The 59595-nt window shown below is 41.2% G+C and overlaps 4 protein-coding genes across 5 annotated transcripts; 3 read left to right on the forward strand and 1 right to left on the reverse strand.

Annotated features, from left to right (window-relative positions):
• Window positions 1-6466: 6466 nt before the first annotated feature.
• Window positions 6467-9052, forward strand: kcnk13b (potassium channel, subfamily K, member 13b; the record flags this gene model as incomplete). The annotated part of the gene is made up of 2 exons (XM_079474253.1): window positions 6467-6809; window positions 8160-9052. 2 exons carry the CDS (start codon window positions 6467-6469, stop codon window positions 9050-9052), a joined length of 1236 nt encoding a protein of 411 aa, XP_079330379.1.
• Window positions 9053-14621: 5569 nt separating this feature from the next.
• Window positions 14622-20551, forward strand: psmc1b (proteasome 26S subunit, ATPase 1b). Its single transcript, XM_079474877.1, has 11 exons — window positions 14622-14723; window positions 15789-15842; window positions 15918-16014; window positions 16350-16474; window positions 16617-16802; window positions 16875-17003; window positions 17173-17269; window positions 17731-17920; window positions 18019-18170; window positions 18462-18616; window positions 20271-20551. Exons 1-11 carry the CDS (start codon window positions 14721-14723, stop codon window positions 20403-20405), a joined length of 1323 nt encoding a protein of 440 aa, XP_079331003.1. The 5' UTR covers window positions 14622-14720; the 3' UTR covers window positions 20406-20551.
• A 2235-nt stretch (window positions 20552-22786) lies between these two features.
• Window positions 22787-32511, forward strand: calm1b (calmodulin 1b). 2 transcript variants are annotated; one of them, XR_013787666.1, is made up of 7 exons: window positions 22861-22985; window positions 29074-29104; window positions 29184-29327; window positions 30604-30710; window positions 30814-30949; window positions 31576-32058; window positions 32298-32511. XR_013787666.1 is itself a non-coding variant. In XM_079474878.1 (6 exons), the coding sequence occupies exons 1-6, from the start codon at window positions 22983-22985 to the stop codon at window positions 31602-31604; spliced, it is 450 nt and encodes a 149-aa protein (XP_079331004.1). In that variant the 5' UTR covers window positions 22787-22982; the 3' UTR covers window positions 31605-32511. The 2 variants fall into 2 exon arrangements, 1 of the variants encoding a protein (XP_079331004.1); XM_079474878.1 differs by having other exon boundaries at window positions 22787-22985; window positions 31576-32511.
• A 20234-nt stretch (window positions 32512-52745) lies between these two features.
• Window positions 52746-56167, reverse strand: brms1lb (BRMS1 like transcriptional repressor b). Its single transcript, XM_079475025.1, has 10 exons — window positions 55615-56167; window positions 55429-55519; window positions 54700-54827; window positions 54248-54327; window positions 54083-54179; window positions 53892-53981; window positions 53375-53439; window positions 53239-53278; window positions 53019-53145; window positions 52746-52941 (listed from the first exon to the last, which is right to left on the reverse strand). Exons 1-10 carry the CDS (start codon window positions 55751-55753, stop codon window positions 52824-52826), a joined length of 975 nt encoding a protein of 324 aa, XP_079331151.1. The 5' UTR covers window positions 55754-56167; the 3' UTR covers window positions 52746-52823.
• Between the last annotated feature and the right edge of the window lie 3428 nt (window positions 56168-59595).

The following is a 59595-nucleotide window of genomic DNA, read 5'->3' on the forward strand; positions in this document are numbered from 1 at the left end:
TAGACCAAGCCATTTCCTTCTGGGAGAATGTCCTTCGGACAGTTGAGTCAGAACTGGAGCCTTTTGGCAAGTCACATCAGCTCTAAGTTCACAGATGAAAAAATCAAGCTTTCAAAGAAGTGAACACCATACCTACTGTGAAACATGGAGGAGGCTTGGTTATTTTTTGGGGCTGATTTGCTGCATCTGGCACCAGGGGAGGGTCCAGAGAATTTTCTGGTGGGGAGATTTTTGGTAATCAACCCATAATGAGGAAGCTGCATTTTGAACCAAAGAAGTAACTTTTACCAAGAACTTGTTTAAGATAGCTCAACCAGTTGTGCTATTTTACATGACACACAACATGAGAAATCAGTGCTGATGAGTCCGGGTAGTGAGTTATGGGAAATGTAGTCTGTGAGTGAATGATAAGTTTGATGTGGAGTGCCCTCTGGTGGTTTTCAAGGGCACTCCAGCTGGTGACCGTTACATAGCCCCCCCTTTAAGGAGCGGATTCCAGACGCTCCTAACACTGTCCAGGAGGGAGGAGGAGCGGAGGCGGACCCGGGGGCGGGATGGAGGGCCAGGACCGTGGAGCGGAAGAGAACCCGGAGACTGAGGCTGAGCAGGCGACCAGGGCGGAGCAGGCTGAGCAGGCGGCCAGGGCGGAGCAGGCTGAGCAGGCGGCCAGGGCGGAGCAGGCTGTGCAGGCGGCCAGGGCGGAGCAGGCTGTGCAGGCGGCCAGGGCGGAGCAGGCTGTGCAGGCGGCCAGGCCGGAGCAGGCTGTGCAGGAGGCCAGGGCAGAGCAGGCTTTGCAGGAGGCCAGGGCGGAGCAGGCTGTGCAGGAGGCCGGGGCTGAGACGTCCCTTCAAGGAGACCAGGCCGACTTGTCGGTTCAGGGGTATAACGCGGGTCCGACGGTTCAGGAACCGGCACAGGCGTGGAGGAGGCCATCTTGTCCCAAGACACAGGCGTGGATTCGGCCGTCTTGTCCCAAGACACAGGCGTGGATTCGGCCGTCTTGTCCCAAGACACAGGCGTGGATTCGGCCGTCTTGTCCCAAGACACAGGCGTGGATTCGGCCGTCTTGTCCCAAGACACAGGCGTGGAGGAGGCCGTCTTGTCCCAAGACACAGGCGTGGAGGAGGCCGTCTTGTCCCAAGACACAGGCGTGGAGGAGGCCGTCTTGTCCGAAGACACAGGCGTGGAGGAGGCCGTCTTGTCCCAAGACACAGGCGTGGATTCGGCCGTCTTGTCCCAAGACACAGGCGTGGAGGAGGCCGTCTTGTCCGAAGACACAGGCGTGGAGGAGGCCGTCTTGTCCCAAGACACAGGCGTGGATTCGGCCGTCTTGTCCCAAGACACAGGCGTGGATTCGTCCGTCTTGTCCGAAGACACAGGCGTGGATTCGGCCGTCTTGTCCGAAGACACCGGCGTGGTTCCGGCCGTCTTGTCCGAAGACACAGGCGTGGATTCGGCCGTCTTGTCCGAAGACACAGGCGTGGAGGAGGCCGTCTTGTCCGAAGACACAGGCGTGGAGGAGGCCGTCTTGTCCGAAGACACAGGCGTGGAGGAGGCCGTCTTGTCCGAAGACACAGGCGTGGAGGAGGCCGTCTTGTCCGAAGACACAGGCGTGGAGGAGGGCGTCTTGTCCGAAGACACAGGCGTGGAGGAGACTGTCTTGTCCGAAGACACAGGCGTGGAGGAGGCCATCTTGTCCGAAGACACAGGCGTGGAGGAGGCCGTCTTGTCCGAAGACACAGGCGTGGAGGAGGCCGACTTGGGATGAGGCTCAGATATGGCAGACGTGACGTGAACAGTCTCTGGCTCCGGCTGGGCAGACAGGGCTGGAGTTGACTCTGGAAGATCGACTCGGGCTGGAGTTGACTCTGGAAGATCGACTCGGGCTGGAGTTGACTCTGGAAGATAGACTCGGGCTGGAGTTGACTCTGGAAGATCGACTCGGCTGGAGTTGACTCTAGAAGATCGACTCGGGCTGGAGTTGACTCTGGAAGATCGACTCGGGCTGGAGTTGACTCTGGAAGATCGACTCGGGCTGGAGTTGACTCTGGAAGATCGACTCGGGCTGGAGTTGACTCTGGAAGATCGACTCGGGCTGGAGTTGACTCTGGAAGATCGACTCGGGCTGGAGTTGACTCTGGAAGATCGACTCGGCTGGAGTTGACTCTGGAAGATCGACTCGGGCTGGAGTTGACTCTGGAAGATCGACTCGGGCTGGAGTTGACTCTGGAAGATCGACTCGGGCTGGAGTTGACTCTGGAAGATCGACTCGGGCTGGAGTTGACTCTGGAAGATCGACTCGGGCTGGAGTTGACTCTGGAAGATCGACTCGGGCTGGAGTTGACTCTGGAAGATCGACTCGGGCTGGAGTTGACTCTGGAAGATCGACTCGGGCTGGGGTTGACTCTGGAAGATCGACTCGGGCTGGAGTTGACTCTGGAAGATCGACTCGGGCTGGAGTTGACTCTGGAAGATCGACTCGGGCTGGGGTTGACTCTGGAAGATCGACTCGGGCTGGAGTTGACTCTGGAAGATCGACTCGGGCTGGAGTTGACTCTGGAAGATCGACTCGGGCTGGAGTTGACTCTGGAAGATCGACTCGGGCTGGGGTTGACTCTGGAAGATCGACTCGGGCTGGAGTTGACTCTGGAAGATCGACTCGGGCTGGAGTTGACTCTGGAAGATCGACTCGGGCTGGGGTTGACTCTGGAAGATCGACTCGGGCTGGAGTTGACTCTGGAAGATCGACTCGGGCTGGAGTTGACTCTGGAAGATCGACTCGGGCTGGAGTTGACTCTGGAAGATCGACTCGGGCTGGAGTTGACTCTGGAAGATCGACTCGGGCTGGGGTTGACTCTGGAAGATCGACTCGGGCTGGAGTTGACTCTGGAAGATCGACTCGGGCTGGAGTTGACTCTGGAAGATCGACTCGGGCTGGGGTTGACTCTGGAAGATCGACTCGGGCTGGAGTTGACTCTGGAAGATCGACTCGGGCTGGAGTTGACTCTGGAAGATCGACTCGGGCTGGGGTTGACTCTGGAAGATCGACTCGGGCTGGAGTTGACTCTGGAAGATCGACTCGGGCTGGAGTTGACTCTGGAAGATCGACTCGGGCTGGAGTTGACTCTGGAAGATCGACTCGGGCTGGAGTTGACTCTGGAAGATCGACTCGGGCTGGAGTTGACTCTGGAAGATCGACTCGGGCTGGGGTTGACTCTGGAAGATCGACTCGGGCTGGAGTTGACTCTGGAAGATCGACTCGGGCTGGAGTTGACTCTGGAAGATCGACTCGGGCTGGGGTTGACTCTGGAAGATCGACTCGGGCTGGAGTTGACTCTGGAAGATCGACTCGGGCTGGAGTTGACTCTGGAAGATCGACTCGGGCTGGAGTTGACTCTGGAAGATCGACTCGGGCTGGAGTTGACTCTGGAAGATCGACTCTTCCTGCCCTTTCATGCAGGGGCTCTGGGTTGGCGACCATCTCGTGCAGTGGCGCTGGGCTGGCGGCCATCTCCTGCAGTGGCTCTGGGCTGGCGGCCATCTCGTGCAGTGGCGCTGGGCTGGCGGACATCTCGTGCAGTGGCTCTGGGCTGGCGGCCATCTCGTGCAGTGGCTCTGGGCTGGCGGCCATCTCGTGCAGTGGCTCTGGGCTGGCGGCCATCTCGTGCAGTGGCGCTGGGCTGGCGGCCATCTCGTGCAGTGGCGCAGGGCTGGCGGCCATCTCGTGCAGTGGCGCAGGGCTGGGGGATGCTGTGAGATTGTGGAACCCCTCATCCACAAAGCCCACAGTAAAGGACGAGCCGCTTAGCCGAAGGGCGAGGTCAATATATTGACATAAAGACCATTGAGGAGTGTTATCAGGCATAAGGTACTCCAACATGTCCTCAAGCCCATAACGGAACATGTCCTTTAATACCGCCTCCTTCTCGTCCACCCCATGGCAGAGCTCACAAAACTCCATAACATAATCCTCTATCGGGCGGTTACCTTGGCTGAGGCGGAAGAGACGGATGACAGGGTCCATGGTGTGTGTTGCTGCTGGATCTTGGGTGGCGAAGTCTTCTGTCATGAACTGCTCCGAGACTTAGAGGTGAGATCCACTTGCAGCTTTATTGGTGGGTAATCCAGAGGCGTAATCCAAATAACAGGCAGGGGTCATACACAGGTAGGCAGTTCAAACAAGGAAACCAACAACACAAAGAAACAAACAAAACAGGCAGGGACCAGAGGCAAAAGCGTAAACGGGAAGCAAGGCAAGAAATCCAAAAACCAAAAACCAAAAACCATAAACCAGGGAAACGCTCAGAAATGCAGTATAAAACAAAACAAGACTTCGCAGTGAGTGAATAAGTGCACATGGTATACATAGAGTGAATGTGAATGATTTGCGGGTGTGTGTGAAATCAGTGCTGATGAGTCCGGGTAGTGAGTTATGGGAAATGTAGTCTGTGAGTGAATGATAAGTTTGATGTGGAGTGCCCTCTGGTGGTTTTCAAGGGCACTCCAGCTGGTGACCGTTACAGTAGAATAGATTATTTAGGCCCTGCCTTATCCCCTACACAGTCAGTTTGATGTCTCTCCTACCAAAGTCATCACCCACCTGGGAGTTTGAGGTTTCAAACATCAGAAGGAATTCTATAGTGCCCTTGCCCAAAGGACAGAGCAGCATCTAAATATTGCACACAGCCAAAGGAATAAAAGACATCTGAAGAACTTCTTGTAAAAAACAGGATGTGCCTAAAAGACGGTTACCTACGTGAAATCACAATGTTACAGTATTCAGAAAATCAAGGGAAAAAATTTTGTGTACTTTCTCTGAAGTGCTGTGCAACTTTATTGAATTGAGTTTAAAAGCAAAAAAGATATCTGTATTTTTTTTTATTTGAACAAAGGCAGTTACACTAACAAAATAAAATATATTTCATTTCATGCAGCATAGAACTTTCTGTGAGAGTATTTGTCCTTTAAGAATGATATAACACTGTTCTCTATTTATAATTGCTACAATGTGAGGTGGTATCCACCTGGGTGGTGCTATAATTTAATTTTTCAATACTGAATATAAAGACTTTCAAATGTTCTTGCTTTGGCTTAATTGGATGCATTTAAAAAAAGCAAATAGAAGGGTTTTTGGATTAATGCATTTTCTTTTAATTTGTTCTCACCATGTTCTCTATATCGCATCACAAAGTATTGCTATTTTCATGTTCTTGTTACCATGGACACCAGATTTCACAGCTTGGGACATTTACACAGTTTGCCAGATATTGTGCAATTTCGGCTGCTGAAGAGGAAGCTGAGCAACTAATGATGCTAGGCAGTTTGACAGTACATGCACCACAGTTATCTCTGATTGTTTGCAATATATTTTGTCATCTGTGTTGTTCCATATACAATATTACAGTATATTCTTGTATACCCATACATGTATAAACAGAGAGTGTTGTCATTTATTATGGATTGTTAATTTGAATTATATTAATATACAATTGCACTTTGCTAAACATAACCCTGCTGTTGTTAAAGCCATGACCTGTGGGCAGTGGACTGGAAGCATTATAACATAAACCTTATGTCTTTCGATATTGTTTCAATGTTGTTTTTTTATATTAGATTTTATATTAAAAGCAAATGAGAACGACAACAATTTTCTTCAGGGTGTAGTTTACCTGTTTGTAGAACTAAGGGTGCACAAATGAGGGCTTTAAAAATATCAAAGAAAAAGAGGGGGATGTTGTGCATTTTAATTAATGTGTCCAATGACTGCTCACATATTAAAACAAAATGAGCTATCCAAGGTACTGAAGGTTCTGAAAAGTTTATAAAGTCAAGCACGTTTACTAAAAATAACGAGATGCATCAGATTTCACAGCTCTGTGAAACTAATCGATCGGGCAGTTTAGGACCGGATCTATAAATACGCGGTGTCTTGTCTGGCCGTATGTCCTAAATGCATAATGCATATTCGTTTCCCCGTCCAAACTGTGACATTTGCAGAAGGCGCTTCTGGACATCCCAGAGTAAATGCTGAAAATGTCCCAACCAGATCCAAAAGGTCATGCGCTATTGATCGCAAAAAATGTATTCCCAAAACGTGTAATCGGATCAAATATTGTAAACATTCCTTATGTTCATGCCAACATGACAGTCTCTAGAACCCTTTTTGTGTGGACTGAAGACTTCTGACGCCAAGTTACGCACTGAGCAGATTTACGCGCGCTATTGGAAAGGTTGGGGTCGGACAGCCCACCGCGATACTGAAAGAAAAATCATCAATTAAGATATGTTTTCTAGAAGAAACTAGAAATTTCAAGTAGAAACATTCGCATCTTTTTTAGGATAGAACGCTTTGAATGTCCGGACGCAGAGTAGTTTTCACGACTGAACAGAAAAGATAAATTATCCATCATGAACTGGAGACAATGTGGTGTTTTACATGCATTTGTTCCTTTAACATTCCTGTGAAATGATGGCTTGCCGGGGTGGATGCTGCTGCAACAGCATCGGTCCCCTAAATGAAGACAATGCAAGATTTCTCATGCTGGCTTTGCTGATCATCATCTACCTGTTATGTGGAGCGGCGGTGTTTTCAGCCTTGGAGCATCCGAAAGAGAAGCTTGCCAAAGAGAGATGGGCTCAGAGGATCGAGCAGTTCACCCAGACGTACAACCTTAGTCAAGACGACCTGAAGAACTTCTTGAGAAACTATGAGGAGGCCAACGTGGCCGGTATTCGCGTGGACTCAACCAGACCTCGATGGGATTTTACCGGGGCTTTTTATTTTGTCGGGACTGTGGTGTCAACCATAGGTGAGATACGCGAACCAAATGTTTAAGACAAAATAGAAATTCTTGTTAACTGAGGAAACAGGTATGATGCAAAATCGAAAGGATACTGTTAATACTAAGATGGCATTAACAGAATATGAAACCATACAGGCTAAATTTGTTCTGCTATAGATTTACTGACGTTTACAAATGAGATGTTGTTTAATTGACACATTATTTGTTTAACCATTTGATTTAAGTGATTGCACAAACAATGGAATGTGTGATCATTTTTATATTTCAAATGCCTGAAAAATCTCGGAAAGCGAAACTATTTGAAAATAATTTCTTCTTAACCAATAATACTATTATAACTATTATTATAGGTACATTTTATAACTAAAATTATAATACAGCAGATAAACCAAATCTACGTTTTGCAACGGCATTGGCTCTTAATCATCGGATCTGAAAAAGAAGACAGGGATAACCTAATTCTCTTTTTTCATTCATGAAACACTGATTGAATTCTAGACAGTTATCAGGTAAACCTCACATGAACGTTTTGTCTTAAATTGTTTTGTGATTAAGGAACGTATTGCTTTGTCTATATATGTTTAATCTAAGAAAAGCAGGTCTATAAATTATTAGAAATACAAGCTGTCTATACTGACAAAGAATAAAAGAGTAGAAAACTCTTTTGTAGATGTATCTAGCATAATAATCTCAATTAAAACGAAGTGAATTCCTTCTACAAATAACTGCTGAGAAAATCTGCAAAGCCCTGAATCGTGCCTTTCTTGTGGTGAAGGATTATGTATGAGGGATGTAAATGGTTGAAAGGAAAAAGAAAAATAGTTTATATCGACAGCTACCTTTTTCTAGTGGTTTAAGAGGGAAAAATGAATGGTGAAATGGTGGAACTGATTAGAGCCAGGGATTCATGTGGGATTGAGCACATTGCTAAGGAACAATTAAGGCTCAGTTTTTAATTAGCCTCCACCAGGCTACCTGCAGCAATATGACACAGCGGCTGTGATCAACTGATGGTTCAATTGTTTTTATGAGTTAGGATATTATCAATATGTGTTTTGATGACTATTTCAGATAAGTGAAACTGTGAAATATACGATAAGATTCCTTGATATGATTTCAAACCCTGCGAGACTTTCTTTTTTAAATGAATTCGTAGTGCATTTCTGTGTATTTTTAATGGTTTGCCCTTTCACTGTGATTAGTAATATTTAACACAATGTAATTACATATTGTTTTTCTTTTTAACTCCTAAGAGGAAAGAAATCAGTCTATCAGCAAAAGCAGTCATCTTTTAACTTACCTGTAACTTATATTGTGTTTCTGGTAATCTTTTTTGTGTCTTTGTTGGTGGTTCAGGTTTTGGGATGACAACACCTGTCACTATTGCAGGGAAGATATTCCTGATCTTTTATGGCCTCATTGGTTGCGCAGCCACCATACTGTTTTTTAACCTCTTCCTGGAACGTGTCATCACTGTGATTGCATTTGTCCTGAAATTCTGCCATGAATGCAGAGAACAGCATAAAGCCGGGCCACCTCAAAACTGCCGGCATCCCTCCAGCAGCAGAGAACGGCATACAGACAGCTTGGCTGGCTGGAAACCTTCAGTATACTGTGTAATGCTCATTTTAGGAGTCGCAGCCATCTTAGTTTCTTGCTGCGCATCTGCAATGTATTCCTCAGCTGAGGGCTGGGGGTATATGGATTCCCTCTATTTCTGTTTTGTGGCTTTTAGCACGATTGGCTTCGGCGACATGGTGAGCAACCAACTTGAGATGTATAAGGCTCAGGCCGCCTACAGGGTTGGAAACTTCCTATTCATATTAACAGGGGTGTGTTGCATCTACTCTCTGTTCAATGTCATTTCCATAGTTATCAAGCAATTTCTCAACTGGCTTCTACAAAGGCTGGAGTCTCCTTGCCACTGCCCAGGCAGAGGGCACCACCATCCACAGAGAAATGCGGTAATGCCTGGGCACACAAGAACCCGGCGTGACAACTCCATTGAGACAGATATAGTCAATGATAGTGAGATCGATGGACGTCGAATGTCTGGAGAGATGATCTCCATGAAGGACTTTCTGGCTGCGAATAAAGTTAACCTGGCAATCATGCAGAAGCAGTTGTCAGAGATGGCAAACGGGCATCCTCGCCAGTCAGGGTCCAGCTCACGGAATGAGTTCTCAGGAGGAGTTGGTGCGCTGGGAATAATGAACAACCGGTTGGCAGAGACAAGTGCAGATAGATAAGTCTACCATGCAGCTACATTAAAGGTGTACTCTGTGCATTTATATTTTGCTCTGGCTGATTTAAACCCATTAAAAAGGGAGAAACCCAGCTGTTGGCATATAAATTAATCTTTTAGCTCAATATGCTGGGTTGTTTTAACTCGTGGTTAGGTCAAATGTGAACATTTTCGGGGATGTAACCCAACATATAGGTCCGTCCCTTTTAGACCAATGTGGGTTGAAAAGAACTCAGAGTGAGCACTAACATCCAGTTTTAGATAATGTTGTAAAAATGTGCTATTCCGAATCAGCCTTCCTATTCAACGATAACTATAGGACCTCAATAAAAACACTACATGTGCTCACTTTAAAAAAAAAAGACACAAACAATATATCACCAGTGTAATGATTATGTACAGTATCTATTCATTGACCTGCTATAATTAACATCTCAAAGACTACCAGCTCTTACATTGAGCCATTTGAAACTTGTAGTGTTTTAATGTACATCAAACAAACAAACATTAATTAATTTATTAGTGAGCATGTTCTAATTTCATGTCTTTATATCAACACTTATTACAATAAGCTAATGTTTTTATGGTGTTAATCACAAAAATATGAGATTAATGACTCTGGCAATAAACAAACAAGAACAAGAGGATAATGATAAAATGAAAAAATTGTTAAACAAAAAATGTACCTCTGGGATTTATCGGGACTTCCATTTCATTAACAGTCTAAGCAGCACGCTGTATCTACTTTGCATGAATAATAATTTTCAGCTTTGTGTTTTCTTCGGTCAACTCTAGAACATTTGGGTACATAGAAGCAAAGCTTTATCATAATTACTGTCCCATATAGACGTAGACATACATATGTTCGTTTCCTCACAGAAAGATGTTCTGTGGAAGTACGTACTTTATAAATTAAGTTAATGGACACAATTTGTGAATGAAACCCTTACAGTTTGTTACACTTTAATAAACTAATCTTAACTTCCAGTCTTGTTCTTAATTATGTTTTTTTGTTATTGAGTGAGTGTGTCTATTACTAGGATTATTAATAACTAAATACCCATATAGGTTTTATCATTCAGATATATTTTGCAAATAAATTGTGATCTTTGGATTACATTTTTAGAACTATTGTGCTCCAACACAAACAGGTAAGTTTAACAAAATGTCATGTTGCATGTGCAAGAAGGATATAAGGACATCCACCTGACTCCGATGGCACAAAATAAGCCTTTAGAAAATGTGGTGTTTTCTTTTTGGGATGCTGTAGCGAGGACTACTTTGAACACAGGTGAGCAGTCACGTCTGTGTTTCTGGCTCTCCAGGATTGGTACTAAGAGGACCCCCTGCAAAACATCTCAACGAGGCAATCAGAGGATACTGAGGAATTGGAAATTATCGTAAAAATAGCCTTTGGCCTACATGTTATAGCTCTTGACCTACAGTCAACTTCAAAACTATACAGACAAAGTTCACAGTGTCCAATGTGAATGAATTAAAATATGTGTGTAATTACGGGTGCTTTTGGTGTGATTTAGAATTAAAACACAACAAACAGAGATGACAATTAAAATCTCGATTTTGCAGGAAAACAATAATGTTAAGTAACCTGCTGTTTTTTATGGACTGCAGAGTGCATTTTTTCACATAAAAAGTAGAAAATATCAAGATACATTTATTAACATTGAATATGAACTGACGATGATTCATTAAAATTAATCTGCAATAACAAATAATGATAAAGCTTAACATTATGACATGGTTCCATATTGGAGCATAATAAGACCTTTTCATTTCAAATATATGTCAGAGTTTAACATGTAATTCCAGTTTAGTAAGAAAACTGTGATTATTTGACCCACAGACATAATAATTTCAAGTGATGTGTCCTCCAAAGGCTGCATTTCAGGTCTGATACGTCACAAAAGACCAATTTAAGGCTGGTAAGAATGTCTCAATTCGAAGGCTCCATCAAATGCAGCCTTAAAATGCGTTCTTTGCCAGGCTGATAGAATGGATCCATCACGGCCTCGGCTATCCTGTAACGGCTTCATATTTTTAAATAAACACACAAATCTTCGGTTAAAAAAATTTATGTAATTACAAAAACCGTCTCTGTCATTGTCTCATAACATATGATGTTGTTCTTTATTAATACTTCCGCATTACTATGTTTTTTTACTTTTGTACATTTTTATTGCTGGTTAATTTGATAAACTGTTGGGAAGTTTAACACACACATACCATTGTTTGGTCTTTTCTATGAGAAGGACTATATACCAGACAACTAGAGGTCTTCACAGAGGACCCGGGACCTGTACGGCTTCGGGTCTATATTTTAAATGGTCAGCCAGTCCGGGTCTATATTTTAATCGGTCAGCCGGGTCAGGTCCCAATCAATGTGGAGGCTCAGAGATGACGTATTTTTGTATGCAAAACCCGGAAGCGAGTTAGAATTTTAGGACTTCCGGTTCCATCGTTCCAAAGTCTATGGGTTTTTCTGTAAATTGCCCGAAATAAGGTCTGTGGTAAAGAAAACCTCTAAATATGTTTACGTTTCCTGACAAAAAACACACGAGTTATAACCTGCTTGTGATTATTGTGTCTTAAAAACGGTGGATGCTAACAAGTTGCTAAAAGTGACTACTTCCTTTGGCAGGAACGTCAAACTTCATCCCGTATACAAAGCTTACAAATAATGCAACATGGGCACAAATCTCTTTAAACGTAGATGCAGCTTCATTCACGGAGTAATTACTTTCCAGGGAACACATTTTTAATAAAGTTTGAAAGAGTTGGGGGAGGCTTGCTGTGGTGACGTTCAATTCAATTAAATTCAATTTTATATATATAGCGCTTTTCACAATGTGCATTGTTCCAAAGCAGCTTTACAGGGGAAAATAAGAAAAAACGAAAAACACAGAAGAGGTAAAACACAGTGGAGTAAATAATATCTAATAAATGCAGTCTCCTATTTGCATTAAGTAAATGCTTGGCTGAAAAGATGTGTCTTTAATCTAGATTTAAATTGTGGGAAGGCAATTCCAGAGTTTAGGTGCTATGTACCTCGACCCCCTTTGGTGGATTTAGTTATTCTAGGTGTTATCAAAAGTCCTGAGTTTTGAGATCTTAGAGAGCGTGATGGCTTGTAGTGTGATAGAAGCTCTGTTATGTAGGTAGGGGCTAGACCGTTTAAGGCTTTATAAGTGATTAAAAGAACTTTAAAGTCAATACGATACTTAATGGGTAGCCAGTGAAGGGTTGATAACATTGTGGTTATGTGATCATATTTTCTGGACCTGGTAAGAACTCTGGCAGCTGCATTCTGAACTAACTCTAGTTTGTTTATTGATGATGCAGGACAACCACTAAGTAGTGCATTACAGTAGTCAAGTCTTGAGGTCACAAATGCATGAATAAGCTTCTCTGCGTCAGCAACACATAGAATATATTTGACAACATTTCTAAGATGGAAAAGGCTGTTTTTTTACATTTGAGATGTGATTTCGAAATGACAGGTTGCTGTCTAATATAACGCCTATATTTTACTGTATTTGTTGGAGTAACAGTACATCCTTCAATTTGCAGGTTATAATCAGAAATATTTGGTTTACGTGTCTTTGGTTCGATAAGTAATATTTCTGTTTTATTAGAATTTAAAAGAAGGAAATTACAAGTCATCCAATTTTTTATATCATTGATGCACTCTGCTAATTTGGATAGCTGGGAGGAATCATCTGGTCTTGATGAGATATATAGCTGGGTATCATCTGCATAACAGTGGAAGCTAATACCATGTTTTCTAATAATAATAAGTGCAATATATAACCATATTTTGGTGCTTCAGTAGTTCTTCAGATGTTCTTCAGCGGTTCTTTGGGATGACTGAGGTGCTATATAGCATCTCTTCCATATAAAGAACCTGTTAAGCCCCTGTATGGTTTATCAGCGGTTCTGAAGAATCACTAAAGCACTATCCAAGAACCACTTTTAGTGCTATATAGCACCCTTTTTTAGAGTATACTAGAATGCTATTTAACCTGTGGTATACTTCTTCTCTTGCTGATCCTTTGTCTGAAATCCACGGTGTCTGGCATTTTATTGAAAAACTAAAATTCTTTCTTACATCATAAAATTCAGCAAGACAGAAGCTGGGTCTGTCAGTCTCACATTGCCAAAATAAATAATTTTTATTTTGTTCTTATTTTCCAGTTTAAATATGAAATTCCTATATCAAGATTAGTTTTGTATAAATATATTGGAAAACAAGGCAAAAATAAATCTTTACTTCATTAATGCATAAGTAAATTTACACAATGTGCAATAATCTGTGTTGAACATTTTTCATCATTAGATGGCATGAGGATGAGCTTCTGGCAGAACCAGAGCTTGGGACTTGACTTGACTATTAGAGACAGGGACAAGGTGGACAAACGATCCGGCACAGGAAAGCAAACACAATGGCATTAAATAGGAAAGGAACAAAAGAGGCATAAGGAGGTCAACAGGTGAAAGGCTTGAACTGATAACGGGATAATGAATATGGTAACAAGGGGGTGGGGCTAAGAGGCAAGACAGGAGAGCACGTGGCACAGAAAACAAACAATGGCCTTGTTCTTCCAAACACAAGCACAAGACATGGCAGGATCATGACAGTATAAAAAATAAGTTGTTTCGCAGCCAGATTTCAGTGTTTCTTTTGTAAAAACGCACTCTCATTATGCACTAGGGTGTATCAGTTAACCCGCACACAGCTAATGCAAGTGTTAATCCTAATGCTTCTAAAACCGATTACTATTTTACCTGACTAACACGCTGTGTTTCTCGGCAGAGCTTTATTCTTTTACCGTGCATTTATGGCTAGAAAATGCCATACACTGCTCTATAATTGCCTGAGACGTATTGTTGTAACGCATCTGTGTCGCGTGTATTTACAGTTTACACATCCCCTGCTCCTCCGTACCTCAATAGTTTTAGTAATTCATTTTGAAAGAAAAGGTTAAATGACTGACTGACTTATAATAAAAAACTTTCTGCCATCTGCATAGCTGTTTTAGTTTCACGGTAAACCTTTAATTGTATTTTTTCAACCTTTCATATCAGGCTCATAATTTTATAGCCTATTTAAAACATTAATTTCACATTTACGCAATTGTAGCCTAACACATGGTTAGCTATATGTATATGCCAGTGTGATCACTTTATTGTTCTAATAAAGTATTCTTAGGGGGAGTCAAGGACTAATACAAATCTGAATAAAAAGATAATAACAATATATAAACCAAAAGTAGGCTATTAAGTGCAACTACAGCAAATAGGACAAAAAGGACAACTTTAGTAATGTCTGAACAATTATTACGCACAAAAGAATGCTGAACAGAGGTTAGTTACAATTCCTTATGACAATATTTTTTTAAATGTAAATATCGCTAACTGAAGCCGAAACGTTTCTTTATTTAACATAAATCGTAAAGCATCGAAATCGAATATTGTAAACGTTCTTGTGTTTTTATCCAGAAAAACGATAGCTGCATCACTCATTTTTATTCGGGGAGTTTTGACAGGACTTTAACGGCGACGCCGGTGACGTATGATCTAGCTGCCAATGCGCGGTGATTTGACCCATGAGGTATCCGTAGTGACGCTTATTGTGTGAGACTAGCCGTGTGAAAATGGTGAGTGAGCCAGCAATTTATTTATCGACAATTTGTTCCTTTACATGATCGTCTATTTCTGTATTCTGTGAAATAAGAAATGTAGTGTGGAAACATTTTGTGAAAAGAAGTGAAAACGATAAAGGTATAAGACCGGGGGGAATGATTGTAAAACAAACATGCCCTTATTGAAACATACAATTACCGTACAATGAACTTGCAGTAAACTACAGACTACTGATACAATAACTTACTCCGAGATCACGCGATTTCAAGATGTAGTTTATGATGTTGTTGCTTGATTTGGTCATTCTAGTCAAAATCGTAAATACCGGACTACTACACTGTACTGTATGATGATGACGACACTGAAATTATTTGATTAATCGATGAGTTAATCGATCTAAAATATACGTAACGTTATTGTTTCACACGATTAACGTATATTGGACAGTCAGTGTATCATTTCAGATCAATTTCACAGGATGTAGTTTACTTTCGTTCAATTCATATAGGCTAATGGTGTGGCTGTGTGCGTTTGAAAATATGTTTGTGATGTCCCCTTTCTGTTATGTACAGTATTTATTGCAATAAAAACACTGTAATTGTTCTGCGTGATAGAGATAGCTTTACGTTTTTTATCCATTATTTTAAGTTATTTTTAACCAACTGGTTATAGTGACTTTTATGTACTGGAGTTAAGTTAGTTAAGTTCTTCTCAAATTCAGAGTTAGAGTAACTGAAAATGTGCTGAAAATGTTTCTGGTCTGTATGTTTGAAATGTTACAAATGCCAGGTGTGTTGACATTTTGTTAGTTATTTCAAAGACCTACAATACAGCCTACAGAGAGTCAGACATCCACTTTGCATTCTAGTTATTCATAATAGCATTTTCAAGATTTTCATAAAGACAGGAAAACTGATTAATAATCTTAATTAATAGTAATTAACATAATGGTAATTCCAATTAATGGCCATCTTTCTGTTACCCCAAATCTTGGCAGTCAACCACAAATTCTTGAATTAGTACTTCTTCATGTCCCATTAGACTCTTACATCAGTTGAATCATTTATTTTTCATCTCAGGGCCAGAGCCAAAGTGGAGGACATGGACCAGGAGGTGGAAAGAAAGATGATAAGGTGATTTTTTTTAAACTGTGCATTCTTTCTTATCCTGGTGGCCTTATTTAATGTTTAAATCTGCCATTTGAGCAGGACAAGAAGAAGAAATATGAGCCACCAATTCCAACTAGAGTGGGCAAAAAGAAGAGAAAGTCCAAGGGACCTGATGCTGCTAGCAAACTGCCTTTAGGTACATGAAATTCTAAAGTAAAATGTCAGTAACCAAACCGATCTCACCCCCCATTGACTCAAATAGGTTATTTTCTCTAATATGGCAGTAAATGGGGGATGAGATCTGTTTGGTTACTGACATACTTACAAATATCTTCCTTTGTGTTTAGCAGAACAATTCAATTTATACAGGTTTGGAATAACCAGAGGGTGAGTAAATGATGACAGAATTGACATTTTTGGGCGAACTGTCCCTTTAAGACCTGTAGTCTGTTGTGATGCATATCTTGTTTTGCTGCAGGGTTTTGGGTTCTGGTGAATATTGTTTTGTCATTGTTTTTTCTTTGTGTGTAGTCACTCCTCACACGCATTGCAGACTGAAGCTCCTAAAGCAGGAGAGAATTAAAGATTATCTGCTTATGGAAGAGGAGTTCATCAGAAACCAAGAACAGATGAAACCTCTGGAAGAAAAACAGGAGGTGTTAAATCCATTCATTTGTATATATGTCAGGGTTTCTATTGTCATGGAGAACCAGATAATATCATGGCAATTTGTTCAATGCAGATGTTATCGCTCTCTCTCCCTATTTCTTTTTTCCTGAAATCTTATTTTTATCATAGGAGGAGAGGTCAAAGGTCGATGACCTCAGGGGTACCCCTATGTCTGTTGGAAGTCTAGAGGAGATCATTGATGACAACCATGCCATAGTCTCCACATCTGTGGGCTCAGAGCACTATGTCAGCATCCTATCATTTGTCGACAAAGATCTGCTAGAGCCCGGCTGTTCTGTCTTACTTAACCATAAGGTAAATCACCCACAAGGCCTAAACAAGTTTTTTTTATTTGGGTGTACCATAACCTTTTGTTCTTGTTTGTAGGTCCATGCTGTTATTGGGGTGCTGATGGACGATACAGACCCTCTCGTTACAGTAATGAAGGTGGAGAAGGCTCCACAAGAGACATACGCAGACATCGGTGGACTGGACGCTCAGATTCAAGAAATTAAAGTAAGTAAAAGACAAACCTTTGCTGGATTAAATCAGATGGATAGATGCCTGAGTTCAAGGAGGCTCCCTAGTATTTAAACAAGCAGCAATGTTAAAGTTCATTGTTTTAGAGGGAACTTTGTTAGGGTATTGTGTAAACTATAAATGTGGATGTTATCTTAACCTGTAGGAGTCAGTGGAGCTGCCTTTGACCCATCCAGAGTATTATGAGGAAATGGGCATCAAGCCTCCCAAAGGAGTCATCCTTTATGGTGCACCTGGAACAGGTCAATTTCATCATTACCACATACATTTTTTTTTTGATTATTTTACTCACTTATGACTATTGAGATATAAATTATTATTTTCTGTGCTTTTTTAATAATATTTTAATGCGCTTTCCACCAATAGAGTGTTCAACATAGAATGTGTTTTAAATACATGAATTTATCTTTTATACATTTATTTTGAAACTTTCTGGGAATAAATGTTAAATGAACCATACAATTTGCTAAAACACAGATGGCTTAAATGGCTAACATCTAATGGAAATTTTGACCAAATTAAACTGTCACAAAGGAAAGGGGCTTGCTAGTTTGACAAAAAGTTTTTTGTTGTGAATGCCTAAATCAATGTGTGGAACATCTATTATGTACTATATTTGTGGAAGGTGTTATATAGTAGTAGCAAGTCGTAGGAGCTGTGGTGACACAAAAATAATTCATTGTTTGTTTGCTCTGGACGATAGGTAAAACCCTCCTTGCCAAGGCAGTGGCCAATCAGACATCAGCAACATTTTTGCGGGTTGTTGGGTCAGAGCTAATTCAGAAGTACCTTGGTGATGGCCCTAAACTAGTACGTGAGCTGTTCAGGGTGGCTGAGGAACACGCACCTTCAATTGTCTTCATTGATGAGATAGATGCTATTGGAACTAAAAGGTATAGCAAAATTGTTTAAGCAATAGATTTTTAAGTCTTTTTATTCCAAGTCCTGTCTGATGTTTATGGTGATGGTGTACCTGGGATACCTCATGCAGATATGACTCAAATTCTGGAGGTGAGCGTGAAATTCAGAGAACCCTGTTGGAACTCCTTAACCAGCTGGATGGCTTTGATTCACGTGGGGATGTAAAGGTCATTATGGCTACCAACAGAATAGAAACCCTTGACCCTGCACTTATTAGACCTGGTAAGATATTTAATTCCTAAAGCCGTTGCACATTGAGTCCGAAATCTCCGCACGCAGAAAAAGCACACTAGACGTCATCTTGCATGTCATTGTAATTAGACATAAATGTAAATGTAGATATCCTGGAGACACAACATTTTGTTTTTGCACAAAAAGTAAGCTTTTAATAAACATCTTCCATTAACAGATACTTCACATTCTATTTTCAAAGTTCCAAATATGGTTGAAGTTTATTTAAGATGTGTTGGCAGGATAATTGTTCAGCTCTCTGCTTTCTCTTATGACCTTTAGGTCGTATCGACCGTAAAATTGAGTTCCCATTACCGGACGAGAAAACCAAGAGAAGGATCTTCCAGATCCACACCAGCAGAATGACTGTGGCAGAAGACATGAACTTGGATGATCTCATCCTGGCAAAGGATGACCTTTCTGGAGCTGATATTAAGGTATGTTGATTACGTAACTTATTTAGAGTAAAATATTTAGAGGGCCATAGATAAATTTCCTGGAAAGTTACTTATTGAATAAAAAATACAACAAAGCAATACAGCTTCTAGCTGACAATCCAACATTTAAAAAAATAATAATACATACAAATGCAAAAGTAAAATTGGATTTTACTAACCAACTCCATGCTAATGTTTAATAGTCTCTAAATGATTTACTGTTTGTAATACATTTTCGTTCTGAAAATGTGTGATTACAAACCGTTTCATCAATGTACAACAGGGGCGTTTCCTCCGAGGAGGCAACGGAGGCAGTGCCTCCCCTCCCCCTCGAAAATAATCGAATGAGAATATTATAAACAGTTCAAAAAATAAAATAGGACAGCGGATATAACGTATTTAGCTTAATATGAGATAAATCAGCGTGTACAACAGTGTGAAACAGCGACCCCGCTCGAAAGAATTCCAAAAGGGGGAGGCAGCGTTTCTCTTGCCTCCTCCAAGCTCATTGACTTTAAATATACCCTCTAAAGCGTGCTGTGAGTTTGAGTGGGGGTAGTTGAAAAGAATGGAAAAAAGTCACGTGAGAGGAGGCAATGCCTCCAACGAGCTATGATTGGATTAACTCATCAGCGAGATCCCGCCTTCCTGCTCGTCTTCGTCATACATTTTAAACTGCGGGCGCTAAATTAGATTGAACGTTAATTAAATTGTTTTATTAGTTGTATTAATCGTAGTTTAGCATTCGTGTCGAGATGGCGAAGGCAGAGGAGTTATCGATTGTTGACAGAATATTACGTGATTCAGATTTGTTCAAAAACTTTTGCTTGTGATCAGGCTTGCTCAGGATAGCAGCAAGGCTAAAGTAAGTCACATCTATTTGATTTAATCTCTTAAATGCTTTGAGTATTTCTGGGACTGCTAATAATTAAATTGATGGCATTGATAATGATGTTATTCTTATATAGGAAATCCCAAATGTTCCAGAAGAAGATGAAGGTGGTGTTGATGTACCTTTTCCCAAAGCAGGGAAAATAAAAAATCAGAAGTACATACTGTAATGAACTTTTAGTAATTAAAAGGAATTTTTCACACATAAACACTGAAATGACACTGGTTTTCTGACAAACGCACTTGTGAATAGTGCAGAGATGAACAAAAATTACATGGGTAGAAATCTGCCTCCTCATTTTTTAAGTTCACCGCACACCACTGATGTACACCATACTGAAATTGCAATTATACCATGCGTAACAAGTTTCAAAAAAAGGGAAGGAAGGAGAGGGGAACCGGCGAACATAAGATAACTTTTAATTAAATAAACACACACAACAACAACATAAAATCCAGGCGTGGTCCTCTCTCACTGACGGTCCGGTCGCTCGTCAACACTCACGCACCCAGCTCTCGTCCCGCCTACCTCACTACACCATGTATTTAATGTCTTTCTTTATTTTTTATATCTAAGTAGTTCCTAAATGTACAGTTTGTAAAGCAGTATGTAAAATTGTGAATATTTAAAAAAAAAATTGGATTGAACAATTATGACATCCCAAGCTCTGCTGCCCTCTTGTGTTGTGTTTATTGGTTCTTTTCAGAATTTACTGGAATACAGTAAGTGTTAAATGTGTCCTTTTTGATTTTCTCTCTTCAGGCCATCTGTACAGAAGCAGGGCTCATGGCCCTCAGAGAACGGCGGATGAAAGTTACAAACGAGGACTTTAAGAAGTCCAAAGAAAATGTTTTGTATAAGAAGCAGGAGGGCACCCCAGAGGGGCTTTATCTCTAATCTTTCTCCACTTCTCATTTCTTTGTGCATATGCCCGCTTCTGAGTGTATGCTTGGCTAAATTTTGCGCATGTAAGTTCTTTATCTGGCAATATATTTTTGCTTCTTTGTGATTATAAAATAAATACTGGAGCTGTATCTGAGAAATTTGACTTTGTTTCATTGTCATAGGCCACAGAATTTGATTGAAAGATTTAATTGAAAGATTTAGTTAATTAAATTTGATTGACCTGAAGTGAACTAAAAAAAGTTTACCCAACAACAATTTAAGAATTGAATTATTATTTGATCTTGACTCTACGTATTAATAAAAAACATTTAAACCAAATAAAGAAAGTCAATCAGATTTTTTCTAAGAATATTGTTAGCTGCTATAGTCCCAAAACCTAAAGTAAACAGAAAACATTAGGCATTTGTGACTTTCTGAGTGAATTAAAATTTTACATACACAAACCTGTACATTTGTGAAAACCCAACAATTTTTTTCACATAACTCATCCTACATTATTGGCATCATCTCATAGTTAAATTAACATTCTGATATTATTTTCAAGGAAATTTACTAAAAAGTATTTTTCCTGCAATTCTATGAATTTTATTGATTTATCATCAAAAAGTGACGGCAACAAATACTGCCTGTGCAGAGGTGACATATAATAAGTAAAATAATAATACATTTTCCTTCAAGAGAGGATATGATAATTACTTAAGGATGAACGTCATGCTGTCTGTCTCTTCCTCGTCTGTGATAAAAATGCATCCCTGATGTACATGAGTCAGGAGCATCAATCGAAATTGTTCAGTCAGCAGAAAGCAGCCAGTCTGCAGCTCTTCACACAATCACTCTCCTTAAATCAGTTGGACCGTGCACTCACTGCCTTCACATCAAGAGACTTTCAGCAGAGACCAGCACACTTAAAGTTTAAGCTGTTCACAGACCCCTGACGGTGTTAGAAATGCTAAACTTCTCTAGATATTTATGGGAGACCATTTATCTCATGTTTTAAACAATTACATTTAACAGGTTATCAAAGAAACCCACAACAAAGAACAAAATGTGAAATGTGAAAGGCTATGTGATCTTCCATCCTGGGACACCGTGTGTCACTTGCAACCATTTTGGTATTATCTTTTGTTTGTTTTTTAGTACAATTTACTACAGTCAATATTAAGGAGATTGTCTGAAGGCACTATGCATGCATGTGAATTTACATGGGGGAAAAAGGTTCTGGGAAATGGGTTAATATGGGATTTTGTTATTTTAAGCTATTTAAAAACATCCATTCCAATAAAGTTCTAAAAAATAATCAAACCATATAGCCTACATGTAAATGGCCCCCATAGTACATTGCAATATTAAGTAATAAATGTAATCCTAAACAAAAGTGCATTGCAAAGTTTTGCACTTTCATCAATGAAAATAAATATTATCCAGCATTTGTTGAGTGGTAGTCTACAGGCATGGGCTATGCATTAGCCAATACAAAGGGCAAGAACATAAACCTCATTATTTATCGTACTGCAGTTAAGAATATCTTTAGCAAATGTAGCCAGATATTTGTTCCAAAGTGAAAAGGAAATATAATAAAACTAAAATAAAGCCTGGTGCATTGCAGGTCTAGGGCGGCCAATAATGCCCCCCTTAACATTGTGTATAATATTGCAGGTCTGCGTTAACCAATCAGGTGCTCTGTAGCAAAACAACACAGCAAATGCTGAAGCGGAGGGGAATCCACGTGGACTCTTCCGCCGTGAGAAACTAGGGCCACACAATCTTCGGACAGAGCTTGTTTTAATGTATTTAATAATTGGCTAGAATGGTTGCAATGAGTTTCAAACGAATGTCCCTAAGTATAGAAAATTTTATTCTATGACATTTCACACCAATAGATTTAAAAGTGACATATCCTTTAAATGAAAGTTATGTAGACTTCCTCTAAAACATTTATTAAAATGAATTGGACAAAACGAGCAACTTTAGTCAGCAAGATGACTTTTAAATGAATGATTAAGTACGTAAATAGCTTTTTAAAAGGTTTAAGAAAATAAAACGGTGGTTCAGAAAATATATATTACACATGTAACACAAATGTATAATGTAGGCCAATTTAAAAAAGAAAAAATGCTTACATATTATTGGTTTACTTCCATTGGACAATTACTTTTTAGTTATCTTTCACGCGCCTATTCAATTATGGCCAGGGGGAACTTTAAACAGTTTCAACCAATATTTTAGCAGAGTAGTACTTATGTGTATGTAAATTAGTATAATTTGGCAAGCAGTTGCATTAATCCATCATCTTGATGCTCATGTTTTTCAGCAGAACATCAACAGTATTTTCTGCATCGGTGTAGAAGTAGTGTGCGCTTCGGTCTAAGTGCGCTCTAACGGCCCGTGTCATTGGCTGACAGGGAAAAAGGGCCGTTCCGCTCGCACCGAGTCAGGAAGTGAGTGGCGGATGAATACATGTGCAGATCTCGCTGAGTACAGACCTAGGGCTGCACAAGTGAACGAGCATCCAAGAGAGACCTGCGTTAAATCTAGTCTGGACATTACCGACCTCTATTTCCTACAAATATGGTACGTAATATTTTATGTCATATACCGCTTTATTTGCATTTTTACGCAGTTAGACATTTTGCCTTGATTATTCTCGTTTTCCCTGATGCCACGTTTGCTTAGAAATGGCCTGGTAATAGAAAATCGTTCGATTAAATATGTATTGGTCCGATATAGAAAGAAACGTGTTTTTCAAATATTTTTCATTAACGTTATTAACATTTTCTGGTGTTTTATTTGAAGTGAAATTTAGCGATGCAACAGCCACAATGGAGCCTGAATCCAAAACTGCGCAATTCTTACATCCTTTATCTTACATACGGGTTACACACTTCAAATGCTAAAGAAAAATATTTTATTTCCCCTAATACATTAGAATTGTTGTTAATTTTATTTTATTATTTATATTATGTCCAATATTGCAAGATGGTCATTTTTATTTAGATCTAAAAAAAACCTGTTTGATTGGATTTATTGGGCTGGTTGTCCCAGGGTTCAAGGGTACAGGGTCAGTGGGTTGGGATGCAAAAAATGTGTATGCGGTTGTTTTTATATTTGATGTATTGGACATGAAGAAGATAAAGATGATTATAGATGATGTCTCCGATGAGGATGTACCTCCGCTGCCGTCTGTTGCGTCATCTCCCTTCCTGCACCCTCAAAGCATGAATTTCTAAGGCAGGGCTGGTATTCCCATTTCAAACCACTTTACAGACCATTAAAGGCCTTTACACCGACATGCAGTTGTAGTTTAACCACACCACAATGTTGGATGCATTGGTGTATTGGCTTATGTTAATGACCACAGAGTTTCCTGTATTTTCGCTGTAGTCATTGTCACTTATGCAAATGAAAGGTGTGTCATGGTGAAATATCTGTCACCGGGCTATTGTTGGCTGTTGAACCTGGGAGGTGGTGTTTGGCAATTCATAAATGTTGTAATTGTGGTGTATTATATAGTAAACCAGACCACAGTGTTTTATATTTTCAGCTGTACCTGTTCATATAAAACATAAATATTGAATTTGAAACAATTAACAAATAACGTGTTTTAACCAGACACCAAGTCAAATCAGCTTTATATATATAGCGCTTTTTACAATTTTCATTGTTACAAAGTAGCTGTACAAGAAAACATTGACTATAAGTAAAACATAAAAGGTTATGGAAGTCAAAACACAGGTCAAATATCAGACACACAACATAAATTCCTATATGCAGTGTTAATTAAATAAGACTATCAAATTCTAGCAGCTCCCCCCGGCCAGGCAAACAGTGCAAAACAGTATGCAAACGGTGGCGAGGAACCCAAAACTCCATTGGAGGAGAAAAAAATCTCAGAGGGAGACCAGGCCTAACCAGGGGATTCCAGTTCCCCTCTGGCAAAAACTGCTGCCTCTGCACAAGCTCGACAGTGCTTGCACAACAAGGCAAAATAAAAAACAAAGTTAGATTTAAAATTATCATTAATAATCTAATAGCGACTGAAGTTTTGTAGAGTCGCCACGTCCTTCGTCCAGCATTTGTCAGTTCTGGGAATGGATTGCGCCCTGCCTGCTCCAGCAACCTTGGACTGCGTCCTGCCCGCTCTGGTAACCTTGGAACAATGAGGCAAGACTGGCTGATGGCAACAAATGCATCAGTTGTTATTGGAAGTGTCCCTGGTTCCGGTTGATCTAACTAGTGCAGCCTAGATCTTTGAAATATATATATTATGATAGTGTAGTGTATGCAAGATTAAAAAGATGCGTCTTTAGTCTAGATTTAAACTGACAGAGTGTGTCTGCCTCCCGGACAGTACAGGGAAGACTGTTCCAAAGTTTAGGCGCTAGATAGGAAAAGGATCTGCCGCCTGCACTTGATTTTGAAATTCTAGTTATTACCAACTGACCTGACACCTGAGAGCGTAGTGCACGTGATGGACTATAATACGTTAGAAGTTCTCTCAAGTAGTGAGGAGCTAAACCATGCAAGGCTTTATAGGTAATAAGCAAGATTTTAAAGTTTATGCGATGCTTTATAGGTAACCAGTGCAAGGTTGAAAGAACCGGGCTAATATGCTGATACTTTTTTGTACGCGTAAGAACTCGAGCTGCCGCATTTTGGACCAGTTGGAGTTTTTGTAATAGGCCTGCAGGGCAACCAGCTAAAAGAGCATTACAGTAATCTAGTCTTTATGTCATAAAGGCATGTATAAGCTTCTCTGCATCTGATGGTGACAGCATATTACATAGTTTAGATATATTTTTAAGATGGAAAAACACAATTTTACAGGTGTTGGCGACCTGGTTCTCAAATGACAGAGTACTATTGAATATAAAGCCAAGATTCTAAGCTGAAGATGAGGGTTTTATGGAAGATCCATCAATAGTTAAGCAGTATTCTTGGTTGTTACGTAGGGCGGTTTTCGGTCCGATAAGTAATGAGCCAATGAGATGAAATAAAAAACAAATGGAGACCATCTGATTCTCAGATTTATATCCTGAGATAAATCCTGTCCCCATCAGAGTTTCACAAGAAATTGCATTAATGGAACAGAGTATGCTCAAATATTCAAGATGTGAAAGCAAAATTGCACAAATAATTTAGTTGTAGCTCAAACTCTGCTTTGGGTTTTACTTTGACTTTGCACGTGTATGACTTGAAATGTTGCAAATGTCGAAGGATATATATCAGCTTGTTTTGTTAATGTCGTTTGACCTTCAGGCCATCTATTGGATATATCGGGCTAGTATATGTTCATATATATATATAACATCTGGGATAGGATACAGAAGTGATGATGTAATAATGGTCCCTCAAACTCCTGCTTTATGTGTTGGGACTCATGGGGATTGTGCTGTGTACTGACCTACATAGTTTTCCTGGAAATGAGAGGTAGAACAACATTTATAAAAATTCATCTCACAATGGTGTGACAGTGCACAATGTACAACCAATATAATTCAGTTGTTCAGTTTATTTAATAATTGGAATGCTGATCTCCAAATGTCAAAATATTGACTCTGATATATTTATTTGCCTGTCACTAATAAACAGTTTAGCTGTCTCTTTTAAAGAGTATTATGACATTAACATAAACTAGTAATTCCTATTAGCCTGTTTACTGTATTGTCGATTTATGAGCTACTAGGCAAAACAGCAAGTTATTGCAAGTGTACGGTTTGGGAATTTGTAAAATCCCAGAACACTTGTTTCAATGTGTGCCCTCGATGTTTCTATCGATCTGAAACAGTACTATTTATTGCCCATTAAAGAAAGAGAAATGTTTTAAATAACGAGACCAATAACTGTCCATGGTCTTTGCAGGATGACAGGAGTCCCAGAACAGCTGCATCTGTTCCTGTGGTGCTCCCCATCCCCAGGCAGGGTTTTGGGAGGGCGGCTGGTGGGGGAACTAAAGCATGTGCTCACCCAATTGCCAACAAAACACAGACTTATGACTCCGTTTCACTTACCCATGCGGTTCATGTCCAGCCTCTTTTAGCACTGGGACAGGTTCAAATCAGGTTCAAACAATCTCCAAATCCAGCGTTATATCCACCATTTATATAACATCCATCACAGAAATGCTTTGGACAAACAAACACACCTCAATGTCGCAAGAGTAACAAGCAGCAGCTGTAGGCCTATAGCGCAGCCAATCTTAATTGTAAGTGGGTCTTCCTATCGCTTGTCGTGTGGGCAGGCTATTTCTTTCACCTTGCCGTGGTTTTCCAGGAGAATTGTCTAATAAGGGACTAAGAAAAGTTTTTAACGAAACAGATTTTAACGTTCAAATTTTTCTTTCTGAAACCTATAAAATTTTCGGGGAATGTATTTAGCACACAAATACGAAGTAATGCATCCAATAAATTTTTTGACAAGTTGGTTTTGTCAAGCATGAGAAGACGGCATGTTTATCATTTTAAAGTCAGAATGAAAACACTGTTGTTCCACTTTCCCTATAATGCGCACAGGACTTCTTTTGGCCCATTGGCCTCACTCCGCCCACTTCATAATGGGGTAGTGTTCATAATGTTTTTACTATCAGCCCTCATATACTTTAGCAAGCTCTTGAGATTAATGCAGAGAGCTTATGTCTCTCTCCACATTGTAAAACACAGACCTTGACCCTGATGGTTAGCGTAGTGTAGTCTAATACCCAGCGTAGTGTAATCTGATGCCATTGCCAACAGAGAGCAGCTACTAGGGCTGGGGCAAACGATTATTTATTAAACGATTAATCGGGCGATTATTTAAACGATTAGTCGACTAGTCTAACGACAATTTTGTCGATTCATTGATCGATTATTTTCTACTACTCGATTAATAAAAACCATAATGTATCTCAAATAAATATACTTTATTAAACCGTTTAAATAATCTTCTTTACACAAAATAAATAAAATAATTTAACTGTTATACAAAATTAAAGGCCAGCCTGTTTAGCAGCTGTGCACTTTGGTGGTGCTAGGCTAACCAAGTAACCACCAACACATTTTAGTTCTCTGTGCAGTTTTTTCGTGCTAGGTTAGTCAGCTACTATAGATGCAGCCGTAAGCTAGCTTCCATTCAAGCCTACATTAGATGATAACTAACGTTAAACACAGCTGTATAGGCGCCAGTAGCTACCTAGCATGAAAAAACTGCACGGAGAGCTAAGATAGCTAGCTAGCACCACCGAAGTGCGCAGAGCTCAAGCAAATCAACACACTACACAAACATGTAAGTAATAATGTTGGCTAAATTCATTTCTTGTTATTGTGTCCTTCGCGAGTGACAATGAAAGGGTGCCTCCGTTTCAGATGCTCCAACATTGCCGTTGTGCTGGTGTGGTATGCAAACTCCATTTGGCAAAGAGCCCAAATAACGACACCTTTACGTTGAAGACTAAATTTAAAGTATTCCCATACCTTCTAAGATTTAGGGCGAGCTGTTTTTTAGACTTTTTTTTTCATTCATTGGGGTTTTGTCCGATATTATGTGAGGAGGTTGCAGTTCCGTGTCTGTTCAATGTTTTGGTCTCCCACGTGTGTGTGGCGAAGCGTCGACGCGAAAATTTGACGTCAATGTCATCGACGCATCGCTACAGGCCTAGCAGCTACATATTACACCACAAAGGCATAGCGTACATCTAGGACTAAATCTTACGTCTAAGACTAAATCTTACGTCTAGTCAGAGGTAGGCGTAAGTGTAAATTCTTGACCTTCATCCGTGGAGAAAAAAAGATTCGAAAGGAGGAGCCTGATTCGACTACCAGTCGAATCTTTGCAGATGTGTTATGCAAAGGGAATCATGCCATTTTGGTTTTATGGGCAGTGGCGTAGCAGACACCCTTTCTTTACTGTAAAAATAATACATATAACCAAAATCACTGTATATAGCAAGTATGTTGACTGCACAGACTTTCGGAACTTGTCATTCTCTGCACTTGAAAGCAAGTGTTCGGTCAGGAGGACGGAGAAAGGGTGTGTAGGAAAAAATGTGAAAAGGACTGCATGTAAAGGAGGAATGCAGTAAAGCAAGTAACTTTATTTGTAGTTCACTGGTAATGAACAAGCTTTGTATTCGCATTTGTAAAACATATATCATTATTATTGTGTAGTTTTAAAAATAGTTTTGAGGTGCGATCTGGTCTAGTACAAGTGGCACAGCATTATGTGATGTTTAAGGAACATGTCCATTCATTTTTCTGGTGTTTTGAAAATATGATCTTTCAGACATTTTGCTTAAACAACTTAACTTGAATCTAGCATTTAATTTTTTTTATTTTGAAGGTATATTATATTCTAAACAAGTTCTGTACATTAATCTTTGGTGCGTCCATGTGGCACTGTACCCTTGTTACCACCTGATATCGTAACAAATGCATGCTCACACATGTGCGATTCGACTATAGGCAAGACGTGACAATTTTTATTCGACTATGTCCTTAGTCGGGGACACCCCTAATATTTAAGTGTTGCTTTTTCTTAAATTTTTCCTTCTTTTTCTTAATATTTTCCCTCTTTAACATTTTCACTCATTGGAGGCAGTAGGAATATCACTCTCAATGCGGTAGAATGCAGTGCTAATACTTCCTAATCTGTTCTATATCTACTAACATCTATTTTCTGTTGATTTTAGGCTGACCAGTTAACAGAGGAGCAGATTGCAGGTAAGAGTAACCTGAAATGTCTAATTTGCGTGTTTTAGAGCATGTGCTGAATGCATATGCCACTCTCTACTCCCCTCAGAGTTCAAGGAGGCATTTTCCTTATTCGACAAGGACGGTGACGGCACCATCACAACCAAAGAGCTGGGCACAGTAATGAGGTCGCTGGGTCAGAACCCCACAGAGGCTGAGCTGCAGGACATGATCAATGAGGTGGATGCTGATGGTGAGTGGATTTGTTATGTAAAAAGAATTTTACTTCCACTTGCTTGTATTCGAGGAAAATAAATATATTATAAAATATGTAACTCAAACAAAGCGCAAATGTGACCGAGCTTAAGGACATCTTCCTAGTAATAACCCAAAGATGTCTCGACAACTGACAGGAGAAAGTATTTTGATTGTAGAAAAGATATGTTTTTCATATAGCTGTCGTTGAAAAGAACAGCTCGTCTGTGAAAGCATCTAATCTCATCCACTCATCTCTGTGACATAACTCTGTCCAACAGAGCAACAGAACTCTTATCAGCCTCATATCATGAACTTCTATGACAGTCACCTGCCACAAATCAAGATGATGTGGTATTTAGAAACTAAACAACTTCTGAAGTCTACTGGTGTCAGAGCGTTCCGTTGGTCTTCATCGATCAACAAATCGATAGGCTTTGTGGAATGCAGCCTGCCTCTTCTTTTCTGATGCGGTCAGACGACAATAATGCGAGTAGCGAAAAATAAAAGTAATTGCATAATCCACTCTTTGCGCTTGTCAAACATCTAATTCCCACACACTCACTGCACTCCGTCGCTGGGAAACCTAAGACTGTCTTTATTTTGTGAATCGACACTGGAAGTGACCTGGAAATGGCTGATTTCTGCACCTTTGTGATGTTGTCGTTTTAGAAAAGATGTTTGTGCTTTGAAAAGAATGTGTCCTATTGTTGACATCTTTAAGTTGTTGTCTTCTGGTCTTTCTTACTATATTACACAACAGACCATTAAATCACCACATGTTCCAGCCCTGAAGACCACGGCTCAGAACTCATTGTCTCTTTTAGACTAGCCAATCCTAGACTTGTGGTTTTACACATTCAGTCAGTAATCTACCCTGGTCTTTATTACCGAACGCTTGACCTTTTTCAGACCTCGTTAAACATTCATCTCTTTTATGGTCATCTGTGGCCAGCTGCAGGGATCTAGCAGAATCTTCTCAAATCATTGGCTTTTATTATTCATCATGAGCCCTGGAGGACTGTCAACCCTCTGTTAATCCAGAGAGTGGGGTCACATGGTTCTTGATCTCCCCTGGCGTATTACTAGCTCCCAGTAAACTCATCTCTATGATGACTCATTTGTAAACTGTAAGTGACCATCATGTTTTTCGGGCAACGCTGCAGTATGCGTTACATTCACATGTAGAGTTTCCAAGCCTACTGAACTAGGGTTGATTCTTAAAAGAATGTATGCTTTATCAGTAACAACTATATATTTCATGTTTTTTCAAGGCAATGGAACCATAGACTTTCCAGAGTTTCTGACGATGATGGCCAGGAAAATGAAAGACACAGACAGCGAGGAAGAGATTCGTGAGGCCTTCCGGGTATTTGACAAGGTACGTTTTTTGCCTTTGTCTGGTTACTAGAGACAGAGTTGACCTGAATCTCAAAGTAGGTTTGGTTACGTTTTCTCATCCTGGTTTCCCATGCCATCTTTAGGATGGTAACGGCTACATCAGTGCTGCAGAGTTACGTCATGTTATGACAAACCTTGGTGAGAAGCTGACAGACGAAGAGGTGGATGAGATGATCAGAGAAGCCGACATAGATGGTGATGGTCAGGTGAACTATGAAGGTAAGTTCTGTTGATCTTAATGCCCACAGCTTTCCTTTTGCATTTCTATGTACACATTTCTATTTAGGAATAATTCTCTAAATAATAATAATAAAAAATAATTACTTGTTTATTAGAAAATGAGCAGTAATTAGTTAAGATCTCATTTTTGTCTTTTTAATTTAAAGAAAGAAACTTTGTAATGTTTAGGTTAATTCCCAAATATGTTTTAAAGCTGCATTCTCCAACTTTTACTATTGTGAAGTGAAGACTATTTTAAACACTGATTTTACCGATGTACTTGTTCAGTAACTCAATTCTTCACCCAAAAAGCTACAGATTGCATCTTTAAGTAAACCTGGACTATCAACATTTTAATGTATTTTTTTTTTTGTATTTGCATTATCTGCATTTAAATGGACCATAGAACCCATGATCTTAAGACCACATGAAAAAGTGACACTTTATTTTGCTGAAAGCAGAGCCTCTTTTCTTTTATAAAATTGGATGCTAATTACCATGTAAAATCTGCCTTCACCTCTTTATAAATAAACAAGCCATTTAACAAGTTAGTAGCTGACTGCACTTCCCGGCAATTGGCCATAAGCAACCACCTAATCTCGTTTCCTCTCCATCTCTCCTCTCAGAATTTGTACAGATGATGACCGCAAAGTGAAGCCTCCTCCTTCTGCTGTGCCCTCTTAGAAGAGAAAAAATTCAGTCAAATGTTTTACATACCTCTTGGGAAAAATCTTCATTTATTCATAATGTTTCTGTTTAAAAATAATTGAATGTTAAAAAAAGTATCCTTCTGTCCACACAGAAAATAATGGAAAAACGTCAAATATCTGCATGAAATGGTTAGTGATCCTGTCCCCAAAGATCAGTCTAGCATCATTTATTCAAGAAAAATAACCTGTAACTATCTCAAAATGAAGAAACACAGCATTTGGTGAACTCTTTAAGTTCCATGTGCTCTTGAAAATGTTTGGGCTGGCCATTCTCCTTTTGTTTTCTTGTTTTTTTTGTTCTTCATGCATGCAGCTTGAGCCCGGAGCTCATTTTCCAGCCAATAGGAGCGGAGTCCACTGAAGTGTTGTATTGTGGGGTTTTGTAATTAAAGAGGAAACGTGAGTAGAGAGAAAGCTTGTATATTCAAGTTTCAAGTGGAACGGGCTTTCATGTATTGTGGGGGATAAAAACTAAAAATCTAAAACAAGAATAAAATACAAAAACTACCAAAAGTCGAAAATGTTTGGCATGACTTATTGTTTCAGATTTATATTTTTGTTGATTGTTTATTTTGTTTAAATGACTTTTTCTTTCCTGGACGGCTGTCTCCTCCGTGGTGCGCTGTTCTATGATGGAGATGATGGAGGAATGTTCTAGATGATTGGAGGAGTGTGGCTGAGCCTTCACTTTCCACTCTGGTTTCTTTACTTCTGATTGGTGAATTCTCCCCTGCGTTGCATCTGCTGCGGGAGTCTGCATTCCATAATTCTGTTTGCATTCATTCCAAGTTGTACATGCTACTGTTTTAATATTTTCTTCAAATAAAGTGACCATGTACTTTACGACTACCACCCTGCTGTTTGTGTTGTGTTCCTAACTGTCTTTGTGAAATCCATCCTGTAGATCAATGGCAGAGTACTAGACTACTTGTGTGCCAGGTCAATTGCAGCTTCCTATCGAAACAAAGAAGACATCAAACATTTAATGGCCAATCATCCTCCAAGTTTTGTTCTGTTTCTCAAGGGTCATTTTAAACCTCAGTTCTCTTACGCATGCATTATTCAAAGCCGTTGCATAGACGCTTTACAAACCCTTTGACTGCATGATGCAACACTTCAAATCGGAACTGCCGCCCACCCAGGGCTGGACACACAGACCACGATGCTGGAGAGAGTCTCACTCAGCAGACCCACTCATTTTGATATGTGAGCTGCCCCCGGGGGTAAATTTAGTATATAAATATTCCACGTGAAAATGAACCAGCACTTTGAGGTGCCAGTAAGCGGAGAGGAGGATTTACCAGCCTCCCCTGTTCCTACTCTCAACACAGGGACAAAAACCTTATCATATAACACAAAACACAAGGCCATCTCCCTCGTGTTTGGAACATAATTAAATGTGACATTAGTAGTGTGGTATTTTACTTTCTGTTGCATTTTATTTCTAAATCTAATCCAAAGGGTGCTTGAAACTTGAAAGCAGTGACCCTTTTCTACTGTAGAAACATTTTCATTTGACCTCGAGTCATTCCAAACCTATATTATATGGGTTTCTTTAATGGAACATACAAAGAGATGTACCTAGTAGCCCGCATGAACTCTGTAAGGTGCCCGCTAAACACAGGGCTCACCAATAATATTCAAGACAGTTGACAAATCTGTGACTATGCCGATCAGCCAAGTGTGACATTGTCATGAAAGTTTATTATTAGCAAGTATTATAAGCTTTAATATATTCAAGTGCAAAAATATCTGAAAGAAATCTGAATTTGGTTCTGTGAGCGTAAAAATAAGGCATCACATGTTTAAAGGTTGAAAGTATGTTATCAACAAGTAGCCCTCTAGAGGATTTTAGATATTTTGGTAGCCCTCGCTTACAAAAAGATTGGAGACCCTGTACTAGACTGTATTTTATAGAACACTGGTTGCAAAATGGTGCACGTATACATGTGTACTCTGTATGCAGCTGTTTGACCATTTGGCATAAAGTCGTTGGTGTTTTCAATGTGATTAAAGTTATGCTGCAAGTGGAACAAAACGCTGTTAGATTAGTGGTGAACACAAATCCTATACTTCAACATTCTATACACCTTAATGAAACCAATAGAATAATGGTCTGGGTATAGACCTTTATTCAAGACATAAAAAACACTGGTCTAGATGCACTTCCTGTTTTCGTTTTGAACAATATATGTCACACTGTTAAACAATTTACATATTAAGTGATCCTTATATTTCTCAAAAATCTGATTTCATAAAATTTTCACTGCATATTACCCATATTTGTATCTATATGGTATTAGAACCTCTTTAAAGGTGACAGCTTGTTTACATTTTTGACAATTTTTTTCTGACAGTGTAAGACAAAAAAACAACAGAAAATTTTGAACTAAATCAGAATGTTAAATAGACATTTTTAAGGAGTTGAATAAAATGCTTCTAGGAATTGCTTGTCGTTTACATCTTGCAAAATACTCTAGATAGTAGATTAATTGTCTAACTGATTAAAGTGAAAAAATGCATGTTTTTTATTTGTGCATGGTTCCTGTGGTAATCACTTCCCTGTTCTGTCTGATCTCAGCTCAGAATAGGTTTTCACAAAGTTTCTATTGCGAAACCTCTTGATATCTTATAATAAATGTTCTGCCCATATACTGATCTGTTGTGCTTTATCATACATAATATACATCAAAGGCCTCGTACACATTATCTGTCTACCTTGAAAGCATTTATTTTGAATCACTACATTGCTTCTGGACAGGACGCGTGTAGAATGTGTCAGGCAGACACGTTGAAAAAGAAACCCACAAACACATCGACACTTACATCAGCACAGGCATTACCGTTTTAACATAACACTGCTGTGTTGTTGAGTCTGTGAGCATGTCTGTGTGTATATTTGCATTCAGCATGGAAAACTGCAACATGAAAATGCACACACATAACGCATAAAACAAAACCCTTCCAGACGGATTTTGTAATGTGTTTCATCATGAAAGAGTTTCATCAGCTCAGAAAGGGTTAACAGAGGAGGGGTTTCCTTTATCTCAGATGACAGTGAACTGAACCAACGCACAAAGCGGTAAATAACAATTTACAATACCAACGCACAAAACTGAATTTTGTCATTATTTATTCACCCTCCTGTCATTAAAAACCTGTATTTGACTCTTCTGAGGAATTATATTATTCTGAGAAATGACTAGGTGAAAGTGGTTTTGTGGTCATACGAGATATACAATGGAATCATTAAGTCTAAAAGAAAAACAAACGTGTGTGCTCTGGAGCTGTGTTTAGGGCAGGAGAACATCCCTTTTGATCATTGATGACAGAGCACAAATTCAAGCTTCATCTGGAAAACGGCAGGGATAGGGTGTGGGTAACTGCTAGCTCAACAGGGGGGGATAAAAAGATGAGCGCATTGCAGACAGGAGGGGTCTGCGAAGGTTTGCAGAGGGTTCCCGGGCTTTTCCACATCAAGGGGAAATCCTCAGAGCCTCGGTTTTGCTTTTATTCCTTTCGCTTTGTATGTTTGTTTCCCTTTTTCAAACAGAATAGTACATGCACAATCAAATAAAATATACTCTTATACTCTTGTCAGAGCTGTCAACAGAACATTACGGAATTCACTCTGTCCAGACTCTTGGCCTCTTCTGATTGGTTCATCTCACAGTTCGCAATGCAGCACTTCAGCGTAACAGTGTCTGTAAATCAACCACAGTCCATGCCAGATACGCATAGCAGTTTGAGATCTTTCCGCAATGTAATTTGGATTTCCTCTTTCCTCGATGTACATAAATAAGACTGAATATAAATATATTTCTATAATTACTGTTTGTTTTACAATGTTTTTTGTACAGTTGCTGTGCAACTATGCCACTTGATGCCACAAACGTCCCCTTCATTGGTCCAAGGCTTAGGTTTGCCCAGGATTGTTAGTTTACTGTTATTGCGAGGGAATTACCTGCTCTAAACACGGCTATCACTTCTCAAAGCTGAAGTGTGAGATGACAGCTACGTCCACTGCTGAGAGTATCCAAGGCGAAAAAATCCACCGCTGACACAATCCTGAACTATTCAATCGGATCATCAGGCAGAGCGTAGCTTCATGTTTGACCTTTGGTCAGCTCACAAGTCAGAATACTTCTCTCGCACACACACACACACATGCTGCATTGACCACTGTAGTTATGGACTGCAGCAGTGTCAGCACAGCAGGTTGTAATAAACCTTGTGGTGGCACGCTGAGAGAAAATGCTGAGCTGGGATCCTCCTGCCAGGGATTTCCTCACACTGATGTGTGCTCTACTCCACTGCGCTTTCTAATATTGGATTTATGCTTCCTAAAGCAGAGAATGCTGGGACTGCAGAACGATTCCCTGGTCAGTGTTGGGAGGGGAGAGGACGGCCAGTATGGCAGATGCTTTGCAGTGGTAATAAAATGTTGACATAACATTCAGTAGCAGTGATCGTGAGTTGAATGGAGAAGCATGAGATAAGGAGACAAGTAAGGAAGGAATCTTAGCGAAGGGGACAAGGAGGATACCCGGTAACAAAATCAAAGCTTTACATTTTTGCTCATGTCTCGCAGTCTATTCAAACTGCATGAAACTTACAGAGAGCTGTTTTGAAAGTGTGATTTTAGGGTGTGCCCATTTTCTTTAGTATTGATGATGCCTGCACAACTTTGCAGGCAAGAGGTGGTGCTGCTTTTTGAAAGAAGTCTTGGAGAATTACCAGCAGTGCCAAAGGCTGGAAAGATATCTTCATGTCAGATTGTGAATACATTTCCAGACCAAGCTATCATGTCGACCATATTACTGTTGACCATATTGTCATTTCCAACTGGTGATGCTCTATATGCAACTAAATCACTCTTTTGAGATTCTTTTCGAATGTATTGCAAATTAGAAATTACAAATGGGTTAGCAAAACTGATTTTTAGTTTGTAGTCTTAAAACCAGGAAGAAATTTGCAGTTAAAAATGTCAAATTACAGAAATAAACTGCACACTTACAAGTTGCATTTAATCATCCGTTACAAAAAAATATTTAAAAAAATTCTGGCAGAAAATTACATTTTTTACAGGTATCTTACAGGTGTACTTAAGCAGTGTGTTTTTATGTTTATTTGGTTGACAAATCAGTCAACCATTTTTAGTTCGAGCAACTGGTTTTCTATTTAAAAGGGTGTGCTTGAGACATGACTGTGCATGCTAAACAACAATTTGTCTGATTTTTGTTTTATAAAAGAACAAAATGAGAAAGTCTTGTCAAGCTACGTTAATCGCGTTCATTGATGAGCCTGCGGAATTCCCTTTACATTTAAAATGCAATCAGTTATTGCTTCAGCTGGCAGGTTATATTATAAGTGGTATTACAAGGAAATTAAAATAACTGCCATTGTGACCACAAAGCCAATCGACAATTTACAATAATAAAATGATCTGACATTTTAATAGTTTTTCGGTGTATAATATACACCCACAACTAAGAATCCATAAAATAGGGAACATTCTATTATCACAGAAATGGGGTACATTAGCTTATAATGCAATATGTGACAAACTGAAAAAGGTGTTAAACTGAAGAGAGTGTGGCTGTTCCAACACAATATTATTAGCCATAATTAACACATGTTACCTAACCAGTTCATGTCAATTTACACCACTAGGCCAAGAATGTATCATATTCGGTTATATTATTTATTTATTGAAGAATATGTGGACCACTGAATTCCTCGTACTGAATGAAACAGGGCGTAAGCATGACCTAAGGGAGGAGGTCCCGTGGCTTAGGCACTCAGAACGGCCATTTTAATTCATAAGAGACAGATCCAAACATTTAATAAAGACCAATTTACAACATTGTAATGTTAAATTGGTTCTACTAATCCTGATAATTTGCCAAGTAGGAAAAACAATTGGCATTCAGACAAACCTCCTTTGTTTTGGGCTCAGCTACTCATCTCAGTAGCTTTGAAATACAATTGCTCTCAGAAGTAACATGCTCTCTGGCTTGTAAATAAAAGATTGCATAGGAACTCAACTTAACAGTGGGGCAAGCAACCAAGGGAAAACCTGAGCTACCAGACTGAAATGTACACCTCAGTCTAAAATTTCCACTATAGTTTGCTAGTCAGATTTTCTTTAGCCATTCTTCTTCCAGAATTAATGAGCTACAAATTGATAAGTTGTCACTCTTCCATGCTAGCCTGGTGTTGGGGTAATAACGGAATAGTCTTATCAGCTATTGGAGTCACTGGATCCGAAACGATACGATATTTACATAGGTTACTAGTTGATACAATCTCTTCATCACAACGCTTTACAGTTTAAACTGTAAAAAACCCTAAAAAAACAGATTTTACAGCAGCAGGTAACATTTGTTTCCCTGTAAAATAAAACTTTCCACTGTTTTCCTTCTAAATGTGCAGTCTTTTTCTGTCATTTTTGACCGTGTTTCAAAAGTAGACTGTAAAGAACGTCTCAGGTTACGACTGTAACCGTAGTTCCCTGAGATAGGGAACGAGACACTGCGTCAAAGTTGACACTTTGGGGAACGCTAGCAGCGTGACACATTCAATTCAATTCAATTCAACTTTATTTATATAGCGCTTTTCACAATGTGCATTGTTCCAAAGCAGCTTTACAGGGGAAAAATAAAAAATAAAAACCCCAAAAAGGGTAAAACACGCTACATGGTGTTTTATATAATAAATTAAATTATTCTAGTAAATAATATCTAATGTCAGCATCTCCTGAGCATCTAATGTCAGCATCCCCTGAGACAAAAGAGCCTGGGTGCCAGGTAAGGAAGAGAGGTCCAGTCTGTATGTGGGGAAGACCATCCCGCAGCATCACAAACATCCTGCATAGACGCCCCCGACAGAAGGGCCCGCGAGGAAGCCATACTCCGAGTCGAATGTGCCCTAACCAGCAGAGGTGAAGGTTTACCATTTACTAATTGTCTGCTTAGAGGCTGGTTGACCTCTGTTACGAGGTCCAAAACAGACCAACAATTGATCAGATTTTCACCATAAAGAAGATCTATGTACATATTCTTCCAACGCCCTGACAGGGCATGACAAATGTAACCTTCGGTGATCCGCTGTCTTGTGAGGTGGAGGATGAAAAGCCTGCAGAACTAAGGTCCTGGCCACATTTGTAGGTACCTTAGGGACATATCCTGGTGTGATAGCTGTGCCTAGGCCACATAAGCTGTGGCCTAGTGGTTAGAGCGTTGGGCTTGTGATCAGAAGGTTGCTGGTTCAAATCTCAGTGCCAGAAGGTCATGACTGAAGTGCCCTTGAGCAAGACACCTTACCCCAGATTGCTCTGCAGTAATGTGTCACTGTAAAAAACGACTTGTATGTCGCTTTGGATAAAAGCGTCTGCCAAATGAATAAATGTAAATGTAAATGTAAGAAGGCTAGCTTGAGGGCTAGACTCAATGGGCTCAAAAGTCATCTGGGAAAGCCCTTCTAAAACCACAGTGTTCCCATTCAGGATCTCTCACCTGAGATGGAGGCCTCATCCTCAAGGTTCCACACAGGAACCGAACAACTAAGGTAGATGGGAGTGAAAGGCAGAGATAGCAGCCACATATACATTAATGGTATTCCTGTAGAAAACTGCAAGTTTTCCTGTAGTCCTGCAAAAAGTCCAGTACTGAAGCCACCGGGCAGTTAACTGAATCTAGATGCCTTTCATTACACCACAAGGTGAACAATCTCCACTTAAGGGCATCCTAGGTTCCTTGTGGAGGGAGCTCTAGAATTAAGGATCGTCTCAATAACCTCAGTTGAGAGACCCCGATTTAAAAGCTCACCCGCTCAGTGGCCAAGCCCACAGTTTCCAAAGTTCTGGGCGGAAGTGATATAAAGTGATAAAAAAAAATCATTTTACACACTTTACAAAAGTAGTGTAGTAGAGCTTAATGACATCCATTTATTTCCGTTGGCTCGGCTGAGGTTTATCACTTGCGGCAAAGATCTTTTCAACAGGCATTTGTAAAATTTACAAACCTTGCCTGAGCTGACTGAAACATTTAGATTCAACAAATCAATAGAAAGTTTTGAGAGGATTTAACAATAAGCCATGTATCCAACCACAGAAAAAATTAAGAGAACATTTCTAAATGAACTATTTATGTGTTTAGAAAAAACATGGCTATACATTAACCATAACAAGAAAAATCATTGTTTATAAAACATTTTTAATCTTGATAAATGTTTTTGAAAACGTACAAATACTGTTTTTGAATTTGAAATGCCTTAATTATAATTTTACTATTATTAGTTATATTATTTAATTGATATTATTATTAAATTAGTATTAACAAATGACTTATTTGTTCATTTATCAAACCTTTAATTTTAATGTGCTCAGCTTATATATAAGAATATATTATATCTAATAGAATTTTATAGTTTTATTTAATTAACACTGCATATAGGAATTTATAGTGTGTCTGATATTTAACCTGTGTTTTGAATTGCATAAGCTTATAGTCAATGTTTACTTGTACAGCTGCTTTGTAACAATGAAGATTGTAAAAAGCGCTATATAAATAAAGCTGACTTGACTTAATAAAGTTATTAAAAATGTAATATATAGCATGAAACTAACAATATACAGGACTCAATTAGATTCCCCTTAAATTCCCCTTAAACTAGTGACCATCAACATGTCTATACACAAACCGGCTATAAAAGACTTGCATTCAGGTTAACTCTTCTCTTTTAAGTTCAGTGATATGCCTTGACGTCACAATGTGTCTTCCTGTAAGGCTTACATACACTAAAATGGAATCCATTTGCATTTACTCCATTCACACCAGTTTCCCTATTTCTAAGAATTTTCCATAAAAAAACACGTGAGATCTTCATCTATTCAGCATTGAGTAAACACAAAGCTCAGATCAAGCAATTCTTTAAATGTACACTGTAAAAAATGTCTGTAGAAATTACAGTATTCATGGCAGCAGTTTAGCAGTAACTTACTGTAGATTTACATTTATGTAATTTACTGGCAACAGTTTGTTCAAAAATAAATGATCTAAAACATGTACTATATAATAAATAAATTAATAAATAAGGATAAATAAGTCTTTATCCTTACAGGAAAAAACTATAAAATAATAGCCTCATGCAAAGCTTTCTCGGGAAACCATAATTTGAAATAAAAACAGAAAAAAGTTTATATGGATTTCTGGATCCCAGAATGCTTTTTATGAGGCTGCTTAATATTTTTTATCTGTAAAGACAAAGACTTGTTAAGTTTAATATTAATTTATCTTTGAACAAACTGTTGCCAATAAATTTGACAAATATAAATCTACAGTAAGTTACAGGCAACTAGCTGCATAACTACAGCAAAAACAACAGGGGTGCATGGTCTTCTCCCTGCCCAGCAGGACAGGCAACACTCAAGCAGGTGAAGAAGGAAAGAGCCAGGGATACTGTTTCTTTTATCTTATCTCGTTCTGTCACGATTACATAAGAGTCCGAAGCACATGCTGCCTGAGGCTACACTGGGCCATATGGGACGAGCTCTGCAACAGCTACTGTACACAGTATATGAAAAATGGTCAGCAGCCAAAGCCCAAGCAGTTTGTAAGTTTTAGCTATAAGGTTAATAGTAATAAGGCAGAATAAATATATATTATCCATAGATGATGTGATAATACACAAACGCTTTATGTGTTTGTTAAAGTTTACAAATGAATATAACATAAAATCACAGAACTAGGTCACTAAATGGTATAAGTAGTTTGTTAAGACGGATAGTTCACCCCAAAATAAAAACTTTGTCATTATTTATGTACCCTCATGTCATTCCAAACCTGTCTGTGATTTCTTTTGTGCAACACACAAGATATTTTGAGAAATGCTTCAGTGGTTTTGTGTCCATACAATGGGTCAAAGGGTGCCAATGTTGTTTGTTGTTACCAACATTCTTCAAAGTATCTTCTTTCAGAGAAATTAAAGTTTTTATTATTGGGTAATACATTTTCACCTTAGATATTTTTGCATTCGTCTGTTTTCTCGCAAAACTATAGCATATAGCTCAATTTACTTTAGATAGTTGTGACAAACCCTTGCAATTTACATGTATGATTCAAAAGGTTTGTCATCAGTCTTTGTGTATCATCCGACTGGGGACTGTCCAAACACCATGGGATGCAGTGTGTTCCCACTGTCTGCATGACTGCAAGATTATGTTTCAACCTGTTTTGTTTGGTTCACTGTTCATGGCTTGGCTCATCTGGGTTAACCCAGAGTTGAACTAGAGATTAAATGTTAATTAACTCTCTATTTTAGTATCTACCTGCACAATTCAAGTCTTTTGGAGCAGACAAGACAGTTTATAAATATTAAATGAGCAGTGACGTAAGAGTTCAGGATTAAATACACTTTAAACATTGGTTTAATTTAGATTTTCCTTTCTCAAACGATTTGAAACAAGTTTCAGGTGACCATTGACAAGGATTGTTCCTAATAATATAAAAGTATATATCCTGTAGTTATTTAAATATAATAAACTGTTTTTGGCATATGACATAGGCTTGTGATCTAATTCTATATTTAGTTCTAGCAAACCTTTTGATATTTCTGAGTGGATGTAATATAAAGACCTTTATAATTTTGTGTGTTTAGTTGACATACTATAGGTCTGAACTTGAAAGATTTTAGCAAAATGAGCAACTGGATATGAAGTTGCAATTAAGGTTAACACACAATTTATTTCACTTTCTTACAACATGGCAAACCACTGAGTTTTTAATTCTGAATGTAGTAGCAATATTTAAAAGTTTCTGTTCAATTTAAGTTTGTTTCTATTGCTATTAGGTTTAAAAATATTTAGATCTTATCTTTTATACACTAGTCACTAGTCAAATTTTTCATTACATAAAAAATACCAAATTGGACATTTTACTAAACATCTTCAACATTTTACAGTAGAAGAAATAAAGTCAAGTCAGCTTTATTTATATAGCGCTTTTTACAATTTCCATTGTTACAAAGCAGCTGTTCAAGAAAACATTGACTACTGCGTCCTGCCCGCTCTGGTAACCTTGGACTGCGTCCTGCCTGCTCTGGGAACCGTGGAACAATGAGACAAGACTGGCTGATAGTAGAATACTGTTCTGCACTATTTGATGCAACAAATACATCAGTTCCAGGGCATAAATGGTTCCAGCAACATGGAGGTAAGGAATTTAATACAGAATTTTAACTTTTTTAATGAACAAACTTATAGCCCATTTGTCAAAGTCTGTGTTTGGTTGTAGCAAAAAGAAAAACTTTCTGTACAAAGCAGATTTTCTGCGGTTTACGGTTTACCTCTTTTTTGTGGTCAATCCAGGAGGTTGGAAAAAGGGAAAATGAGTTTACATTTACCTTACATTTCCCTTGCAGGCTTTGCATTTGCCCTTGGAGTTGTGACACAAGTTTGGACACCAACAGCCTTACGATACAAATGTTAGCAACGTGAATTTAAAAAAAGTTTACAAAAATGTTACCAATTATTTTTTTACCGAACGCACAGCCTTGCAAAATATACTGCTGACTCATATGCGTACACGCCGGTATTGACGCATTGCATTACAACCAGTGCTGGACTGGTAATCTGGTATACGGGGCAAATGCCCTGTCATGAGTCAGGTTTTCTCTTCCCTTTTATTCACACACCACTTTTTAGCTTTCTAGTATTTCACTTTCTCCTTCTCTTTCTTCATGCACCTGTTCATCATTGCAATCAGCGATCGCGCTGATTTACTTGTTGATCACCTGTTTTCACTTTACCCTTAAGTGCCTTCCCTTTATCTTGTGTTTGCTCTGCTAGATTCCTTGTCGGATTATTGCTTTGCGTCATACGTAACTACTGCTTCAGCCGTCTTGTCTGTGACATGTTATGTAAGAAACTCACCTAACCCTGCCTTGTCTTGTTTGGAACTGTCTGACGCCAGGTATCCTCTGTCTCTGGCTGTATCTGCTGTTGAACCCCGCGGTTCTCCCTGTCTGTGACGCCTGTGCTGTACCGCTTGACAGCTTTGTTCCATATTCGCCGTTACGGGAGTCGGATCTCCTTTTTGTGTTATTTTTCCCCAGTGCTGTGTGATTCTACGACAGACTGCCTTTGTTTGTTCATTCATTAAAGGACTGTTAATTATCATCTCTGCCTTTGGATTCCTCTTTATCGTGTGACAGAATAATCCGACCAGACATGGATCCAGCAGAGGAAATGCCCGTCCGGGCGGCGATCGAGATCCAGGGAGCTATGCTTGGTAGACATGACGAGGAGTTGGCCGCCGCTCTTCAGGCCGTTGGGAGTCTCTCTGCTCAGGTGTCTGATCTGTCGGCCCGGTTACGTCTTTTACACCAGGAGCCTGCCACTTCTCACAGCCGCCAGCTGCTTCCTGAGCCGCGAATTAACAATCCCTCCTGTTATGCCGGGGAGCCTACGGAGTGCAGAGCTTTTCTCATACAATGTGAGGTTGTCTTCTCTCTTCAGCCCCAGACGTATGCAGAGGATCGTGCTCGATCTGCTTATGTTCTCTCTCTCCTCACGGGACGAGCACGCGAGTGGGGTACCTCGGTTTGGGAGGCGAAGTCTGCTTGCTGTAGCGGATACACTCTTTTCAAGGAGGAGATGGTCAAGGTCTTTGATAGGTCTGTCTTCGGCAGTGAGGCCTCACGTCTTCTAACTGTTCTACGTCAAGGCAGGAGATCGGTAGCTGACTTCGCTATAGAGTTTCGGACTCTAGCTACTACAAGTGAGTGGAATGAGCCTGCACTAACAGCTCGCTTTCTAGAGGGGTTGAATTTAGACCTTAAGGAGGAGATCTACGCGCGGGGGTCGCCTGCTCGGCTCGATCAGCTCATCGATCTGGCCATCCGTCTGGACAAGTGCTTCGAGCAGAGGCGTCGAGTTCGTCCTCCCTATTCCACACCACGTGAGACCCTTCCTTCTGTAACTACTCCCGGCCAGAACCTGTCTGAGGCCGAGCCCATGCAGCTGGGGGGCGTGCGCATCTCTTCGGAGGAACGACAGCGGCGAATTCTTAACCGTCTCTGCCTTTACTGTGGTACGGCTGGTCACTTTGCTTCATCCTGCAGTTTAAAAGCCAGAGCTCGCTAGTAGACGGAGGAATACTGGTGAGCGCTTCTGTAATCTCCTCATCACCCAGGTCTCGAACCACAATCTCTGCTGTTCTACGTTGGGCTGGTCTCTCTGTTACTGGACTTGCTCTCATTGACTCTGGTGCGGAGGGCAATTTTATCGATGAGAGGTGGGCACGTGAACACAAGATTCCCATTGTTGCTTTAAAGGATGTTACCTCTGTCGTTGCGCTGGATGGCAGAGAGCTCACTTCAGTTCGTCGCATCACCAGTCACCAGTTAGTCTCACTGTTTCCGGCAATCATCAAGAGACAGTTTCTTTTTTTGTGTTTCAATCACCCTTTACCCCCATTGTTTTAGGTCATCCCTGGCTTATCCAGCATAATCCTCAGATTGACTGGGTTAAGGGGTCTATTTATTCATGGAAGTTATCGTGTCATGTGAATTGTCTGGTTTCCGCTATTTCTCCTGTGCCTTCTGTTTCTCTGTTTCAGGAAGAGGATGATGATTTGTCTGGAGTCCCGGAGGAGTACCATGATCTGCGGGCGGTTTTCAGTCGGTCGCGGGCGGTGTCCTTACCGCCTCACCGTCCATACGACTGTTCCATCGAGCTCCTCCCTGGCACCACACCTCCCCGCGGTAGACTGTACTCTCTTTCGGCACCCGAACGAGAAGCGCTGGAGAGATATCTCACAGAGTCTCTCAACGCGGGTCTTATTGCTCCCTCTTCGTCCCCCGCCGGCGCTGGGTTTTTCTTTGTAAAAAAGAAAGATGGGTCGTTGCGTCCTTGTATCGACTATCGTGGGCTGAACGACATAACAGTCAAGAACCGTTATCCCTTGCCTCTTATGTCGTCGGCGTTCGAGATCCTACAGGGCGCAAGGATTTTTACTAGGTTAGACTTGCGCAACGCTTACCATTTGGTGCGCATCAAGGAGGGAGACGAGTGGAAGACAGCGTTCAACACGCCTGTCGGTCACTTTGAATATCGGGTTCTGCCTTTCGGGTTAGTCAACGCCCCCGCTGTTTTTCAAGCATTAATAAACGATGTCTTAAGGGACATGCTAAACGTTTTCGTGTTCGTCTACTTGGATGACATCTTAATTTTTTCTCCATCTCTCCAAGTGCACGTTCAACATGTTCGCCGTGTCCTGCAGCGCTTATTGGAGAATCGCTTATTCGTTAAAGCTGAGAAATGCGTCTTTCACACCCAATCAGTAACCTTTCTCGGTTCGGTTGTTTCTACGGAGGGGATTTGTATGGACCCTGAGAAGGTTCGAGCGGTTCTAGATTGGGCTGTCCCTGTTTCTAGGGTTGCACTTCAGAGGTTTCTGGGGTTTGCGAATTTTTACCGGCGCTTTATTCGGAACTTTGGCCAGGTTGCCGCCCCCCTTACTGCGCTCACCTCGTCCAAGACCAGGTTTGCTTGGTCAGAAGCTGCTCAGGATGCGTTTGAACGTCTAAAGAGGCTCTTTACCTCTGCGCCCATCCTGACCACTCCTGATCCGAAACGGCAGTTTATAGTTGAGGTTGACGCCTCCGATGTTGGGGTAGGAGCTATCTTGTCGCAACGCTCCCAGGATAATAAGGTCCACCCGTGCGCGTTTTATTCCCATCGTCTTTCGACTGCGGAGCGCAACTACGACGTGGGTAACCGTGAACTCTTGGCGATCCGTCTGGCGCTTGGTGAGTGGCGACACTGGCTTGAAGGAGCCGGTGTACCATTTATTGTCTGGACGGATCACCGCAATTTGGAGTACATTCGCTCTGCTAAACGCCTTAACGCTCGTCAGGCTCGTTGGGCATTATTTTTCGATCGTTTTGACTTTTCCATTTCTTTTAGACCTGGTTCCAAGAACCAGAAGCCTGACGCTCTTTCTCGGCAATTCGATCTCTCGGCGGGGTCCTCGACCGACGAGGTGATTTTACCTCAGCACTGTGTGGTCGGGGCAGCCGTCTGGGGGGTGGAACAAACGGTTAAGCGTGCTCTTTCAAACACCAAGAGACCACCTCGTGCTCCTGAGGGAGTTTTGTTTGTACCTGTGACTGCTCGTACTACGGTTCTTCGCTGGGGTCATTCCTCTAAATTAGTCGCTCACCCTGGTGTAAGAGGTACGCTAGCGGCTATTCGTCAGAGATTTTGGTGGCCCACTCGCGAGCGCGATATTCGGCGTTTTGTTGCGGCTTGTCCTATCTGCGCTCAGACCAAGTCTAGTAACTGTCTTCCGGCGGGCCTTCTCAGACCTCTCCCCGTTCCTTCACGTCCCTGGTCTCATATTGCGTTGGATTTTATTACCGGGCTCCCTCCCTCGGCTGGGAATACGGTCGTTCTCACCATCGTTGACCGTTTTTCCAAGGCTGCACACTTTATTCCGCTTCCCAAGTTACCGTCCGCTCAGGAGACCGCCCAGATTATGGTGGATCATGTCTTCAAGATCCATGGCCTCCCTATAGACATCGTGTCGGACAGAGGTCCTCAATTCACTTCTGTGTTCTGGAGGGAGTTCTGTCGCCAGATAGGGGCTTCCCCCAGTCTGTCGTCAGGATTCCATCCACAGACCAATGGGCAGGCCGAAAGGACTAATCAGATTCTGGGTCGCATGTTGCGTAGTCTTTCCTCTCAGAACCCGGCTTCTTGGTGCGATCAGTTGGCCTGGGCTGAATATGCCCATAATTCTCTCCCATCATCCGCTACAGGGTTATCCCCATTTGAGGGTTGCCTTGGTTACAAGCCGCCTATTTTTTCCGTGCAAGAGGCTCAGGTCTCTGTTCCGTCCGTCGAAGTCTTTATGCAAAGATGCAAGCGTACCTGGAGGAGGGTTAGGTCTGCCTTATGTCAAACTAGGGAACGTACTCGTCGAGCCGCCAATCGCCGCAGAGTTCGATCCCCTAGATATGTTTGCGGACAGAGAGTGTGGTTATCCACTCGCAATTTGCCTATTCAGGAGACTTCGCGCAAGCTCATGCCTCGTTTTATTGGACCCTTTTCTATTGTTAAGATCATCAGTCCAGTCGCTGTTAAACTCAGACTGGCCGGTCAGTTGCGGCGTGTTCATCCAGTTTTTCACGTTTCTTGCATTAAACCCGTTGTTCGTGCGCCTGCCCGTCTCTCCGCTCCCCCTCCTCCCATTGACGAGGGGGCCTCTATTTACAGAGTCCGTAGACTCCTCGACGTTCGTCCTAGGGGGCGGGGTCACCAGTTTTTGGTGGACTGGGAGGGGTACGGTCCTGAGGAGAGGCGGTGGATTCCTGCCCGGGATGTCCTGGACCGCTCGCTTATTGATGACTTCTACCGGTCCCGTCAGGCTCCTTCCCCGAGCGCCTAGGGGCGCTCGTTGCGGGAGGGGTCCTGTCATGAGTCAGGTTTTCTCTTCCCTTTTATTCACACACCACTTTTTAGCTTTCTAGTATTTCACTTTCTCGCTCTCTTTCTTCATGCACCTGTTCATCATTGCAATCAGCGATCGCGCTGATTTACTTGTTGATCACCTGTTTTCACTTTACCCTTAAGTGCCTTCCCTTTATCTTGTGTTTGCTCTGCTAGATTCCTTGTCGGATTATTGCTTTGCGTCATACGTAACTACTGCTTCAGCCGTCTTGTCTGTGACATTTTATGTAAGAAACTCACCTAACCCTGCCTTGTCTTGTTTGGAACTGTCTGACGCCAGGTATCCTCTGTCTCTGGCTGTATCTGCTGTTGAACCCCGCGGTTCTCCCTGTCTGTGACGCCTGTGCTGTACCGCTTGACAGCTTTGTTCCATATTCGCCGTTACGGGAGTCGGATCTCCTTTTTGTGTTATTTTTCCCCAGTGCTGTGTGATTCTACGACAGACTGCCTTTGTTTGTTCATTCATTAAAGGACTGTTAATTATCATCTCTGCCTTTGGATTCCTCTTTATCGTGTGACATGCCCGGTGGGCCGACGCACTTGGGGGCCGATATAATATAATATTATATTTTTTATATAATATTATTAGCAGAAACTTCAATGACTTCCAATATCGTAGTCTTGAGGAGCACGCCAACCTCCTGGAAATTATATAGGACAGTTTACATGTTCAGGTAATTTATTTTATTATTGTAGTACGTTTTGCGCCTAGCCATTTTACCTCAACTATTTATGTTAATAATAGCAGAGGTTTATGGGTAAAATGTAAATGAGTGGCGCCAAATGAACATTGTATATGTTTTAATTGGTCAGTGCAGCGGATTGGTTGGTGCCACGCTGCCCATCGGTTGGCGATAGGAAATTGAATCGCGCAGATGACATGTCAGCGCGACGCGAGCTCTGTAATACCCCGCTGTCTCATCCCACTATTGGATTGTTTGGCTTCCCTTACTAACGCTCAATTTGCGCGAATCACACCACAAGTAGGTATAGGTCTATCACCAGGGAGTCAGTCAAGAGAGAGTGAGTACTGGTCCACTTGCACTGGTACACTGGTCCATGGCACTTAGTTCTCAGCTTTGTAGGTTTTTGGGGGAATGGAACAGTAGATATGCATATATACAGGGACCGCAAGGATGGTGTACTGGTTGGTTGTGTCCGACCCATTGTGGTGGGGCGGTCTGAGTAAAAAATTTTTGTCCCAGACCAGCCCTGATTCCAACATATTGCAATATCTCCCTGGGACTACTGAGGTTTGGGTTTTCTTCAACTACATTGAATCGATGTTGCCAGGACACGGTTCCCACCTGGTTCTAGTGTACTATTCGCGTAAAAGTGGAAATATACTTTGGCCGCGGTCAGACTTGACAGACAAAGGTTGTTCGGGACAGTAGTACGAATATGGGCGGGCGCGATTCCTCCATTTTTCACATTCTGTACCGAGGTCACGCTGTGACGTTTTGATCTGTTGGTCTCACGCACTCACTTTACATGAATTCGAAGCTCTATGTTCACCAAACTTGAACTTTGCTACGCAGCGAAATGTCGTTGGATGGGCTTGCGTTTCCGGACTGTCGCATTGGCATGCGTATTAATGGAAGTCAATGGAGGGAAAAGTCAAGTGTGGCCACGGCATTAGTCTAAAGCATTCTTGTAGTTTAAATAAAGCAGGGCGCTAGCAACGCCAAGGTCATGGATTCAATCAGGGATTACACATACTCAGAAACAAATGTATAGTATAATGCAGTGTAAGTTTTTGGATAAAAAGCGACAGCCAAATGCATACATGTACATGAATAAAAGATTCTCGGTCATAGTTGCTCAAAGTCAACTTTCATGCAAACAAATAAAACTCCTGTACACAAGAAGTCTCATTAAGTAACATTTTTATTAAGTTTGCAGGAAACAAAATTAAACGATAATGAATCTGAACTTTGGTTGCCTAAAAAACAGGAGATGTCCTGGAAGGAAGACAATTTAGTGACATCTAAGAGCTCCAATCCAGTGCCAAAGATTTCAAAGGAAGCATTTGAGGAGCTCCCAAAACTGTTGGCTGCGTCCGTTGATGATTTCAATATTATTTCCATATCAATTTCCACATAGCATAACATCGACATACCTCCACATGCCTTGGCAGTTTTGAGTTGTGAATATCAAGTGCTTGGACAGGTGTTACTTTACATACCTCAGTCAACTCACTGAGAAAACGCCTGCCTCATTTGTGTGGGATGCTCGACACAGGAAGCAAACCACAAATGACTGCTTACTGCCAGAATTTAAGTAATATTGCTTTGGATAATTGCCTTAAAACTACACTTCAAATAACCTAAAAATCATATTAAGCATTGTTCAGTGTCATTGCAAGGTTTGAGGTAGGTAGCCTTCAGAAAGGTGAACTGATTTGGCTGGTCATGTGATGTCTGCATCCATCAGGAGCCTTTACTGCATGTAATAAAAGTGATTTTAAACATAGTTTACTCATTCTTTGATAAGTTATCTTTGTAAAACTAACAAAAAACTCCATCCCTGCTCCTGGAGAGCTATTGTCCAGCAGAGCTCAGTTTCAACCCTACCGAAGTACACCTACATCTAATCAAATTGTTGAGGGCTCCGCAAAAATGATAGACTTAAATACTTTTAAATGTTACTAAATACAGACGTTACTTGGTTGAAGTGAGAATTACAAAATTTTCGAGAGCATGTGAAACAACGAGCTGAACAGCACTCCATGAACAGGGCTGGAAATCCTGGGGTTATACCAATATCTTAATTATTTGTGGCAGAGATAAAACTATATTAAATTGAGATAATTTACTTATAATCATCAGTATTCTCAAATATATTTCCTTTTTTCATTTATACAAAAAAGAAATACATTTAGAAAAAATATGATCTTAGTGAAACATACCCTTTATGTGGGCAATGAAGGGGGAACGTTGTTTCCTGCAATTAACTTTACTGTCTTTTGCAAGCATAATGATTGGTTCAAACAGGCAGGTTTTATCCTCCATGTCATTAAGGTGTTCTTTGTCTTTAGCTCCAGCTCATCAGCTCGGGCCCATGTAAAAGAGTGTCAGGTTCTTCTGACTTATAAACAATTCATTGTGAGTACCACCACTGGTCACCTGCCGAGTGAAGAGAATGTTATGGAGCTATAAAGATCGACCATCAAACTCTAATGTTACAAGGATTACAAACATAATAACTTGCTTAACAGAAGATCTATATTTTGGAATATTACACTTAACTGTAACAGCTTTGATGCAGTAGTAAGATGTCCACACAGGGACAACTACATTATGTACAGTAAAAGGCAACAAGAACAGGTAGAACCCTAGAATGTTTCTGTGGTAAGTTTCTACTGCCTCTTCATGTTCATTGTAAGGTACTGCACTTAAAACACTTTGTGTCAAGACAAGCAGAGGTTAAGTTTGGATGAACTTTAGTTGTATTAAACATTTGGGTTCAAGAATAATACATTACCATGTAAAAATCTGCTTAATATCAGAATGTTTTCATTGTCAACCTCTCACAACAAGTTACACTGAAATTCTATAATTTAGTCTCCATCAGTTAATAAAAACCTCACAGGATTTATCTGCTAAAAAGGATGTCTACTGAATGACATATTTTAAAAATAACTTTAAAACACCACACTTTGTTAATATTGTCTTTATATTAAGGCAGTATATTTAATTAAGGATGTGCAAATACCTTTGGCCTTTGTGAATTGTGGAAGACATGGTTCATTTGGCAGGATATGTGTAGTGTAAAATATTGTATGAATTAAAAGAAAGACAAAATACTTTCTTTTACCCCATCTAAATATTCACTATAAGTTAGCCATCTGAAGAATCATTATCTCTTAAAGTGTAAACTACGCATTCATGTTTTTACATTCCGAATTATCAAAAACATAAACACTGTCAGAACCAAAGACGTGGCACAGAAACGTCACATTTCACTTTGAAAGAATTTTACATAAAAAACAGGCAACTGTAGTCCTAAAATACTGTTAAATGGATGTAAACATAAAACATATATAAAACAAAAAAAATTATACCTGAATAGTTTAAAAATCAAATATTTTACAAAAGTTTTCTTTTTTACATTAAGGTCATGATTTGCTCATGACATGCCCAACAAAACCACATGCATTTATGCTCAAAGGCTCGGGAATACAAATGCTACATATAATGGTGTTTGCTTGGCTGGAATAGTTAAAATTTCTTTCCATACAAACAAAAGTTATACATTAATACTGAACTATGTCAATCTCCCACTGCTATACAGATACAGAACAACATACAACCCAAGAGTAAATTTAAACAGAACAAAAAGAAAATCACAGTTTTTGTGAACAAGTAGAAAAATAACATTATGCAAATTATCATGTTCCTGAAAACAGTGCTTGCTTCACAGACAATAAACAGGATATACTACACTAGTTCAAGAACGGAAATGCATGCACCATACTGTAAATTCAATGTGTATATATATATATATATATATATAGTAGCTCGGACGCAGGGAGTGCAAACATATGGTACATGCAGACCCAAGTACCTCCAGCATAAATGGGAGCCATGTAACAATGGCCAGATTTAACAACACATGGACACAGAGGGGTTATAGTTGAGAAGGAAAGTGTTTATGAATGTTTTATTGTGCATTTGCCTTTTTGGAGCTGCGAGATGTAAAGCTTTGATTTGATGCCATCCAGACGTTTGAACCAAACTTCATCTTGGTTAATGGTGGTTATTACGGCACTGGAAAAAATTAAGTAAAGCATTAGACAAGAGACAATTCTGTCACAGCACATGCATACAGGTGTAAAGGTACACACCTGGTGGGGTATTCATCTTTCCTGTTGATGCTAATTGCCTGACCTCGACTGTACCACTTGTTGTCATAAAACAGGCGTCCATCCTCGGAACGGGCCACATGATGATGTCTCTCAGTTTTCATAGGAACTGACACATGAAGAATGTTTTAATTAACATCAGAGAACTGATCATTTGCAATAATGAGAGAAGAAAAAACAGATGATTTAAAATCCTGCTTACCATCCACTTTTACTCTAGGGGGACCCATAGACGCCATAGCCTAGATAAATGTAGTACATTAATGTGAGAGAACATCTAATGACTGATTTAAAAAGAACTGATCAACTGGTCCAAATATTATTTAAAAAAATTAAACCTTTCTTATGGCAGTCCAGTCTTCAAGTATATCCAGGTCTTGCAACATGTAAACAATGTATGGTCGTAGGACAGTTCAGGAAATAATGCCTTACTGACATTGTTACTATTCAAATAAAAGCACTTAATTATTGACAAACTCCCATAAAAAGGGAAATCAATCGAAACTTTTTCATTTTGTTAAAATACCGTTTTAAAAAGCAGCAATATGTTCTTTGTTTAATTAATTCCCTTTACTACTTTATCTTAAACGTATTATTGGAGGTGTTGTTTGTATATGGGTAGTTGACAAATAAACCAGCAAAAAAAATTTTTATATGTATTCTTTTTATAAACATATTATTTTTAATTATATATCCATAATCTAAATTGTATCAATTTTTTTGCTATGTCACACCATAAGACAAAGAAAGTTTTCAATAAGGTTTTTGAAATTTTTCAAGCCAGCTGCCATGAAGAAGAGTAAATCTAAGAAATCTCATAAAAGACTTCAGAAGTGCAACATTACAAAAGGATATCTGACACAACGACAGGTTTTTTCTTCTTTCCGGGACTGAGAGGATCTTTCTTTTTATTCTTCCTTGACTGCAGACCATCATTCCACAGCTCTGGTAGAAGAACACACAATTAAAAATAAGAAGGTTTCAAAAAGGTGTGATTTATTTTATCAATCTATAGATGATAGTATGAGTTTCAATCTGAACTCTACCTGAAGTTAGATCTATACTGTGTCTGTCTACCTCAAGTCGCCTGATCTTCTCTTCCAGTTCACTATGAACCGTGTCAAAAAGCAAGAGCTTCTCACTCTGTGAAAAAAAAAACATCATCAACATATGAAATCTCTAAATACTAATAATATGAGGCAATACAATACCTCCCAATGCTGGCTTGCTGCCTGTATTTCACAGTCATATTTGTTTCTGACAGACTCCAAACAAAGTTCACGATAGATACCTGTAGAACATACATTGCACCAAAATAAATGACATTTGCAGTGTTAGTGAACACTGTACACAAGTACACACTGCTCTAGATATACATCCTAAAGAAATATTAAATCTAGAAACATATTTCTTACATTTACAGACTGTAATGTGTGTACTTGATGTATGATGTATTTAGTTTTTCCATGGATGTAAAAACGTTTTAATTTAAAGCTTTTAAATAATATAATTTTTATGTATTCACTTTAAATTTTAAAATGAAAGTCAGATTCCAAACAGTGTTCACAATAGATGCCTGTAAAAATAAAGCATCAGTATGAATCATGTTTCTGCATGCACTGCTCAAATTGTTACTTGTTAACAGTATTTTCCTGGTACTGACCTGCAACTTTGGTTCGGATCTGCATGTTCTCCTGCAGGGTGGCCAGGGGTTCGAGGTATTCTGGAGCACTGCCAGCTATCACTTCTTGTAATTTAAGATCCACCTGACTGAGCCTCTCTTTATACAACCTAACAACAGTAAATAGTTATTTTTCCTACTATGGGAGTCAATGGGGATCTGTTTGGTTATAAGCATTCTTCCAAATATCTTTCTGTGTTCATCAGAACAAAGAAATTTATACAGATTGGGTGAGAACTCGATGGTGAGAAAATGATGACACAATTTAAATTTTTGGGTGATGTATCCCTTTAAGTTCTGTGGTTTTTAATTAGTTTTGACCGGAGTCAGATTTTACACTGTGGTCAAGTTATTTAAAGTAACAAATGCTTGGATCTGTTAACATGAAAAAATATCGTTAAATCGAGCAAGAACTACATAAGCCTATAATATACAACAATATTAAGATGACATAAACTGGCTATATTGTACATGCAGATATTGCATAAATGTTGCATTTTGCTTATTTGAATAAATGACAATAAAAGTCAGCACCAATTGTTATAAATGTTTTTGTTGATCACTGTTTACAATCTTGACAGGCCTTTTTATTTTGCTACCCTAACTAAGCACATTGTCTAGAGTTACCTACATTTGTATCTGCATTGTTTTCCCCGAACCCTATGGTTTATAATATTCATAATGTGCTGATCTTAAAGAGTGAACACTTACTGATCTTTGAGGTCTGTGAACTGTTTCTCAAGGTTTGTCATCTCATCTAAACACTCCATTCGCCTTCTTTCACAGTCTTCATCGTCCATTTCTGAAAGGTCATCATTATGAACATACACGTAAACGCATAATATGGTGGTGTTCCACATGATGCGCAATAGTATTTTATGAGTGTAATTTATCCACCTGAAGTATCTCCATCCTCCGATGCGGATGAGCTCACAGAATCCTCCTCATCTGAGCTACTGGCGTCCTGTTCAGGATAATCTACGTCCATTTCTTCGTGATTGTTGTCTTTTCTATCACGCGGGTGCACTGGCATCATTTATTAAATCGTAAACAAATCACTGGAACTGCGATGAGAACGAGTCGACCAGTCGGCGAGCAAGATACACGTTTCAAACATGGCCTCACGCACGACCAATCATCGGGCTTCTAGACACGTGATTTTATATTATACGTAAATTCATTGGTCAAATTATGTATACGCACATCCTATGGAAGCCCGTTTCCGCCTGGGTTGGGAATATTTTTTGAATTAGTAAATCATAATAATGACTTAGTATCTCGTAATAATGAGAAACTTTCTCAGAAAAAAATGACGGAATTAACGTATGCACGCATGCGTAACCTGAACGTGCACAAGCAGGCTTGCCAGCGTGCAAGCAAGCAATACAGATCGGTTCCCTTTCGAGAGCGGTCACTTCGACATTGCGGAGACCGCATATGAAACTCCTCCTCTTTTTCACTTTTCCTGAAGTCCTATAGGATAACGCCAGTTAAAAAACTGGCCAATTGTCGCAAGACATGCACAGTATGCAAATACTGACGAATCTAGACAGTATAAATACAGTGCATGAGACGACAATACCTCAGAATCTTCTTTTTCACGCTGCCATCGTTGAAGACGCAACTGGATACTTCTTTCACCGCATCCGATGGCTTCTTTCTGTCGTCTCTGCGCGGGCCCCATTGGCCCGCAGGATACTCACGAGCACTGCATTGCCTGCCTGGGCCTTGCCCATGCGGAGGATGCACTCTGCGAGTCCGATTGCGCGCACTGTGCGGACCTGCCGGCGCGTGTTTTGAGGACTCGCAGGAACATTGCTCGTGGACTCTTAGGGTCGAGGCTCACCGCCGCCAACGAGCCGCTGGTGAGTCCACCCACTCCACGAGGTGGCGGCGACGACCCGGCTCCGGGCCCCCGTCCTCTGCCGTCACCTCATTCCCCAGTCGACGAGGTCCTTCGTCCTCCGCCTTCCATCGCGGACGCCGTTTCCTTCGGCGTCGAGGAGGACGATGACTCCATGTCCATATCAGCTTCGGACAAGGACTGGGCAGGATCGGAGCGTGATCGTCCCGATCCGGAGAGCACCCCGGACCTCCACGAGGAGTTCGTCAGGGTTCTCGAAAAAGCTGTAAGCGAGCTCGACATCACCTGGGATCCACCTGAGATGCCGGCGAAGAGTAAGCTCGACTCCTGGTACTTTCAGGCGAGTCGCCGCCAGGCCACGTCGAAAAGGAGTTCGCCGTTCTTCCCAGATGTCCACGAGCACGTGGTGAAGACGTGGTCAGCACCTCAGTCGGCGCGCGTCCACGCTGCTACGCCGGCCATGTTTGCCCACGTGGTCGGGGCCGAGGCCCACGGTTACGTGCGCATGCCACCCGTCGAGGAGACCCTCGCCGCTCATTTGTGCCCTTCCGCCACCTCGCTGGGCTCGGACCCAGGCCTGCCCTCGAAGCCGTGCAGGTTTACCGCCCATCTCGCTGGTAAGGCATACGCGTCCGCTGGCGAGGCCGCCTCCGCCTTGCACACTATGGCGGTGCTGCAGGTGTTCCAGGCAAAGATCCTTCAGTCGCTGGATAGCGGCAGCCTGGAGACGGACGCTACACGGGATCTGAGGGCAGCGACCGACTTCGCGCTGATGGCTACGAAACGCACCGCCCAGGCTATCGGCAGATCTATGGGGTTTATGGTCGTCCTCCACCGTCATCTGTGGCTTACGCTGGCGGATCTAAAGGACGCCGATCGTAAGTCCCTGCTCAACGCGCCGATCACTCCCTCCGGCCTCTTTGGTGACGTCGTGGAGTCGGTAGTAGAGCGTTTTGGTGAGGCGCAAAAGCGCGCCAAGGCCATGAGTCACGTGCTGCCTCGACGCTCTTACCAACCGTCTCCGAGAGCCCGCTCTTCATCCGCGCCTCACTCCTCGCAGAGACCCGCCAAACAGCACGCGGCTCCCGCACCGGCTAGTCGAGGTCGCGAACCGGACGTCCGTCCTAAACAATGGGCGGGCCCAGCAAAGAAGAGGTACGGGCCGAAGAGAGGTCCACGCCACGACGGCGGAGCGTCATCGGCTGCCAAGCCGTCGTCCTGACGGACCTGGGAAGAGGAGGAGAGAGTCTGTGAGCGTGCCGGCGGACCCAAAGCGCCGCTGTTTGCAACAGTTTTCCCCCGCGGTTGCGGGCGATTATTGCAATGTTGTAAGTGTTGTTTGTGTGAATGCAATAAAAACACATACCTGTTCACAGAAGGAGCTTTTTCCCCCTCACACACACAATGCTGCGTCCCTTGCCCTGCCACGGTGCAGCGCGAAGCCGCAGCTAGTCACAACTATAACCAGCATTCCCTCGTCCACGGACGCTCCCGTGGACGAGGGACCGCTGGAGTCTCACGTGCGAGATATTTTCCCGCCAGTGCATTTAGCCTCGCTGGGCCAGCGCGCTACCCTAAACGGTCCGATGACGGTAACCCCCGATCAGATTCGGCCGTTATGTCTGTTTCTGGACGCGTGGAAAGCCATCCCAGGCATCTCTCTTTGGCTGCTAAACGTGATAGAACACGGGTACTCCCTGCAGTTCAGGCGCAGACCTCCCCGCTTCAGCGGTGTGGTCCCGTCGCTTACGTCAGCGCAAAACGCACCTGTGCTAAGGCAGGAAATCCGCAGCCTGCTCGCGAAGGGAGCGATCGAGCGTGTCCCCCCGAACGAGCGGGAAAGCGGGTTTTACAGCCGGTATTTTGTAGTGCCCAAGAGAGATGGTGGTCTGCGTCCGATTCTGGACTTGAGACCCGTCAACCGAGCGCTTCACAAGCGAGCGTTCAGAATGACAACTCTAAAACAGATCCTGGCACAAGTGCGTCCCGGGGACTGGTTTGTTTCCGTAGATCTGAAGGATGCGTACTTCCATGTTCAGATAAACAAGCGCCACCGAAGGTTCCTGCGATTCGCATTCGAGGATTCAGCGTACCAATTTGCCGTCCTCCCATTCGGGCTGGCATTAGCTCCGCGCACATTCTCGAAGTGCGTGGACGCGGCGCTTTCCCCTCTCAGAGCGAGCGGAATGCGCATTCTCAATTATCTGGACGATTGGCTGATTTTAGCCCACTCTCGGAAGGCGCTAATCGGTCACACGCAGATGCTGCTTGGTCACTTGGCATCCCTGGGGCTGCGCGTGAACATGCAGAAGAGCAAACTCACGCCGAGTCAGTCTATAACGTATCTGGGGGTATGTTTCGACTCAGTGGAGATGCGCGCTCGTCTCTCCCTAGAGAGGACGGAGTCCATCTCTTCAGCTCTACATTTGCTCAGGCTGGGCCGGTCTGTTCCCCTGAGGGAGTTCCAGAGGCTTTTGGGTCTCATGGCATCGGCGTCGGCGGTCTGCCACCTAGGTCTTCTGCACATGCGACCGCTTCAGTTCTGGCTGAAGGCTCGGGTTCCATGGAGAGCATGGTCCTCGGGCCAGGCGCGAGTCCCGGTTACACGCCGCTGCCTCGACGCCCTGAGTCCATGGCGCGACCCGAGCATGTTCAGTCGGGGAGTTCCCCTGGGGCTGGTGACGAGACGCACAGTCGTTACGACGGATGCATCGTCCTCGGGATGGGGCGCAGTGTGCGAGGGCATGCCGGCATCCGGCCTTTGGTCACAGTCTCTGAGGAAATGGCACATAAATCGCTTGGAACTAAAGGCGGTGTCTCTAGCTCTTCATACTTTCCAGTCGAGGCTGGAGCAGAAACATGTTCTGATTCGCACCGACAACATGTCCGTGGTTTCGTACATAAATCGCCAGGGAGGGATCCGTTCCGGAGCTCTTTTCAAACAGGCGGCGGATCTCCTACTGTGGGCGGATCGGCATATACTCTCTATCAGAGCAGCGCATATCCCCGGTCAT

This window comes from Barbatula barbatula (genome assembly GCF_947034865.1).
Source record: "Barbatula barbatula genome assembly, chromosome: 15".
NCBI lineage: Eukaryota > Metazoa > Chordata > Actinopteri > Cypriniformes > Nemacheilidae > Barbatula > Barbatula barbatula.

What these genes read in the sequence shown, in the direction of transcription:
- calm1b (XM_079474878.1), top strand. An exon ending in CCTTCCGGGTATTTGACAAG is followed by an intron (nt 30,711 to 30,813) that starts GTACGTTTTTTG and finishes TGCCATCTTTAG; the next exon opens with GATGGTAACGGCTACATCAG. An exon ending in TGGTCAGGTGAACTATGAAG is followed by an intron (nt 30,950 to 31,575) that starts GTAAGTTCTGTT and finishes CTCTCCTCTCAG; the next exon opens with AATTTGTACAGATGATGACC.
- brms1lb (XM_079475025.1), bottom strand. Translation starts at nt 55,753, where the DNA reads ATGATGCCAGTGCACCCGCGTGATAGAAAAGACAACAATCACGAAGAA. An exon ending in ACTGGACTGCCATAAGAAAG is followed by an intron (nt 53,279 to 53,374) that starts GTTTAATTTTTT and finishes ACATTTATCTAG; the next exon opens with GCTATGGCGTCTATGGGTCC. An exon ending in CCCTAGAGTAAAAGTGGATG is followed by an intron (nt 53,146 to 53,238) that starts GTAAGCAGGATT and finishes TTCATGTGTCAG; the next exon opens with TTCCTATGAAAACTGAGAGA.
- psmc1b (XM_079474877.1), top strand. An exon ending in CTCAGATTCAAGAAATTAAA is followed by an intron (nt 17,004 to 17,172) that starts GTAAGTAAAAGA and finishes CTTAACCTGTAG; the next exon opens with GAGTCAGTGGAGCTGCCTTT. An exon ending in CCCTGCACTTATTAGACCTG is followed by an intron (nt 18,171 to 18,461) that starts GTAAGATATTTA and finishes TATGACCTTTAG; the next exon opens with GTCGTATCGACCGTAAAATT.